General features: G+C 33.7%; 5 protein-coding genes across 6 annotated transcripts in view; 1 reads left to right on the top strand and 4 right to left on the bottom strand.

Annotated features, from left to right (window-relative positions):
• Nucleotides 1–25072: 25072 nt before the first annotated feature.
• LOC112276113 (phosphate transporter PHO1) lies at nucleotides 25073–31091 on the bottom strand. Its single transcript, XM_024507146.3, has 12 exons — nucleotides 30104–31091; nucleotides 29430–29757; nucleotides 28557–28983; nucleotides 28239–28359; nucleotides 27874–28003; nucleotides 27496–27616; nucleotides 27149–27401; nucleotides 26896–27000; nucleotides 26438–26635; nucleotides 26029–26307; nucleotides 25762–25904; nucleotides 25073–25560 (listed from the first exon to the last, which is right to left on the bottom strand). The coding sequence occupies exons 1-12, from the start codon at nucleotides 30398–30400 to the stop codon at nucleotides 25464–25466; spliced, it is 2499 nt and encodes an 832-aa protein (XP_024362914.1). The 5' UTR covers nucleotides 30401–31091; the 3' UTR covers nucleotides 25073–25463.
• Nucleotides 31092–32239: 1148 nt separating this feature from the next.
• On the bottom strand, nucleotides 32240–36164 carry LOC149986577 (leucine-rich repeat receptor protein kinase HPCA1-like). Of its 2 annotated transcripts, XM_090246559.1 has the most exons (11): nucleotides 36026–36164; nucleotides 35532–35699; nucleotides 35302–35373; nucleotides 34982–35053; nucleotides 34638–34724; nucleotides 34273–34341; nucleotides 33968–34044; nucleotides 33620–33691; nucleotides 33361–33504; nucleotides 32683–33211; nucleotides 32240–32547 (listed from the first exon to the last, which is right to left on the bottom strand). In XM_090246559.1, coding segments are annotated over exons 3-7 (279 nt in total). In that variant the 5' UTR covers nucleotides 35304–35373; nucleotides 35532–35699; nucleotides 36026–36164; the 3' UTR covers nucleotides 32240–32547; nucleotides 32683–33211; nucleotides 33361–33504; nucleotides 33620–33691; nucleotides 33968–33995. The 2 variants fall into 2 exon arrangements, with proteins under 2 accessions (XP_090102685.1, XP_090102684.1); XM_090246558.1 differs by lacking the exons at nucleotides 34638–34724; nucleotides 34982–35053; nucleotides 35302–35373; nucleotides 35532–35699; nucleotides 36026–36164 and having other exon boundaries at nucleotides 34273–34333.
• On the bottom strand, nucleotides 36128–37775 carry LOC112275846 (putative leucine-rich repeat receptor-like protein kinase At5g49770). The gene is made up of 4 exons (XM_024506525.3): nucleotides 37460–37775; nucleotides 36818–36938; nucleotides 36581–36652; nucleotides 36128–36365 (listed from the first exon to the last, which is right to left on the bottom strand). The coding sequence occupies exons 1-4, from the start codon at nucleotides 37566–37568 to the stop codon at nucleotides 36287–36289; spliced, it is 381 nt and encodes a 126-aa protein (XP_024362293.2). The 5' UTR covers nucleotides 37569–37775; the 3' UTR covers nucleotides 36128–36286.
• Nucleotides 37776–62455: 24680 nt separating this feature from the next.
• Nucleotides 62456–68510, bottom strand: LOC112276079 (uncharacterized). The gene is made up of 11 exons (XM_024507069.3): nucleotides 67365–68510; nucleotides 66665–66742; nucleotides 66191–66345; nucleotides 65304–65385; nucleotides 65051–65118; nucleotides 64563–64803; nucleotides 64239–64418; nucleotides 63967–64070; nucleotides 63543–63593; nucleotides 63332–63415; nucleotides 62456–63105 (listed from the first exon to the last, which is right to left on the bottom strand). The coding sequence occupies exons 1-11, from the start codon at nucleotides 67711–67713 to the stop codon at nucleotides 62707–62709; spliced, it is 1791 nt and encodes a 596-aa protein (XP_024362837.1). The 5' UTR covers nucleotides 67714–68510; the 3' UTR covers nucleotides 62456–62706.
• Nucleotides 68511–69816: 1306 nt separating this feature from the next.
• The window catches only part of LOC112276132 (threonine synthase, chloroplastic), a 2916-nt gene continuing 643 nt past the window's right edge, over nucleotides 69817–72089 (top strand). The window contains exons 1-2 of the mRNA XM_024507178.3: nucleotides 69817–70676; nucleotides 71522–72089. The exon at nucleotides 71522–72089 is cut by the window's right edge and continues 643 nt beyond it. Of these exons, the coding sequence (XP_024362946.1) occupies nucleotides 69972–70676; nucleotides 71522–72089 (1273 nt within the window). The 5' untranslated portion in view covers nucleotides 69817–69971. The remainder of the gene's footprint in view (nucleotides 70677–71521) is intronic.

Genomic DNA, 72089 nt, shown 5'->3' with positions numbered 1-72089 from the left:
CTTGAACCAAACCCTGACTCAAATAGGGGGACAGACAGCAATCTGGCCCACTCTATCCCATGTGTCTGATCACGCGCCCATATTTGTTAAAAAACAACCCAGACCTACTAAACCACCACATCAACTAGCATTCAACCGGCACCTACTCTCGAGCGAAGAGGAGAAGACACCGTTACTTGAACTCTGGAACAGAGCCATATCGGTAAATCCAGACAATTCATGGAACACCAGATTCGTCACAGGGCTTAAAGCAATCAAAGAATACAGTGACCAGAAGACCAGATCACATCGAATACAACGTCGCGAAGCCTTCACTGCCCAACTAGCTCCTGTCTTCACAGCAGAGATGGAGCTGCAGCGAGACTGGAACGACCAACAAGCTAGGGAGACTCTTAACAAGGCACAAATGGACTTACATCAACAACGTCAAAAACAGCTGGAAGCCAAACACGACAGACATATGTCGGAATGGACTAGAATTGGGGATAGATGCAACAAGGAGTTTTTTGAATTCCATACCGGTTACAAGAAACCCGCACCCGTTAGAGAACTGATAAACAACGGGAGCTCACTCACCAATCACGCTGAAATGCAAAGTTACGTGGACTCCTTCTACATAAACCTATACTCGCGAGACATGGTAGAAGCTAACCAAGAAGCGAGGCAGAACTGCTTCACTAGTGTTCCGAGATGCGTCACGAGGGCACAGGGAGAGAAACTATTACTCAGCCCTTGTATCCAAGAAGTAATTGAGGCAGTGAAGAGCTTACCCTCGGGCAAAGCCCCGGGCCTCGACGGAGTACCTATAGAGTTTTTCAAAACATTCTTAGATGAAACAGGACCTAATTTTCTTGACCTCATCAAAGAGATATTTGCATCTAAATCCTTATGCAGGGCCCTAAATACCAGCAAGATAAGGCTCTTATCAAAGAACTAGTCTATGCAAACAATTTCCGCCTGATTTCCATTTTGGGAGTAGTATACAAGATCATAGCCAAACTACTTGTTAACTGAATGATGCCTTTCCTCCCTATGTGGATCCGTAACTCACAGACTGCCTTTGTCCCGAGGAGATGTATTTTTGACAACATTTTTATGGCTCAATCCGCAATGGCCTGGGCGAAAGATTGCTCCCAATCACTTATCCTCCTCTTTCTGGACTTCAAGAAGGCATATGACAAAATAAGCTAGAGCTTCTTCAAAGACACCATGCTACACATGGGATTCCCGCAGGACTGGGTAGACTGTCATGTTGCTCTACAATGAGGCCACGGCTATGATCGTGCTAAATGGGGTGTTAGGGGAGCACTTCTTTCTTCAACGATCAGTGAGACAAGGGTGCCTGCTCGCACCTTATCTCTACCTTTTAGCAAGTGATGTACTTGGACACATGCTCTTAGACCCCATCAGATCACTAATCTGCTTTACTCTCCCAAACGGTTGCTCAACTACAAATTAGATGTACATTGATGACTCAGCCTTATCCTTTAGTGGATCAGAAACCAATCTAGATACGATTATGAATATTCTCAGATTATTTTGCAAAGGCAGCAGGGCCAAGTTTAATTGGTGTAAGTCCTATGGAATTTGGGCATACCACCAACCACATCTATAGCAATAGGCAAATGCTCCCACAATGATTTGACTATCTACAACAAACACCATACAATACTCCAAGGTACCTACAATGTGATGTGTGCAAAACCTTTTGTTGGCAAGGCAGACCATGACAACAAATCATGCAATCTTAGCCATAATCTGGTTCTTTTGTTCCTGTTCAGCAACTACAAATTTGACATTTAAAACAATACACACCTTCATCAGAAACTTCATTCAGGAAGCTTGTGCAGACAAGACTACCAAAGTAAAATGTAGATGGTCCATCCTCATTCAAACCATGGACTTAAAAAGAGCCAAGATATTTGATTTTTGGCTACAAACACAATTGCTTATGACTAAACTAACAATTTGTAGCTTAAAACCAAGCTTCAAGTTGTGGAAAATCTTTGCCAAACACTTTTAGTAGTGGTATTATAAATTAGTGCACATAAGTAACTCATGCATGCTGAAAGATGTTTTTTGAAGCATGGTATGAAATATTCTTGAAAAGATAGTATCTTACCAAATCTCATCTTATGAACAAGTTCAAAGAGATGCCACTATTGCAATACTCTGTGAAAGAACAACCATGCATCTAACCTAGATAGGAGGACAAGGTATTTAAAGTTGGAAGGTGATGACAAGAGAATTTGCTTCCATAAATGGAATAGAGGAATATTGTACTCAGCAATGGAACATCTTAGTACAAACCTGAAGAGGTTCATAATGAGGACTCAAATATAGTTAAAATAAAATAGTAAAAGAAAAACACATAAATGAGGAGAATTAGAATATATATAGATGAGGGATTGCAAAAAAGTGGAGGTGAGATGGACGTATGCAATGCAAAAAAGAGAAAAATTAGAGTTCCGGCAATAGATCATGCTCCAAGAGATAAATATGCATTGAATGCTCATTTTGTACTTGTCTCATTGCGGTTCTCTCCTAAACCTTCTTTATTTTTTATAACTAAGATTCAAACTGAGGTCAATTAGGTGATAGCCAATTATCCTAACTATGAAATTCTTTCTATAATTAAGATAAAGTATCTAAGTACATTACATCAAATGCATTAGCACATGTCATTCAACCATTAGTTGAGGGTGATGGAGCTATGATCTTTTGATGGATAAATTTAGTAAGTCTAATATATACTATTATATATAATCATATCTATTATTAAATAGACTACTCCTTTTTGGTACAACAAAACCATATTGGACTATTTCATAAAAGCATATTAATGTACTCATATGGAGATTTCCATTCCATATGATACTAAATTTTATTGTAAAAGTAATTTTTTATTTTTTTTTAAAATCCAATTATCTCTTTTTTTTCAAATATGTAAAGATTTTTAATGTATTGAAATATGTACATTTTAATATCTTGACATAGTAAGAATCTTGATAAGATTTGTTTAAAAGTCTTTTTTTAAATTGTTGTAAAATATTTTTTTATAAATAGTGATTATTTTGTTTGTGTTATCTAATTTTGATATATATATATATATACATATATATATATATATATATATATATATATATCAACTTTGTTTTAATTGAATTTTAATATTCTTATTTCAAAATATGATCACTCCTATTCTTTGAGTAAATGAACATAGCAAATAGAGCATAAGCCAATAGATCATTGCTTGTATCATTTGTGGTTGCTATAATTCATTTCTTTTTATTGAAGAAATAAATAAAGAAACAAAAAAACCAAAAAAAACCAAAAAATGTATTCTAGTAGACTCAATTTTATAAAAAATACACATTGAGACAAATATATGTCAAAGATATGAACTAGAAGATGATGCATAAACCAATAAAATTTGTGTCAAAGAAAGAATGAAAAAATAGAAATAAGGAAGTACATATATTAAAAGAAATTGGAAAGGCTTATTACCAAAAGACAAGAAAATTTGAAACTCTTGAAACTAGATTAGAAGGAAGAAAAGAGTTGACAAGAGTGAAGAAGGCTTCACTCTTGTCTCTATATATACTATCTAACTAGGGGCTATGTGGTGATGTTCTATATGACCTCCAATGTGTGTTGACTTTGTAGGATATATGCCTTGACTTACTAGGCAAGTTTTTTTACATGTGGGCAACATAGTTAGCTTGTTCTTCAAGCTAATAACATGTGTGGCATATGGCCAACTTGTTGACCACGTTTTTAATCCAAAAAGTCAATTAAAGATACCTATAAAGTCAAAGCAAAGTCTATAAAGCTTCTAGAAAGCTTCTATAGAAGATATTATAGAATTAACTTGCTTTTATCTACTTCTATTTACTTCTACTTATTTATACAAGTAATTACTAGCTTACATGCGTATGTTTGTGACATTACCTCCTCTTTTAGGGATGAGTTCCGTGAGGAGCAGTCATCATATGTTGAAAAAATCTATGATGCCACAAATTCTATTTGCCACATATTCAGATCTTTGTTCTCTTTGAAGATGGTTGATAGGGCCTCTCAACTATTGATAGTGTTCCTTATCAGGGCAAAAAACCATCCGATTATCTGATCTTAGTGGAGGCCTTCATAACTTCTTTCAAATAAAATATTTGAAATACGGTCAGAAGTTGTTCTTACCTCTAATAAAATTACCAAACATCAAGAGTCTCTTCCAAGGTGATGATATGAAATGTTTTGTGTCCTACCATCTATTCAATGAAAAACATGTTGTTTATGACAATCTTCATCTCGATTGCATCGTCTTGATGGTTATGACAATCGTAATGTCTCGTACGACACGTCAGTAAACAAAGGCTCTTTAGTCCAATCCTCTGGTTATTTGTGCTCAATCTCCTTAGCGTCACATATAGAAAGAAGCTATAAATAAGGATTGAAAATAGAATATTATCATGCCTAGATTTTATTTCATAAGGAAGGTTTTGTCACAGATATACACATATATAAAAGTAAGTAAAAGTAGGTAAAAATAAGTTAATTCTATAATATTTGCTATAAAAGCTTCCTAGAAGCCTCATAGATGTTGCTTTGACTTTATAGGTGTCTTTAGTTGACTTTTTGGATTAGAATCGTATTCAACAAGTTGGCCATGTGTCATACATGTTGTTAGCTTGAAGACCAATTTAACTGTGTGGCCCACACATAGAAAAACTTGCCTTGTAAGTCAAGGCATGTGTGCTACAAAGTCAACATATATTGGAGGTTCTATAGAACATTGCCACGTAGCCCCTAGTTAGATAATATACATAGAGATAAGACTTAAGCCTTCTTCACTCTTGGCAACTCTTTTCTTGCTTCTAGTGTAGTTTTAAGGTTCTTTAGTTTTCTTGGCTTTTAGGAATAGCCATTCTAGTTTCTTTCTTAATATATATATCAAGTTATTTCTATTTTATCATCTTTCTTTGAGAGAAATTTCACTTGTTTATTTATTTTTATCATGTTCTTGTCTTTGATAGATTGACAAGAATACACTTACAATATCAGAGCTTTGTGTAATCTTGATTAAGAGTGGATTACCGCTTTCTCTTGATAAGACATAAGTATATTAGAAGTTGTGTATTACCCTCTTCTAAACTGATATTATCGTTAGTATTTTCTTTATTCTTAAGTACTCTCTTCTATTTGTCTTGAGCAATATTAGACATTTTCTCTTTTTTTAGTGGTATTATGGCAGATCTTGCTGAAATGAAGAGTACAATGGCACAAATATAAGAACAATTGAAGAAATTAATGCTTGCAATGCATCAACTCAATTTACTACCACAAGGAGGAACAAGATTGGCAAGAAGTGAAGATATAGAAATGATTGGAGCTACTTCAACATCTGCACTAAATCATGTTCCTGCTCTTATGGTAGAACGCCCTTCTAATGTTAGAGAACCAAGAATTGCCCTACCTGAGAAGTTCGATGGCACCAAATCAAAGTTAAGAGGATTTATTAATCAAGTACAACTTGTGATTGAACTTCAACCCCAAAGCTATCTAACTTGAAGATCGCAAGTTAGATTCATTAGTACGCTTTTTTTAGGTTCACAGTTATCATGGTTTTCATCTTTTCTTGAATGACGAGATTTAATATTGGATAATCTAGAGGCTTTTTTGGCAGAGTTTCTATCAATGTATGGAGAACATGATATAATTCTTGTTGCAATCAATAAGATCTATATTTTACGACAAAGCAATCGATTAGTATCGTTGTATGCTTCACAATTTTGATAACTTGCAATTGATATCAAGTGAGATGATGCTACACTTATTAGCCAATTTCTCTACAGATTACAATATGAGGTAAAAACATTAATGCTCAACTTACCTGATCCTCAAACATTGAATAAAATAATTAACTTTCCTATGAAGTACGACAATCATCTTTTTGAATTTTGATCTGAGAACCGTATAAGTAGACTTCAACGTTACTATAATTCAATGGCAATACCAACATCTCTTCAACACATACATTCGAAAGTAGAGGATATGTAAATTGATGTGGTACATTTCAAACTTCTTACTAAGCAAGAAAAGACTCGCTCTCATCAAGAAGGATTGTGCTTATATTGTGGAGAACCTAAGCACACTACTCAACATTGCCCAAAGAAGCGACACAACCATAAAATGAGGAGTATAGCGATTAAAAAAGATAGCATGTCGAAAAACGAATTTGTCCAACTATAATAGAGACCGTGCAATTGGAACCTTGTACAACACTGTTGTATTACGTGCTATCTTACTTGAGAAAGCACCGGGCATCGGGCTTTGGAAGATAAAATAATGTTTGCAAGTATCCAAGTAGTCTAGTGGGTTTCAACTATCAAAATATAAACTATTTCGGATTTCAATGTAGAAGCTTAACCCCAATATAAAGTATTTAGAAATACTATTTTTAATAACTTCAAGCTATTATAAGTACAAATTCTTTTTTTTACATTTTTAGTTTTATTTTATTTTTTATTAGTATTATTATTTTTCTTATTATTACTTTTTACTTTTTAATTTTTTAATTTTTAAATCCTAATCCTAGATAGCGAGCTTCGGCAAGTTGTAATTCTCAATCTGACCGTTCGATTGTTGTAAAACTTCTACCACTAGTGTCTTTACAAGTCTTCTACATGCTTAAGAAGTTTCAATTCAATCCAACTTATAGATTACAAGAAAATGTCATAAATCCACACTGATGTCTCTTGACCACCACCTAGAAAGTTGATGATACGCTTTAAATTGTAATTTCTCCTTCTCCAATTGTTAATTCTCATTCAAAATTTGTGTATAGCTTTGTCTTTAAGTCCTCGACTTACCACGTCAAAATTCTCTTTATTCTAGCTAGTAGATCTCTAGATATTACAGAAATCCTAAACAACCTCAATCTGCCAACTTCTGATATCTCTTTACACTAATGATTAAATATCCTCTATCCGTACCATTAGATTAATACAAAATTTTGCATGCACTTGGCATATTCAACCATCTACACACTTCTAAAATTTCAACCGCAGATATTTCTCCAATTTTACAAAATAGTCAAGAGTACTAGCCCTAACTTTATTGCAAAAAATCTAAATCACCAATACAAACATTGACTTTGAACAACGATTGCAAAGTCTTCCCGAACCCTCTAAAACTAAGTCTTATACCCTTGAAAGGAGCTTGAAGCTAGCTCTCCGACCTTCTAAAATTCCAATCTCTGAATGCCCTCTTTTTTTTCTTTTTTTTTTTTTTTTTTTTTTTTTAATTTTTAACTCTCTGAGGTCCCCTATTCTTCCGTTCTGGACTTAGGATTAGAACAACAGACCGCACTTCCATGGAATTCCTGCCTCTAAGAGGATCTTTCTACAGAAAGGATGTTTCTCCAAAATGGCATAGAGAACGAAATAGCTTGAAATAGAACTGAAGCCTTCGTAATCAGAACCTCATTGGGTTACTCAACCGAGTCAGGTTTCATATTGGGTAAGAGGCCCATAACAGGACCTGGATTGGATGTCCTCGTAATTGGATCAAATTGGCACTTCGCATCATGCTCATCCAAATGTTAAATTGGTCCTTTCCCTTTTCGTTGTCTCTTGGTAAGAATGGCTTGGACATATTCCACCCAATTTACCGGAGAATCTTGAAGACCTCGATTTATCTCCTCAATTTTTTTCTTCACTTTGAATCTGCTGATCCCGATTATTGAAATTGAATGGAACATTACATTATTGATAAGTATGCCCCGACTACTTGCAATTTCCACACACTGACACGTAATCATTATTGACTCTGAGATTGAGACATTCAGTAGCATAATCACCAATCTATCTGTAACGGAAACAATGAAGTGGTCTTCTTGCACTCCCATCAAGCATATTGGGTGTCTCCATCAGTATATACCTATCAGGCTTGTTCCATGTAGGGTTAGAAAATAATCCTGGTTGTCCTGTTGGTACGAAGGGTACTTGATTCGATGACATCGGTAGAGCATATTGCTGATGTCAAGTACGGTGGTATAGCTTGCAAATAGATGACATTAATTGGCCCCTGAATATTGGTACTGGAATTCACCACTGTTTCTAACATCCAAGATGACTAAATATTAATAAAATCTTTTTCATTTATATTTTCACCATATAGTCGTGTTACAACACGACAATGCCTAGTGAAGGTCCTATCCTCTCTTTAAAATCCTCTCCATGTTTTGCAATAAATATTATTGTAGGACCTAAATATTACAATGCCTCTGCCTTGGTAGATTCAGGAGTCTCAGCATGTTTCTTAGATGAAGAATTTGCTAAAAGACATAGCATATTTTTAGTGAAGAAAACTAACTTATTCATGTAGAAGTCATAGATGGTCATCTATTGTCTTCAGAAGATGTTACTCATAAAACCCTTCTTATAAAAATAGCAACTAATGGTCATAGTAGCTTTGTAATATTTAATATTATTAGATCTCTTTTTAATCTAGTCATTTTAGGTTTATCATGGCTAGAAAGATATAATCCTAAAATAGATTAGACTTCTCGTAGTCTTGACTTTTCTGAAAGTATAACTAAGAGCATAGTTAATCAAGTAAAAAGTCATAAGTCTAGTATAATTAAACCTATATTTGTAGGTACAAGAGCTTTCTTGTATGCTGTAAAAGAAGGATCACCTTGTGTCATTTATGCCACATATGTTTCTAGTGGTGGAAAGACTTCAAGTAGCATTCCAAGCCAATATCAAGATTTTCAAGGATGTATTTAAGAAGAAGAATGCAGATATTCTTCCAAAACATTATTCCTATGACTGCTCAATTGACCTTCAAGAAGGAGTACAACCGCCATTTGGACTAATCTATAATTTATTTCAAAATGAGTTAGTTGAGCTTAGGGAGTATATTGAAAAAACTCTAGCCAAGAACTTCATACGCAATTCCAAATTTCCAACAGGAGCTCCAATTTTATTTGTGAAGAAAAAAGATGGTTCATTACAGATGTGTGTTGATTATCGAGGACTCAACAAAATTACTATAAAAAATAGGTACCTACTACCTTTGATATATGGACTCCTTCATCAATTGAATCAAGCTAAGATTTATACAAAAATAGATCTAAGAAGAGCATACAATCTAGTACGCATCAAAGAAGGAGATGAATGGAAGACTGCGTTTCGAATAAGGTATGGACATTTTGAATACAATGTTATGCCTTTTGGACTTATAAATACACCAACAACATTCCAATATCTAATGAATGATGTCTTTTGGGAGTTTTTAGATGATTTTGTTGTCTGTTATCTAGACAACATCTTAATCTATTCTAATAACATAGAAGAACATGAACTTCATATTCATTATGTATTACAAAAACTAAAAGATGTGGGACTCTATGCCAAGATAGAAAAGTATGTATTTTACACTACTCAAGTTGACTTCTTAAGATACATCATTTCAAATGATGGACTTATGATGGATCCTAAGAAAGTTCAAACTATTATAGATTGAAAGATCTCAAAAACGGTAAGAGATGTCCAATGCTTTTTGGGATTTGCCAACTACTATCGGATCTTCATCAAAGACTTCTCTCAAGTTGTAGCTCCACTTACACGTTTGACTTGTAAAGACAAACTTCAATGGAAAAAAGAAGCGGAAGTAGCATTTGAAACTTTGAAGACAATCTTTGTTTTTGTAGCAATCTTGTATTGCGTCGATTTTTCTAAGCCATTTTTTGTAAAAACAGATGCATCAGACTTTGCTTTGAATGCTATATTGTCACAAATGAGAACACATGATAAACTTCATCCAATAGCTTTTCATTCTAGAAAATTTTCAACAGTTGAGATCAACTACGAGATCCACGACAAAGAACTTCTTGCAAACATGGATTTGTTTTAAGAATGGTACCATTATCTAGAAGATGCTTCTAGCCCAGTCACAGTGTACACAGATCACAAGAACCTTGAATATTTTATGTCAGCACATGTTTTGAATCGTCGCCAAGTCCGTTGGAGTATGTCTTTCTCAAGATTTGAATTCAAGATCACTTATCGACTAAGAAAATAACAAGGTTTATCAGATGTATTCTCTAGACGATCTTACCTTGTACTAAAGAAAGGAGATGTTGCTTTCAATGAATAATAGATAATTTTCTTGAAGCTAGAGCATCTTTATCTTTGAGCAATGAAATCAATACTAACTGTTGATTTAACTTTCATCAAGCAAGTTTAGTTAAGTATGTCTTCTGATCTTCTTATTCATGATATTAAGGAAAATCCTTCAAAGTCTCATGATACTTCCAAGTTTGAATTCAAGAAGAATCTACTATATTTTGAGGGACGCCTATATATTCGAGAAGATGAAGCTTGATTACATGTTCTTCAAGCTCATCATGACTTTCTACTAGCAAGATATTTTGGATACAATAAAACTTTAGAACTAATATCCAGAGACTTTTGGTGGCCCCAATTGTGAAAAGTAGTCAAAGATTTTGTATAATCTTGTGATATTTGCTCGAGATCAAAAACTCCTTGTCATTGACCTTACGGACTTCTTCAGCCACTATCCATTCGAGAACAACCATGGTCTTCTGTTTCTATGGATTTCATCATAGATCTTTCAATCTCAGGTTCTGATGACTCTATATTCGTAATAATAGATTGTTTTATCAAGATGGCACATTTTGTACCATGTACAAAATCTATCATAGGTGAAGAAACAACTAAGCTCTTTCTTGACAATATCTATTGCTATCATGGATTACTCAAGGATATTATATCAGATAGGGGAACTCAATTTGTATCAAGATTTTGGCGGACTCTTTTCAAGATTCTAAAAGTAGATGTAAAACTATCATCGGCATTCCATCTTCAAACTAATGAACAAACAGAGCGTGTTAATCAAATTTTGGAGTAGTATTTAAGATGTACCATTAACTACCAACAAGATAATTGCACAACTCTTTTGCCATTGGCAGAGTTTGCTTACAATAACACAGTACATTTTTCTACAAAACAAACACCTTTCTTTGCTAATTATGGTTATCATCCAAGACTTGATACTTTTGACTTTTCAAAAGTTGATAATCCTGTAACAAAAGATTTGGCAATTCATTTGTCAAAGCTACATGCAACAATGCAGGCGGAGTTAAAAAAAGCTCAAGAACAACAAAAGATCAGTACAGATGTCTATCAAAAGGAACAACCACCATTCCATATGGTGTCATATTACGTGCTTTCTTGCTCGAGAACGCGCCGGGCATCTGGCTGTAGAAGGTAGTATGGAGATTCGCTAATATTCAAGCAGTCTATCGGTTTTTGACTGTTGGAATATAAACAACTCCAAGAATGTACCGTAAATCTATACGGATGTCCTTCGACCGCTCCCCGAAATCCTTTTTGCCCCAGCCGGTAGGTCTCTAGACGTAACAGAGAACCCCAAACAACCCAAACTGCTAATCTTCGATACCGCTTTATACTCACGATCTTGTATCCACTGACTGTCTCGTTAGATTAACCCAATAAATTTCATTCACTTTGCATACTCAATCTTATAGACACCCTTTTAATTCTTCATTACAGACGTAACTTGATTTTATAAAACAGTCAAGAGCAATCACACCCACTTCATTAAAAATCCCGATTCCATTACAACACTGACTTCAGCAACGATTGCCTCAGTCTTCCCAAAACCTTATGAAGAAAAAAAATCCCAATCTTTTGTCTTTTTTCTCCGCCCGAAGCATGAAAGCTAGCTCTCCCTCTTCTCAAACCTTATTCTCTCCCCTTCATTTCTTAACCTATCCTCCCTTTAACCCTAATTCTCCCCTCTTTCAAACCCTAGTCTCTGAATTTCTTCAATCTTCCATCTTGGATCCGGAATTGACTCCCGCCGTTAGAGCTTTCTCTTCCGTTTTTACCTTTAAGAGATCCTTTTATCGAAAGGACGTTCCCGGAACAGCACAAAGGATGAAACAGCCTGAAAAGGAATCGGAACCCCCGTAATCGGGACCACATTGAATTGCCCGACTAATTCAGGTCTCATATTGGCTAAGAGACCCGTAGTAAGACCTGGATGTTCCCGCAATTGGGTCAAATTGGATTGCCCGATCAAGTCAGGTCTCATATTGGATAAGAGGCCCGTAATAGGACCTGGATTGGATGCCTTGAAATTAGATCCAATTGGCTCTTCGAACTAGGCTCACCCATCATAGAATTGGTCCTTTTTCTTTCTGCTGACTCTTGTTATTGGAATCGAATGGAGCATTTCAGTATGCCCCGGCTGACTGTAACGGAGTGACTGAACCTGGCCTCAAAGTATTTGTATTGGAATTGGTCGTTGCTCCCAATATTCGAGGTGACTGAATATTAATAAAAGTTCCCTTTGTTTATATTTTCACGGTATACTCGTGTTACAATATGACATCCATCCCCTCTGAACCTATGCATCCTCCGGTATGCACCTATTTATCCAATTGCTATTAGATTAAGAGTATATTTTTTACGTCTTTGTCCAGTTCGTCTTCGTCACCTTCATTATTCAAATCACTTTCATCTTCTCGCTACAGAATCTCTATACCTTTATTAAGGCCTTCCATATTCATCTCCGCGTGTCTTCATTTAAATATTTTTACTCGCTTCCCTGCAATTGGTATTTTTAATTTTGTACCATCTAACTCCTGTAATGAGTAAGTCACATTATCATGAACAGTCGTTACTACATATGGTCCAAACCAATGTTTTGAAAGTTTCTGCAAGGTACTATGTTGATTATCCAGACTATTGTCATAAAGAAGTACCCAGTCACCTTCCTCGATTGCTTAAGGTCTCAATCGATGTTGCTTATCGAATCACGCCTTGTTTTGTAATCTTGCTCTTTTTAACCTTTCCAATGCTATTTGCACATCTTCCGATCTTTGCTCCAATTGTCGAATCCTAATAGCCAGAAGTTCTTCTCTTGTCAATCCATCTTCCCATGGTAGCATATTCCAAGTAAGTACCTTTTCTTCAATCGACATAATTGGTTTTTGACCTGTCATAAGTTCTACTGGCATATATCCTGTCACCGAACTATGTGTTGTTCGATCAGCCCATAATGCAAATGACAAAAGCCGTGGACACTCTTTAACTTTCCCATTACAAGCTTTAACTAATGCTTTCACAATTGGTGGGTGACCACGTTCACTTTTTGCATTCTCTTCCAAATTATAAGCAATAGTCAGTGATAGTTTAACTCCACATCTTTCAAAGAACTTACGAGCTTCTTATGCATTTAATTCTCCACGATCTGCAAAGATTTTTTCTACGCATCTGTAGTGGCAAATGACATCTTCAAGCAAAAATCTATAAATCTCCTCTGTAGATTTTGTCCTCAATGCTCTTCCTTCTACTTGATTTGATAAATCTTCACGAGCTAAAACCAAATATCTCATCCGCCATAACCCAACTGGCATAATAATCAAATCAACAATCCATTTAAAATGAATAGTTAGAGGATACGTAGGATGAAGACCATCTCGATGTCGGATATTAGAATACGATTGACAGATTTCACATGACTCTACAAATGAGAGCACATCTCGATACATATTTTTCCACCAATATCATTCCTTGAGTTTAGCAAAAGTAGCCCAGATTCCTCTATGCCCTGTCCATAAACTATCATGAAACTCCTTTAATAATTTTAGTTTTTCTTCTTTTTTGCCTATCACTCGTTGTGGCATCCCAATTCCTTTCTTCGATCTCTTCCATAAGAATACATCTCGAAGCAAAAATCCATATGCTTTTTTTCTTATTTGTTTGAATTTTTCTGTAGACCAATTCTCCTGCTTAGTCAAGGTATTCAAGTAATGACCAATATCCAATAATTCTCCTTCATAAGATTCTTCAAGAAATAGCTTGACTTCTCGGTGGAGATTTGTTATTGAATAGAATTTCAATCTGACGTCATCAATGTCTTCAACCATTTCGTCCTCCCTCTCGTATCTTGCTCCAGATAGCATGTTTGCTACTACATTGTCCTTCCCAGTAACATGCTTAAATTCCAGATTTAGTGACTTAATATAAGCAATCCATCTCAACATTGCAATATCTGGCGTTGAACAGTTAGTAATTATTCCGAGCAATTGCAAGCAATCTGTTTCAATTACTACTACTACCCCAATCAAATAGTCTTTTTCACCTTTCATATCCGAAACAACTCTCCAAAGTTCTCTTTTGACTTGCGAATATGCACGGTGATAAATACTTAAAACTTTAGCTCGAAATCGAACTGCAATTCTTTTCTCACTTGAATCATCTTGACCCACAGTCCATCCAATGGCAATTGGACTAACGTCCACAGTAAGAATCACTAGTCTATTTCACTTATAATCAACCTTCCTCAATATTGGAGGTGATATCAATAATTTCTTCAATCTTTACATTGCCTGAATATGCCTTTCTTCCCATTTAAATCGGTAGCCCTTGCGTAATAGTTCATATAATGGATCCGCTATGTGAGCAAAATGAGGGATCCATATTCGATAAAATACACATGCACCTAGAAACCTGCGAACCTCTGTTAAAGTATCACAATCCTCTTTCATCCTTCCAATTGCATCAACTTTGATCGAATCTGGTTTTCTTCCGTAAGATCCACATAAATGTCCAACAATCACAACCTCTCGTACTTCAAATACGGACTTCATACCCGATAATGTAAGATGAACTTCTCCAAGCCGAGTTAAAATCTTTTCACAATCTTGTATATGATCAACAACATATTTGCAATATCCCCTCTTATCTAAAGTTTCATCCTTGTCTCCTTCTCTATACCTTTTTATAGAAACATCATCCAGAAAAGGCATAGTCTATTTTGGAATAAAATCTCTCAATACCTTATTCATCCCATTCATCATATGCGCAACTGAGTTGGTCACACCTTGAGGAAGAGTGCACATTCTAACCAATCCAAGTGGTGTCCTCATCGTTGTCATATCTCTACTTCCTTCGGCAAGTTGAAATTGATCATAACCTGAATACAAGTCACCCATTGAATAGATTGTCCTTCCAGCAAACGCCTCAGCAAATTCATCCATAATAGGTCCAATTCCTACATTCTTGACAATTACTGCATTCACCGGTTGCATATCTTGAATAAACCGTAGTGATCCATTCTTCTTAGAAACCGTAAACTATCGACTAGAATATGGCACAAATGAGGGTTCCAATATTTTCATCTTTATCTTTTCTTTTAATAGTTCCACCAACTTTGGTAAATGTGCCTTCGGTACTGGAATCGGTCTTAGATTCCAAGGTACATGGAGTACAATGAAGATAACCATAGGTGTTATAATATTCGGATCCACACACCCAATTGCATAAAATTCGAAGGCAAACGATCTACCTTGTTTAGCGAACATCTTTTTGAAGCAAGTAATTTCCTCTGGCAATAAAGAACCATTAGAACCAATCTTCAATTCTTTAAAAGTCTCTTTAGTAAAATGATGTCTAATTCTCATTGGATCTCTTAAACTTGCTTCTTTAGATGCATCTCCCATTTGTTCCTTAGAATTTTCTGGTAATGGTCCGGCAACAGGCTTTATCTTCTTATCTGCAGTTCTATACTTCGTCTCTACAATGACTTTTGGTGCTTGAAAAGAATCAAGCATGGTATAAACCTCTCTTGAATGAATCTCAATAATTTCATCATTATCCCGTAACCCAAAAGATGTAATCAATTCCAATGAATCGTCCAGTCCATTTTCTTCATAAACACCCAAAATCCTCTCATCATCTTGCAATATACCTAACTTGCATAATTCTCCTTCAATATTATATAATCTTTTTCTTTCTTTTCTTTTAAAATCATCAACTTTCTTATATATAATATTTCCATTCTCCGAAATACCAATAAAACTCGCATCAAAGGCACCTTCATCTCGCGAGAGTACCTCCTCCTTTGTACCTCCATAATCTCGCTTTACAGTGGTACTTCCCCAAAATCCTTAAATCCTTCAACAATATTTGGCAATGGTTTCTCCCTCAACCTATCTCGATTCCGTTCATGGTTAGGAGGTATTGTTAGAAATTGTACAGCTTTCCTCCCATCTTCGCTCCGTTCCCTTGCATAAGCAGAACCATCGTCAAGTACTTTTGTTTCCATCCGTGTTGCCATAATATAAGGTTGTCCTAAAATCAACGGATAAGACGTTGTATCTTGAACAAAGAAATGTTGCTCCATCGCAACATCCCCAATCCGAATTTTGACATCTGGACAAGCTCCATATAATTCGCCCCATGTGTTATTAGTTGCTCGTATTACCCATCCATGTTCCATATCAATTGGTTATTTTTGCTTCTTATAAAGATCTTTAGACATGAGATTTATTTCAAAACCATGGTCGACTAAAGCAACAATTGGTTCTTCTATATCTCCTACTTTCACCAATACCTCAGTAGTTGCTCTTGCCCAATGCTTTCCAGTATAATGGCTCAAAGTTTCCATTTCCTTATCACTATAATCTTCGAAACGTACTCGTTGATTATATCCATTCTTTTCATTTGTTGGTTGCTTGTAACCAATATCAACCTCTTCTTCATCTTTATATATTTTTGCATCAATAGCAAGACTCATTCCCGTTTTACCCATTAATTGCCTCTTTCGCTTAATGTTGTCAATGATAACATCATGAAACTCCTTCTTTGCAATTCTCAAAACTTCTTTCAATGTGAATTCCACCTTAGCATTTAATATACGTTCTTCCAACACCCCTTTCAAATTTGTTGCCGCTTCAATGTCAGAAAGTAGCTTATAAGTAATTGATTTGCCCTTATCTTTTGTCTCCCTTGTTTTTTCTTCCAATGATGCTAAGGTATCCTTTACAGGCAATTCTTGTGAAGCTGCCTCCCGAGCCTTGTCTCCTTGAGTTTGCCTCTTAGAAAAATTTCCTTCTCTCATATCATCAAAATTTCCTCGTCTCTTTTCTTCCATCAATGCTTCGTTTTGGCTCTTAGCAATATATGCATGAACTGAGAGAGACTCAACAAGATCCTCCCAACTTGTTGCACCTCGTATTGTAGCTGTAGTCCTCAATAATGCTTCTCGAGGTAATTTCCTTTCTTGTATTGTAGAAATGGCAGAAGCCCAAAACTCACTAGTTTCTGTACTTCCACCAAGGTCATCATCTACTCTAGCACCATAACTTGCACTTTCTCATGCTCTTGTTTCATGCTCTTTTAAGTAATCTTGAACCAATGCTCTCATTCCTCCCTTGCCAAAATTGGTTTGAAGAAGATCCTCCCTATCTTTTAATGCTATCTTTCCATCTTTCTAGCAAATAATTCCTTGCCATATCATATTATTAAATTCATTGCAATCTTTCCTAGTGTGTGAAGCATCATCACACCAAATGCATCTTTATACATATCCTTGTTTCGAAACATTCTTCAAATTATTTGTAGAAGTATTCTCTCCGAGTCTTGCCAATTTGATTTGAAGATCTCGCATTCCTCGTATAATTTCTTCTATCCCCATATTTGCTTTCTTTGATAAGGATGTCGAAGGTTGAACTGTAGGCATTGTTGGTAGTATTGTATGTACTGGAGTTTTGGGTGCTTGTACTGTTTTCGGAATATTGCTCCTATCCTTCCTCCTTTCTCTTTTTGTAAGCAATCCCATCGCATCTTCAACGTTCTTCCACTTTATTGTCAATCCTTCATCTTCTTCTTTGTCTTCAAGAAGGAGTTCTAATTTCCCTTGTAATTCTCCATCAGCAGCTTGAAGAAATAGATCAACATTGTTCAGCTCCAATGTCAATTTTTCTGCCTTCGACAATTGAGAGTACTGCCTCTCAAATTCCCTTAATAGCTTCGTTGCATGCAAATTCTTATTAGGCCGTTCAATCCATTCCAGAAACAACTTCTTAGTAACGCGATCAACATCTTCTAAGAAATATTCGTTTTTTAATGCATGTAAAAAAACCTCCCATGAATTCCCATAACGATCCGTAATCGATGTAATATGGTCTCTTATCTTTGGTATCTCGGCAAGTCCAAATAATTCAACTATTTTCTTCTCAGAAACTCGATTTTATTCCATTTCACGAACATAACATCTTAAATACCTTGAAATATTCCTTCCATCAAATTGATCAATTTTATTGACCACTGCTTGCAATGCTTTGGTTGCCAAAGCTTCCTTTCGATCATTGCTTTACTATTGCTACATTCATAATGAGAAGGCTTGAAACATACTAGCAATAGACGGATCCATGTGCATACCTTGTCCTTTAGAAGAATCCCCACCAGAAACTTTTCCCAAAGATCCTTCAAAATTTTTATTTTCGTTTTCCATAAAATAAAAATAAAATCAAACGAAATCCAATACCTTCCACCTCAAGCTTTCACATCGGGTTCACCACTTTATGTCGTATTACATGCTTTCCTGCTCGAGAATGCGCCGAGCGTCTGGCTGTAGAAGGTAGTATGGAGATTCGCTAATATTCAAGCAGTCTATCGGTTTTTGACTGTTGGAATATAAACAACTCCAAGAATGTACTATAAATCTATACGGATGTCCTTCGACTGCTCTCCGAAATCCTATTTGCCCCAGCCGGTAGGTCTCTAGATGTTACAGAGAACCCCGAAGAACCCAAACTGCTAATCTTCGATACCGCTTTATACTCACGATCTTGTATCCACTGACTGTCTCGTTAGATTAATCCAATAAATTTCATTCACTTTGCATACTCAATCTTATAGACACCCTTTTAATTCTTCATTACAGACGTAACTTGATTTTACAAAACAGTCAAGAGCAATCACACCCACTTCATTAAAAATCCCGATTCCATTACAACACTGACTTCAGCAACGATTGCCTCAATCTTCCCAAAACCTTATGAAGAAAAAAAATCCCAATCTTTTGTCTTTTTTCTCCGCCCGAAGCATGAAAGCTAGCTCTCCCTCTTCTCAAACCTTATTCTCTCCCCTTCATTTCTTAACCTATCCTCCCTTTAACCCTAATTCTCCCCTCTTTCAAACCCTAGTCTCTGAATTTCTTCAATCTTCCATCTTGGATCCGGAATTGACTCCCGCCGTTAGAGCTTTCTCTTCCGTTTTTACCTTTAAGAGATCCTTTTATCGAAAGGACGTTCCCGGAACAGCACAAAGGATGAAACAGCCTGAAAAGGAATCGGAACCCCCGTAATCGGGACCACATTGAATTGCCCGACTAATTCAGGTCTCATATTGGCTAAGAGACCCATAGTAAGACCTGGATGTTCCCGTAATTGGGTCAAATTGGATTGCCCGACCAAGTCACGTCTCATATTGGATAAGAGGCCCGTAATAGGACCTGGATTGGATGCCTTGAAATTGGATCCAATTGGCTCTTCGAACTAGACTCACCCATCGTTGAATTGGTCCTTTTTCTTTCTGTTGATTCCAGTTATTGGAATCAAACGAAGTATTTCAGTATGCCCCGGCTGATTGTAACAGGGTGACTGAACCTGACCTCTCAGTATTTGCACTTGAATTGGTCGTTGCTTTCAATATTCGAGGTGACTGAACATTAATAAAAGTCCCCTTTCTTTATATTTTCACGGTATAATCGTGTTACAACACAACAACGGGTGATAAGGTATGGTTACTTCATCGCAATATCAAGTCCACTCGTCCTTGTGACAAGTTGGACTATCGAAGGCTTGCACTATTTTCTATATCTACACAAATCAATCCAGTTGCATATTGATTATACCTACTAGAGTCAATGAAAATCCATCCAATATTCCACATGTCTCTTCTTGAACCACACAAGATAGTGGACATACCAAGAAGAAGACATGCTCCACCTCTTCCTATAGAAGTGGACAATAATGAAGAGTTTGAAGTGGAAGAAGTCTTAGATTCAAGGCGGCGTCAAAATAAATTAGAATATCTTGTCCATTGGTACAGTTATGATATTAGTGAATGAACATGGAAGACAGTCAAGAATCTTGCAAATGCACCAAAGGCAGTGGAGGCTTTTCATCGACGACATCTATCAAAATCAAGATGAATGCCTTCCTTATAAAAGAGCAAGATCTAAGTTAGATAATATTATACTTTCAATTCTTGTTTGTAGCTTGTTTGTAGTTGTGACATTGAGGAGATGGAGAACCAACAACCAACAGATTTGATTCAAGAGCCTTCATTTGCTGACCTGTCATATAAGACATTACAATTGTCACAACCTTGAAGATGATGCAATCGAGATGAAGATCCTCAAGAATGACATATTATTTTTTTAATAGATGGCAAGATACAACATGTTTGCTATCACGACCTTAAAAGAAACTGTCAATGTTTGGTGATTTCATTAGAGGTAAGAACAACTCCTGACGGTGTTCCAAATATTTTATTCGAAAGAAGTCATGAAGGCCTCAATAATGATCAAATAACTAGGTGGTCTTTCCACCTTGGTATGGGATACTATCGATGGTTGTGAGGCCCTATCAATCATCTTTGAAGAGAACAAAGATCAGAGAATGTCGCAAAAATAATTTGTCGCATCGTAGATTTCCTCAACATATGATGACTGCTCCTCGTAGAACTTGTCATTAAAAGACCAGGTAATATCATAGACATACGCATGTAAGCCAATAATTACATGTATAAATAGGTAGAAATAAGTTAATTCTATAATATTTGCTATGAAAGCTTTCTAGAAGCCTCATAGATCCTCTTTTGACTTTATTGGTGTCTTTAATTGACTTCTTGGATTAGAATCGTGGTCAACAAGTTGTTCATGTGCGACACATGTTAGTTTGAAGACCAAGCTAACTATGTAGTCCACACGTAAAAAAACTTATCTTATAAGTCAAGGCATGTATTCTACAAAGTCAACACATATTGGAGGTCCTATAGAACATCGCCATGTAGCCCCTAGTTAGATAATATATATAGAGACAAGAGTGAAGCCTTCTTCACTCTTGTCAACTCTTTTCTTGCTTCTAGTCTAGTTTCAAGGGTCTTTAGTTTTCTTGGCTTTTGGCAATAGCCATTCCAATTACTTTTTTAATATATATATATCAACTTATTTCTATTTTGTCATCTTTTTTTGAGAGAAGTCTCACTTTTTTATTTATTTTTATCATATTTTTGTCCTTGATATGTTTTCATCTTAATTTTGATAGATGTTGTCGATGAAAAGCCTCCATCGTCTTTGTTGTATTTGTAAGATTCTTTATTGGCTTCCATGTGTGTTCACTAATATCATATTTGCACCAATAGACAAGTTATTCAAATTTATTTTGGCATCGCTTTGAATCTAAGACTTTTTCCACTTCAAACTCTTTATTATTATCTACTTCTACATGAGGAGGTGGAGCTTGTCTTTTTCTTGGTATGTCCACTATCTTGTATTGTTCAAGAAGAGATACGTGGAATATTGGATGAATTTTCATTGACTCTGGTAGGTGTAATCAATATGTAACTAGATTGATTTGTACAGAAATAGGAAATGGTTCAAGTCTACGATGGTCCAACTTGTCACAAGGATGAGTGGTCTTGATATTGCAATGAAGTAATCATACCTTATCACCCGTGTGGAATGATATTTGTTCCTTTTGATAGACATCTGCATTGATCTTTTATTGTTCTTGAGCTTCTTTTAACTATGCCTTCATTATTATATGTAGCTCCGATAAATGATTTATCAAATCTTTCACTATAGGATTATCAGCTTATGAAAAATCAAAAGTATCAAGTCTTGGATGATAACCATAATTGACAAAGAAAGGTGTTTATTTTGTAGAAGAATGTACTATGTTATTATAAGTAAACTTTGCCAATAGTGAAAGATTTGTCCAATCATCCTGTTGGTAGTTGATGGTACATCTTAAATACTGTTCCAAAACTTAATTAACACCCTCAATTTGTCCATCAGTTCAAGGATGGAATGCCAAAGATAGTTTTATATCTACTTTTAAAATCTTAAAAAGAGTCCGCTAAAATCTTGATACAAACTGAGTTCTTCTATTCGATATAATATCTTTGGATAATCCATGATAGTAATAGATATTGTCAAGAAAGAGCTTAGCTATTTCTTCACATGTGATAGATTTTGTACATGGTACAAAATGTTCCATCTTGGTAAAATGATCTACTATCATGAATATAGAGTCATAAGCAACTGAGATTGAAAGATTTGTAATGAAATCTATAGAAACAAAAGACCATGGTTGTTCTGGAATAGATAATAGTTGAAGAAGTCCATAAGGTCGATAACGAGGAATTTTTGATCTTGAACAAACATCACATGACTAAAGAAAGTCTTTCACACCCTTTTACATTTGTGGCTACTAAAAATCTCTAGATACAAGCTCTAAAGTCTTGTTGTATCCAAAATGTCTTGCTGCTAGAAAGTCGTGATGTGCTTGAAGAATACATAATTGTATTTTTCTTTTTGAAACATATAATCGACATTCAAAATAGAGTAGGGTGTTTTTGAACTCAAACTTAGAAGTACCTTGGGACTTAGAAGAAAGATTCTTGATATTGTAAACAAGAGGATCAGAAGACATACTTGATTGGATTTGTGTTACAAGGGTCAAATCAATAGTCAACATTGATTTCATTACTCAAAGATGAAAATACTCTAGCTTCAACAGAATTATTCTTTGCTAATCAAAAGATGCATCTCTTTCTTTTGGTATAAGATAAAAATGTCTAGAAAGAGCGTTTGATAAACCTTGTTGTTTTTTGGGGTCGATATATGATCTTGAAATCAAATCTTGACAAGGACATGCTCCAATGGGCTTGGCGACAATTTAAAATATGTGTTGATATAAAATACTAAAGATTCTTGTGATTTGTATATATGGTGACTGGATTAGAAGTGCCTTCTAGATGATGATGCCATTCTTGAAATGAATCCATGATTGTAAGAAGCTTTTTGTCGTGGATTTTATAGTTAATCTCAGCTGTTGAAAATTTTCTAGAATGAAAAGCTACTGGGTGAAGTTTATCATCTGTTCCCATTTGTGATAATATAACACACAATGTTTTATTTTATAATTATTACATTAAGAAAAACATAAAAATTATAAGGCTCAAATAAGTTGTATATATGAAAAAAATTATGAGATATATTAAAATATGCTTTAGTAAGTCCTTGCTATAGATGAAATATGAAAAATTGAGCATCTAAATTATGTACTTTTGAATTTCTTGTATAATCTTAAAAAGCAAAGAATTCAAAAAAATACTATGTATTATACAAAGTCATCAATACAATAGCATACAAATAGTTGTGCTTTTGTTGTCACAATCAAAAATATAAGTATCTATAATTATATTAATCTTTCTTTTTAGTTCTAATAAAAATAAATTCTATCAAAAAATTCTAATACCAATCTATAAAATAGTAGCATACAATCTCAAAAAATAAGGTGGTTTAATACGAAAATAATAATATTATACTTGATTTTATAAAAAATAGGATAAATAATATTCATAAATAATTTCAATAGAAAATTAAATATAAAAATAAAAAAATATTTAAAAGAGATGCTTAGAATTTTTCTAATATCTATGCTAATTATTTTAAAAAAAATCAGCAATTTCTTTGAAAAAAAGCATGAATAACTTACAAAATTGAAGCTTTATAGACATGATTTTATCTTTAAATGTGTCTATAGGTGATTGGTTGGGTGAAACTTGGCCAACAAGTTGGCCACATATTGCATAGGTTGATAGCTTGTAATATAAGCTATCCATGAGGTGAACATACAAGAAACTTTTCTTGTAAGTTAGACACATGTTATACAAGGTGAATACATGTTGGAGGTGCTGTAGAGAGTTGTGACATAGCTCCTAATTAGATAATATATGTAGAAGCCTTCTTCACTCTTTTTAATTCTATTCTTGCCTCAAGTTTAATTTCAAAAGTCTCTAGATTTTTAGTCTTTGGCAATAGCCATTCCAATTTCTTCTTCAATATATTTATTTTTTTATTTCTATTTTTTCATCCCTCTTTAATAAATATTTCACTTCTTCATATATATTCTTTGATTTCTTGTTCTTAACACCAACCTATTTAGTCTTCAACTTGTAATAATCAACTTGAAAATTTGATGAATTATCTTTTTGATATCTTATGATAAGATTCAATACTATTAATTTTAATTGAATCAAATACATGTTTATAATATAAAAATTTATTAATAAAATAAAAATCTATTTATAATTTAAAAGTTTATAAATATTTATTTTAATTAATGTTATATTTAATATTTTTAATAAAAAAGGTACTACAATATTTTTAGAAATTAAACAATAATTATATTCCTTTCTTGTCTCTCTTATCTTTTTGTTAGCAATTTAATACAAAAAATACCTTATATACAAAAAAGCCAAAATATATATATAAATAGATAAAAATAGAATATATATCAATGAATTTAAGCTATTGCTTCTATATTGATAACAACTTACTTGGGTCTAAAATTTATTGTATGTAGTCTAGAAGTTCTGTATACTACTTTTCTACTTTAAATAAACTAATTAAAGTTATACAATTGTTTTAGTTTTCGTCCAAAAAAAATAAACTTTTAAATAAATCCATGACTTTTTAAGCCATGTATTTTGAATATTTTTCATGTTGGCATTTCAAAATCACCTGATGAAATACATAACATCTACTAGATGAAGAAGTAAACTTTCAAACAATTAAAGTAAAAAAATGTCCAATCAAATTGCTCAAAATAATATTCAATTCTAATTTCTTATTTCAACTATGAGATTATTAGAATTTTCTATTAGTCTTGATTTGATTTTTATTTATTTATTTTTTTTTGTTTTTTGATCTTATCAGAAATACATTTTGATTATGTAAACAATGATAAAAAGTAGTAGGCTTTGTAGCAGACATTAGTAAGAATTTTAAATCATAAAAATGTTTTATATTTGCCCAAAGGTTAAAGCCAAGTTCCTAAAAGTGAATTTATGAACAGAGTTATGGCATCAAATGTGGTTGATTTTCTGTTCACTTCATATAAACTCCTCTTCCTCCATTATCCTGAACAAAAAGCTGAGAATGACGTAATGAATACGAATGGATTGGATTAATGGGGCAGATTATACATCTCTTGGTGGTAGACAAGGTGATTGTGTTATGAAGCAATCAAAGTGGCACTTTAGAAAAGTGGATTACCATCACGAGCTTCGAATTGAATTGACGACCAACCGTGCGAGGGCTTTATCATTGACCACCGCATGAGCTTGGTGCGGTGTACGCATCGGGGATAAGGTTTCCAAATTGTTGGGATTTCAAAAATGAACATTGCATACCCTTACGATTTGGACAGAAATTTGAGTCACTGTGGCATCTAGTAAAAACAATCATTAGACCAATGCAGAAGGCATGAGCAGCTAATAGTGCAGAGCCAAGGGACCCTCGCTTTGCAGGAGGAAAGAGCATTATCATAAAACGGTTCCACCATCAGACTCGTCGAAGGGAAGTGGAACACTTTTGACAGCCCTGTATTTTCCGACGTTGTTCAGATGTTCGTTCTCCAGTCTACATGAACCAATCACAGAACAAAATTGTTGGCCACATTAACGCTGAAGTCCTTGATGAGTACACGATATAAGTAGCTCACCGTGCATGGTATAATATATGTATCAACAACTTCGCTACTAGAGCACCAGAATACCCTTGCATGTAATGACCAACAAAGACAAGCTAAGATTATCACTGCAATAATTGCCTCATGTATACCTATAGAAGTTCCAATGACCCCGTCGAATCACTTCCAAAGCAGCAAACATAGCGTCCCAACCAGGTTTTCCAATCCCAGGGATGGCTCGATGAAACCCTTGAATTGAGGAGAGCCAGGCTACTCTCAGCACCGCATTCACAATCTGCACATGTTTCAGGTTCTAACATTTAACAAGGATTTCTTCTCTAATAATATAGATTAGATTACAGATTCTGCAGCAGAAGGTGCACTTGGGAAGAACACAGAAGTCCGTAAAAACATTTTACCATAGAAAGAAAGTAGAGATACTTCTTCTTCAAGATGACCTGGTCGCGAAGCCAAGGGTTCTGGGAATGAGGTTGAAGTAGCCCCCAATCAATTACAAGGTCCCAGTAGAGCTGGTAAAGCATGGCAATACATGAAAAGAGTATGAACAAAACCAACCAAATTGCGGTTCCTCTCTGCACGTATCGAGTTTTGACCAGAACAGCTATTAATGCGGAGGCGTACTTGCCAGCATTCCACAGCTGATCTGTGTCTTCCTCGTCTCGGTATCTTCTCAAGCACTGCATAAGGCCAAGTACTATTATGATCTTTTTGATCTGTGCTTTCCTGGTCCTTAATAATAATTAAAAAGAAACAAAAAAACAAAGTACAATTACCAAATCAAGATCACACTCCAGTCTGGCATCTCACCTGTAGAAAACGCCACCAGTAAGGCATCATAGAGAAAACATATACTAACTGACTGAAGGGATTTTTGGTGTCGCATCTGTCATTCACTCGATCGAGGAAAGAACTACTCGAATAATAACACAACATGAACTGAATATTTCGAAACAAAAAGACTTGGCTTGTCAGTTGATCTCCCAAGAAAAAATCGGCCAATACAACCTGGCACAGTAAAGAGGAAAATGAATCCTAATTAGTTCTCGTTAACTGCAATGTGAGTGGTGAAAAAGAAATAAGAAAATTGAAGACAACCAAAAGATAAATTAGATATACAGATCTTCCAGATCATAGCAAGCTCAGATAATATCCCTACTCCATCGTACACGACATATCTTTGTTTGCAAATGAACAATATAAACCCGTCTTATTAAGTTTTCGCAGTAATCATCTTAACAGTATGATGGAATTAAAGAATTCTGTACCCTACGAAAAGGTGCAAGAATGAGATGTTGAAAGCATCGGATGAAAAATCTCCGTGCAGACCTATACAGTAAGTTGACAGGTGCAAAAATAGCTGTAACAAATATCTGCACAGCACCAACACAAATATCCGGCAAGATTAAGTAGGCTTGCATAAAAAGTGAAACGATGAACAAAAATTTCATTCAACGTTCAGAAAACTAACAAAGAATATGCAATTTGCGGTGATTTGATGTTGCCAGAAAGAACGCATACCAACACTGCAGCCAATGGAATGATTTCAGATACTTTGAACCGAGGTGCCCTTTTCGTACTAATATACAAGTGGGAGTTCATGGCTGCCAGTAACAAGCTTGTAAAGCCACTGGCAACGCATAAAACCTGCCTGTATCCCAGCTCTGTGCCCGGTTTAAACTCAAAAATAAAAGGATAGTTGATGCGAGTTTGCCGCCAAGTGTAAAGATTCCAACCGTACAGGTACAAATGTAGCAGCACCAGGGCAAGAGAGCTGACGATCATGAATAATGAAAGTCAGTTAATAATCGTATAGAATTCTTCACTGGTTAGTCACTTACTTATAAGACTGAGGCTAGGTACTGTACCTGAACACATAAAAAACGGTGTTCATATATCTAACGTCTCCCAGACGTCCGACTCTCGGAGAAGCGCGTAGCATTACAATAAACACGGCCAGTAATAACATAGAAATGCCAGAAAATAAACCTGCAGCAACAATCACATTCAGCTGAAGGTGTGCAAAACCCTGACTCGCCCAGCTTGTATTCATTTCATCCTACAAAGCTCAAATCCACTCCACATCGTTCTATTGAAAAAAATTGCGTTCACCTTCCAACAGTGAGTGTGCAGTAGTCATAGATCGGTCAATGTTGGAGGTTTTAAAAGAACGCACGCATGAGCTTCTGGATGGGAGCTATTTCATATCAACTTTACAGGTACTTATACAAACATTTATACCATACCGAAAAAGAATGTAGTCGTATGCTCAGAATGTTGTCGCTGAGGCCTTAATTGGGCCATGGCTTTTTGACGATCTTGTGACGAAAAGGATTGAGTAAAGATATCCTCAACTCTAACCATTATTTTAGATATCTGCAAGTTTTAATAGAAAGTTGAGTCAGTAAGCATAAGTTATTTACTGTTGTGTTCACGACGACAATTGAACAAATTGCTCAGCGAAGAATAATAATGTCTTGGAGTAACACAGTTCTGAAACTAATGTAGTATCAACCCCTAGACTCCTACGTGCGAGAACAGAACATACATACATGCAATTCCACTACCTGTCACGCATGATACGAAATTGCACCAGGAAAATATATTTCACCTTGTTGGAAGTAATAAAATAGGACCGCTCAACCTCTTTTAGGTACACAGAGCCTAGCCTTTGCTTCACTGCCTTGTCGTATTTCTTCATAATTTTAGCGAAAGCTACCAGATTCAAGGAGCTGAACACATTCATTACGTGAAAAAACACGTCTGTGATTACTCAGTATCTTCAAACTGAAAAAGTGCTCACAGAAAAAGACCTCGAGCAGAGCATTGTCCTTAATGAAATGAAATCTGCGGGTTTTTAGCGTCAAGTTCATAAGATGAGCGGTCCACATGGCAGAGGAGTTGGGTAAGAAACCAAATGTGACCTTACCTGTAGCTTTTGAGAAGGTTTAGCCCCCGATAAAACTCAACAAAAGCTTTACGAAGCATTTTCTCAGAAGTTGCAATCTTCTTCTTGCTGAGGCTCAAGTCAATCATATCCTGGATGACAGTCTTCGGCTCCTTAAAGAGATAACTAAATTTGGAGCGTTGAGCGGATTCCTCGTCCTCACCCTCATCCTTATGGATAGTCAGCTTTACATCCGGCTGCGAGCGAGAATTGAAATCCGCCGTGTGGTTCATAACAGAGCGAAACGGACTCCAATCACAGTTTACTGCTTGGTTGAAATAGCCAGACCTGCGATGCTCAGGTTTATAGGGGGCATTGCGAAACATTTCTGACGAGTCGAAGCTTTTCTGAGAATTCGGACCGGCGATGGCAGCTAATCCCGCATCCGTTTCCTTGGTCCCTTCCGATTCTACATTAAAAAACACCATCTTTCGATTAGTGGATCGCTCCCTGTTTTTGTCGTCCACACTCATGGACTTTTCATCACCAGATTTATTCTCTTTAATCTGAGAAAAATCCTCACAGAACTTCATTATTACTATCTGCTCGACACATGGATTCTCAGTTGACAAAACTATTTTACATGACTTTGATAAATCTCAAGTATTTTTACGTCAAATCTGTTAGCAATTTAGTACCAATACCAGAACAATGAAGCTTGTCAAGGCGTCGAAATTTCAGACTAAAATTCGGATAAGATGGCACGTACTATATGTTAACATTGGGTTTCACACTCAAACATCAACTTGTAGGTTATGATTTCTTAGTGAGAAATAATCCACAAAGGCAAGGCAAGCGGAATAGAAGATTCTGTAATTTTTCCGGTACCAACAAGGGATTGTCAGTTGTACACACCAGTACTATCTACCAACTCTTCGTCGTCATGGTCTTCTTCCTCATCATCTTTGTCTTGATCCTTTGCTTTGGGTCCTAGCCTTTGCCTTTGCCGCTCATGTTCTTCCCGAACTTGGAATAAGGTCAATAGCTGCTGCTCCAGGCGCTTAGCGCGGGCAATATATTGTGCCTCTTTTTTTTTGTAGAAGAGGTTCACCTTATTCAATTGCGCATCCAATCGCGTGAAAAACTGAATGTCTGGCTCGTCAGGCTGAAGAGGATTCAACAACTCCGTCTGGTATTGTTCAAATTGAGAGTGCCCGCCCTCATTTTCTTGTATTCTGTGCACCTGTCGTGTATTTAGATTCCTCAATTTAGATTCCTCGACATCGTCATTCGTCAAGGCGCTGCATTAAACCTCTTTGTGATGTCCTCAAGCCAGAGCCTCTAATTGTCAATATGAATATACGCAATATGCCTGACAGAATCTGGCTTAAATAATTCATGGACATTCAACCAAACAGATCACCCATTCAGTCCATGATTCCGACTTTACATTCTATCCAAATTTTCTGAAAGTCTTCTATGAGCACACATTCCTCTGTATGATTAGAACCTGAATAAGGACAACTCATGCTCAATTCAAATACAAGACTCGAGGATTCACATCATGGAAATCGAGAAGGCTACCATACCACAAGAAAATCCTCGGGCCGCAAAGGCTCTGCTCCGCCGTGGCGGAATGACAGCCTGCCGCTGGCACCCTTACCCTTGACTTGGTTTTCGACATTGTGCTTAAAAGTGGACATGCGTGTCAACGTTCGACTGATCGCTCCAGTACCCGCCATGGACTCGTTACACCTATGAATATTTCTCTGCGCACGATTTTCCTTGACTCTTTGCACGTCCCTTTTGAGGGCTTTGTAATTAACGTAGGCATCTTTCCATTCAGGTATAAGCGATAATTCCAGTTGCCTCGCAAACTTCACCATGACTATTTACAGATCCGAAGACGCTCATAAATTTTTCAAATAACTTGGCACCAATCCTGTAGGCTATAATAAACAGTGAATGTGCTTTGGGTCGACGAAATACACTAGTAATCAAGTATATCGACCTAACACTCGCTGTACCTTGGAAGCCGAAACGAATTCCGAAAAAACTTCTACTAATTACACCTTCCAACCCCGCTCTACTTCGAAACTCCACCGCGACTGTAACCCCTCCACATTCAATTTTTCAAAGCATCATTCCGCATGGAAATGGCCAACATTCAAGGTATCCAATATCACTCGATGCAAAAGCCTCCGATGCGCCTCAAACTCCCTCTAAATCTCTTCTTCTGTTACATGGAACAGATCTATTCAGATCGTGCGACTATACCCCCAACTCTCATGTTTCCTTGATAAGATCATTTCCTATCAAATCTGCATATGTTCATGCGCCAGTGATAGCAGCTGACCACAGCGTCGCGGTCCCTTAAAAGTGTACAGAAACCCCTGAGATACAACGAGGCCGTACGTGATAGTTCAGTTAAAATATCTGAAGCTGAGGAATTCAAGATTACGCAAGCTGCTAAAGCAGCAAACTCACGACAAAACGCGTCCCCAAGCAATGTACTCCACCAGCACAGTACCGTATCTTGACTTCGATCGCAGTGAAGATCCATTGAACATCTAGTCCCCTCAATAATCACAATCTGATACCTTCAGTCCTCCATGAGGGCCTTATAGCTCCGCGATGAACCTTCATTCTAACTGCCTTCGTCGAAATTCAAGCATCTTCTCACGCTTATCACCAAACGCCACCTCACACACCTTTCCCCGGATTTATAGGAAATTATTTTGAAAATATTGGGGTAAATAACAGAAATAGATAAAAAGAAGACTGAAAACTCTACGCATGTAAAGTTAACAACAAAAGAACAGCGTATTAAACAAACCTTCTCACGACAATAAACAAATTCTCGAAGAGTACAAAGAAGTACAGATACTGCATCTGGATCCATCCGCAGCTCCCGGCCACGATCTTGAATTGAATCTGAATCTTCACTCCCGATTCGAGTCAAGCGAAGGTTCGCGACGCGTAGATAAACTGGATTAGGCGAAGAAGAGCTGTGAAATTCCGATGCAGCTGCAGACATTGATTTATTCTTTAGGCCACGTGTGCGGCAACAAGAACAGCATCCGCGATCGTCTCTAACCTCTACACGTAGATATATCAGATTCGTCCTCACAGGAGGCGTCAAAGGACACCTAGGAATCCCTCTCTCGGCAAAAACTGCGGTGACAAGCTCGACTGCACACCTTTTGATGAACCTTGTGACGTATCCACTGTGACTAGGATGATTCCTGCTTCGTCGGCGGTTACTTTCTCACTGCATGCACCGTCAAAAACAGATGCAGTAGATACGATTCGTCGGATTCAATAACTGACTTAGCGATCCTTTCTCCCCGTCTTCTTAGTCCGCCGAACACTCAAGCTAGAACCCCTTCTGAACTTGTAGATTCTGTGGTGTGAAATCGCCTCTTGCATGCATGTTCACGTTCACATTCGCTGACATTTTTTCTACTCTCCGACTTTCTCTTCCTTTTCCTAATCCCTTCTCACTTTTCAACGCAGGCCTCCTTTTTTCCAATTTCAGATCATGAGTTTTGTTGCAAGGCTGTACCAACTTCGCATAGCATTTAAGTGAGAAAAATTTTCTTAAAGTTTTCAGTTCAAACCTGGAGTTTGTTTATCGTGATGTTTGTTCTTAACTTTAAAAGCTAGGAAGATTATGTAGTTTACACATGTCAAAAATTCCAGAAAAAGCAGAGGAATTCAAATGATTTATACGTCACAACGTGATAGATATCAATATAAAAAACAAAAAGTAGGAAGTGTACATCCTTCTGGTTGCTCTCCTAAAATTCTCAATTAGCTGCGCTTGCGTCTATTAGTTGGGGTGAAGATTGCGGAGAGATTTTTCACGTCTAAGAACAGCAATTACACACCTCATGACAAGATATTCCCCGATTGTTTTTACAGACATACCTATCCCCAACTACCAAAGAAAGGGAGACAAAGACGGCAACAGCAGCAGCAATGTCAATTTTGCCACCTGTCGATAGGCCAGACGAGACTGTTTGAGTTACCTCTGCAACATGTTACATTGATCGGTCAGCATCTTGGCGACAACTTTCACAAACACAACTCACAGAAGCCATCCATACAGTTAGAAATCTCAATCCACAACCCTCAACCGCATGCTCCATGGCAATCTAGAAGGTACCTCCAGAGCCTTGGATATCTTGAACGAGTCCAGGTTTGAAAGGAGGGTTAAATGTCATTTTCTGAAGAGTGAAGCTTCTCGTGATAAAATCCTCAGTAACCTGGTCCATGAATTCTCCAACCAAAGGGAAGAAGAACAATCTAACCGCAACCCTTAGCACATTGCCATTAAGGATGCATCGCGGATCCAGAGCTGCTCACTCTCAAATTGCAATGGAGGGGTCTCATGTTGGGTGAGAGTCTTTAGCGACGTAACTGTTTGATTCTTGAAGGAGTCCCACAAAGGTGGGTCATTGATATTTGTGAAGGATGGCGATCGCACCTCAAGCGTTACCACAAGCGGTTTGCTACAACGACACTGCAAGGGGTTCAAGTAAAACCTGTTGCCGCAAATCATGTTCTGGCAAGTGTTCTTGCTTACCATAGGGGATACCCATGCGCGTTCCATCGTAGGCTTAGTTGTGTTACATAATTCAGGACTTATATTCACAAAACCTCCAGTAAATGTGCACAATGGATTACCTTGCAACCTACAGAAACACAAAACATTCATTTCAATACGAACACAATCCAATATGTGAGAGCACACCAGTAAGTTGTATTGTTTTTTCAGCTGAGAATTCTTCTGCCACGACATGTCGGTTTAAATAATGTGCACAGTTGAGAATAGATAACTCACATAACAAGGACAGATTCTGCAGAATAGGGGTCAGGTTGGACTAAGCCTGTGATATTGTTGTTCTGGAGAGAGACATATCGCAAATTCAACCCCAAAATCTCTGGGATTGTTAGGGTCCCGTCTATTTCATTATTTTGAAGGTACCTGCTCGAAAAAACAGAAAGCAATAAATCATTCTCTGGTTTGAATGACTCAACGTGCACTCATAAATGATCTCTAAAGAAATCTGGACGTTCTGTGGAATGTTTAGGTAACTTACAGTCCCTGGAGTGCCGAGTAGGTCAAAATATCAGCAGGCAGTGGCCCAGTCAGATTAGCATTTTCGAATCGCCTGTAATCACCATAATTAAATTTAATAAAATAAAATAATGTCACAGAGGGATACATGGAATAATTTATTTTAAAAAAAAAAACAACCCACAACAATAGCCTAAGCTTGATCACACATGCGAACTAGCACTCAACCGGTAGCTTGAACAATTGCAACTACACCAAATAGCTTGACACACAAGGATACTGGACGCAACAGATCTATAACAGCATCCGTTCGGAAAGATTTTATAAAGGAAAGCCTGTTATTGGGTATCAAGGTGTTGGTATGTCTCACATTGTTTGTAAGCGACTGGCGGACGCATTCAACCATGAAGGGAAGGCTGTGGATCGAAACTGTTGTTGCTGACGTCACTGTTAGACACAAGTTGACGAAACTTGCAATTGTCAAGTCAACGAAAACAAACATCAATGTCACTTTATTCTGATTTTAACTTCATGTCAAGGAATGTGGAGATGGCGAAGAAACACATATACTTCGGGTGAAAATGGCAACCCTCACTGACAACAAACTGCATGAGATTTTAAAGCACAGTGATAAAAATAGAAAAATGTTTCAAGCGTATGGAAGATTGTTCTTACATAAGCTGAAGCTGGTTGAGAGCAGACAAAACTGGAACAGTCCCAGTCAGCCGATTGTTGGCCGCACGACTAACGACGAGAACATGAAACACAAAGAAAAGAGTATGAGCTAAGCAAATCGGTTGTTGACTTCACCATAAACACATCAAGACTACCTTCCCAAAGTAAATTCTCTTCAAAAACTACGGTAGATCATCAACAACACCAAGGTTTCTACGACCATAAAAAAACAGCCAAATTCGGTAAGAACTTGGATCATAAAACTAACAGCAGTCTCTCAGTGCATATGCCAACATGAGGTGTCAAGAATGTGTAAAACGTATATGAAAGCGGAAAAAAACACATGGACAGAGAGTAGGCCTCACAGTTGAAGCAACCCTTTGGCGCCATTTGTGACGATGTTGTTCAAAGTAGAGGGGATTGGACTGGTCAGCTGATTGTTGCCAACAAGCCTGTCGGACATAAACCGGATTTAGGACTGACGAACTAAGCTCAATAACAATTTATTCAAAAATTCTACATGAGGGTAACCGCACATAATGATAACCCAGAAGCTACTCCTGTCTGCACGACAATGGCAGTGTCACACCAACCATGGTATCATATTCGTTCGGAAAGCATTGTTGAAAATTCTCTTCATTGGAGAATGTCAAGATAAAAATATCACACAGCAAAGTCAATGCATCATTGAAAATAGCGTATAGCTTACAGGATCTTTAGGGAGGAAAGATTTTCAAAACTTTCAGGAATTTGTCCGGTGAATCGATTGAACTCCAGTATCCTGCACAATTCGAAGAAGATGTGTCCAATTCCTTCGTAAATGCTTCAACAACGTTACAAACTTAAGACCATCTTGTCTTATACCGGTGTTCAACGTGTCATAAGACTGGCTCGTCCTACTATGTAAACAAGCAATGCTTGGGCAGAATGGGAAGGAATTAGCATGAAACATATCAGAAACATCAGTAACTACAAAAGCTTATTCAAGACAAGGCAGAAGAAAAAAGACACCACGTGGAAAGAACTCACATGTGCACACAATTTCGGGCATTCCCAAGTTCAGGTGGAATGTTGCCAGTGAAAAGGTTGTCATTCCAATGGCTGCAAGTCAGTGACTCGCTGGATTAGTAAGCTTCAACATCCTGAATTCAAGTTTTTATTATTACAATAGCATTTAGGGTACATAGCAACAGTCCGTGTAATTAATAGCGGAAAATTGATCGAAGAGAAAGCTGACAGGAGAGGTGGAAATGTCTTACTAGTGTTCAATAGCCGGCCAGGTATCAAGGCCAATTTTAACGGGATTGTTTGTTGATACAGGCAGAGGACCCGTCAGTTTGTTGTAAGCAACGTCAAACCTCTTTAATTTCGAAAGCGTACCAACTGAAGATGGAATGGTTCCATCTAGGTTGTTGTTGTTCAGAGCGCTGCAAAACACAACCATACACTTCAGTGTCCAATTTGTACAAAAGCATACAACTTCGGATAGAAGCTAGAGGTGCGAGTTGCAATACATGCACTAAAATTTTAGATTTCGTAACTTGGACATCAAGGACAACTGGCAAATACCTAAACAGCTCTTGACGGGAACTCAAAAGGCTACACAAATTTTCTGACAACTGTTGAATTGGCTAATTCTTAGTTCATTCACAATTTTTCTCACAGGAGAATCAGACATAATTGAGCCTAGCTCAGCCTGGACATATCAAAATGGAGTTAAACCTCGTGTCCAGAGAGTTTGCTTGGAACTCACAGGAAGGTCAAGTTCACTAGTGTCCCCAATGTGGAAGGAATACTCCCTGAAAAATTACAACTCTGTATACTTCTGTTAAAATAACAGAACCAAAATTAGCCAATGATCTGGAGCACAGCAAGGTCACTTCAAATGAAACACACGAACACGAGGTGCTAGAATTGCCAACACAATCAACGACAGAATAGGTACTCCATGCTTGTCTGCTGCTAGAGCATAAGCTGCATTAGCACAGCAGAAGAATACCAACACTCGCACAAATTACAGATATTCTAAGCTGGTTAGTTTGCCCAGCTCGTCAGGTAGCGTCCCTTGCAAGTTCCCGTTGAAAGAGAGATCCCTGCATGCAAAAACCGTTAAACAAGATCAACATTTTACGACGTTGAACCCCCTCTGTACACCCTACTCAATATTTGTGCTTCAAACTGATTGAACGGGCGCAATATATGGTCCAAAGCAAGTGAAGCTCTAGCCGTAGTACATATCATCCGCTTCTAAAAGCATTCTCACTGTATTAACAAAACCAGGCCAGCAACCCCAAACAGCGTCACTTACAGATTCTGAAGAGCTGTCAGATCGCCAATTGCAGGAGGAATAGTTCCTTTAAGCTCTTTATTCACCAAATACCTACACAAGATCGTTGTAAAGAAGAGGAACCCAACTTAGGTTTGGAAGAACAGAAATATCATGTTAGAAGAAAAGTGTATTAAAAGCATTCATAATAATTATATATATATATATATATATACACACAAATATATGTATATATGGGCAAGGTTGGAGGGCACGTACAAGGATACCACTCGGTTGTCTTCACATAAGATACCCTCCCATTTGTCAGCACAAGGATCTGGACCGCTCCACAACACTGTGCTACTACCCCAAGCCTGCTTCAGCGACTGCAGAGACCTTACTGTACACACAGCAACCGTTACACTGCCTTCAATTCCCCGCACTATAGCAAAACCTACTGAAGACAATCGCTCACATATATGACGTTTACGCCTCCTACATCAGATTTGGATAGCACTTCCAGGCAAGGACTTCTCGAGCAGAGGGGCTCCCCTAATCCCAAACCTGTTAGTTTCCCACTCTAAATTATAATATCATCTTCGTGGAAGTCAATGTAGCGAACTACAAAACTCAGTTGTCATGCCATACAAGAGCTCAATTGTGTGCTTACAATGCTGAGGCAACATCCCGGAGTGCAAACAGATGCCTACAAGATTGACTTAGCCTTGTTGTTGGGACAAGTTGTGAATTGCACAGATCACAAGACTAGTACAAAACGTGAACACAAAAAAGGACAACAAAATAAACAAAATATAAGAAACTGGAATACTTTCTCTCTGATATTCTACTGATTAGGGTAAAGTTTCTCCAAAATTCCAATTAAATAGATTAGTCCTTAATTCCTTGAAGTAATAAGCTTACAATCTTGAAGATTAACGGTCTCCAACCCATCAAGTAACCAACTTGAGGAAAAGAACACGATTGCAAGGGCCAGGATCAGACAACGCCCCTTGGAAAGGACCCCTTCCATTGGTATATCCTCCGCGCTGCTTCTTACACTATACAGTCCTCAATGCAGCTTCAAACCGTCACCAATACTCCTATCAGGTCTCTCACATGGAAGAAACCCACTATATATTGAATACAACTATTTGCCGACACTCGCTGACTCGTGTCCAAGTCAACTTCGTCAAGCAAGCGGCTGCTCCCAAACGCCTTCATGTAACAAGTCAGAACCCTTGATATGCAAGGTTTTCTCATGGGTTCGTTGACATTTGATACACCTCCACCAGATCCTCCACCAGATCCTCGTTACAGACACGGTAATTTGGACTGACATATCTAGATCGGAATATCCAGGAGAGATGCACACGAAGTATGACGGATGAATAGTCTGCCCGCAGACATATGGTGGAAGGATGGTTCTTGTCCTTTGTCTGCACTCTTTGTTGGCTTTGACTTGAACTTCAATAACCTCCAACATATCTGTTTGATTGAGCTAAAATTTATCACACATTCAGCACAATTAGATTCACAAACATACAAATTTTTACTTGTAGATTTATTACAAAAATTTGGAAAATGCCTAAAATATCAATCTTATTTTATTTCACAAAAACCAAAGTCATCCAAAATAATCCTAACTTTGCAAAGCTCTTACAAAGTCATTACAAACTCAAATCCTTCAAAATTAATATTCAAAGAAGTTTAACCTAGTCTGCTCTCAAATCCTACTCTTTGATTTACAAAAGAACCCTAGAGTTACCATAAGTGCATGATTTTGTGCCTTAAGGTGTGATTTTGATCCTAATTCACAATCGGTCTTCTTTGGATATCAATTCTTCATATTTTGAGATAATTTTTATTACAACCTATTCTTAAACTTTTTTAAAAAATTCTTATCTCATTTACTTTTATTTGATTCATTTATGTCCCTACAAAATAAATAGAAGTCATTTCTATTTAAAAAATAGTATTAAGATTTAAGTTTTTACTACCTTCCTATTCTTTATCTTTGTTTTTTTTTTAAATATATCTTTTTATTATGGTCTATAATAATATTTTAATTTTAATTTTTTTTATCATACAGTTGTATACTACATGACAACGTTGTGGAGGTAATATCTACTATCATGTCATACTTACAAGTGACTAAGCATCCTTTTGAATCAACAAAAAGTTCAGCTCAAAGGCTTGATTCAATCCTTGGTGGATTTGTGCAAAGTGCAAGGTCTACATAGTGTGGAGACTTTGACCATGGCTTATAACACCTCAAATCTTGACATTTGAAAATCTTGGTATATGATTCTCGTGAATGATGAAGCTTTTATTTAAGATCAAGGTACCTTCATGATGAGCCTTCTAGCTTTACTACCCAAAGCTGAGGCTGAAATTGTGGTTCATAACATAGTGGCCTTGTTTATTGGACTCGTCAATAGAATTGCATCTATTATTGTCCAATGCAATCACAATAATAATATCAATAATGAGGATATTCTGAAAGTGTTGTCTCATGATTTGTATATACTATAGATGTCTTTGTTGTATATTTTCATTTGTCAACATAGCTTGCACTTGAAATTAGTTGTGTAGGATACTCAATCTATGGAGGATATTGAGAATGACCATTGAGCTATAGTGTGTGCCTATTGTAAGGAGATTACCTTCAAAGATGCCGTTGATAAGTGCTTTGATATACAAACAAAATTTCATGTCGAATGGATTCATTACAATGGTTAATTTTCAAAACTTCAAAAAAAATTTGGTGACTAATTGGTCTTTATTTTTTTTAATACAAGCACTATGGAATTTAACTTTTTCATAATTGGATAGGAGAAGGACAAGTATCAAGAATGCTTCATAGACTTCTTGCTCAAGAATATCTAACATTCTAAATAATTTGATAAAATTTGTCAAATTTGATGAAGATGATATTTTAAAAAATTCTATAGATGAATTTCATCCATTCTTAATTTACTTAAAATAAAACCTAGTTGTGATCCTAAAATAAGGTAAATTAGATATTTCAAAAAAAAACTCTAGTTTAAATAGGCTTGTATATAACCAAACATTATTCATAGTAGCATTGATGATGTTATTCTATCATATAGTTTATGATTAAAATCATGCAAGGAAGGTGGTGGAAACAACCCAAGTCCATGTAATCCAAAGAACTTAGTACTGAGCTTGTCAATGGAAACTAACACATATAACTATGTTGAAGCATGTAGAACTGTGTTATTAAGATCTATTTATATCATGAAATAAATCAACAATTATCCACAATCATATGTTTCATGCTTTGAATTCTAATAACTACAACATATCTTAGATTGACTTTGCATGTATTTTACAAATAGTGATAATAGATTTTAAAAAAAAAAAAAAAATGGAATATTTGTCTCAATTCTTTCAAAGAGACACATGACAAGGTACTTCCAAATACATATTCTTGCAGATATGGCTTACTAATTGTAATAGCATTTAAAGTAGACAATTACACTAAGTGCTTAGAAATTCATCTACTAAATTAGATATGTTCTATACTATATTACAAGTCTTTCGACTAGCCACTATCAAAGACTATTAAATAAATAGATACATCTCATTTTTTGACCATCTTCTAGCTATATTCTTCATCCAACTATTAAGACACATTAAATTTTTTTTTCACAAAATATATATTAAATTTTAAGTACTAAAAAAAAAAAAAAACAGAGATTTAGTTGGCCATCTAATATATATAGAGAAGAAACCTAAAGCCACATTTACCACTAATTTCTTTAAAAGTCATTAAAATTTTATAAAAACTATTCCAGATCAAAATTAGTTAATAATAAGAAGAAATAAGATTATTGATGACTAATTTTTTGAACTTTGAAAAAAATTAGTCAAAAAGAAAATCTTATTATTGACTAATTTGTTGAGATTTGAAAAAAAATCTAAAATTAAGATAATAAAAAATAAAATATTTAAGTTCTTTCATGATTTATCAAAAAAAAATTAAATTAATTAAATATTCTTTTATCCAACTATAAAAAAATCAAAAAACAAAAAACATCACCACTCTAATAGGATATCCTACCTCAATTATGATAGCATACCTTAAAAAATTGATGCACTTGGTTTCTTAGAAACAAATTCTTTTCTTGAAAACATATTTGATACTATTAAAGTTTTAGCTTTGAATCAAAATCCTAAGCACGATAGAATAGACATCAAATTTTTTAAAAATTATAAGATATTATTAAAGAATATCATTATTAATTCATTATTAATTCTATGGCAAGGAAAGTTTTCCAAAATCAATACTAAGACAAATTAATAGTCATATCTATAAAAATAAGAAATAAGAATCTATAAAGAAATTAAAAATATATTATTATTTTTTATTTGATCAAAGTACTTGATTCTAATAATTAAGATTTTCTATTTTAATCCTTGAAAGTTCTAAATGTTGGCTCTTACTTCATTATAACTATCAAATTATTATTTAAAAGTACAAAAGTATAAGTCATAATCAACAAATTATTTCTAAATAATTTCCTATTCAAAGAGGTATATACCAATGTTATATCCTAGCTTTCTATATTTTCTTTATTATTGGCATGATATTCAATTTTAATCTAAAAATAATATATTTTAAAATACTATCTCAAAGTTTTTTTAAATAAAAATAATGGATTTAATGTTTTATCAACTAAGATGCTAACAATTCAAGAATCTTTTTAATTAATATGAAATATAATTTTACATAAGATATATATATATATATATATATATATATATTATTAACACCTTTAAAAATAATGTATACCTAAAAATTACTTAAATTAAATCTATAGTAGTCTAGTACTTTAGATAACTTCAATTAAATTGGATCAATTAGTAGCAATAAACAATGTCAATTAAAAGTAATTTAAATATCCTTTTAAGCATTTATTTTGGCTTTGAATTTGCCTCTTTCAAAATTAATTACTTTTTGATACAAAGAGCCTGAAAAACTCAAATATTGGTAGTTAACTATATTATGTTAGCTTCTACCATATTTTTTTTGTAGTTAGAATGGCTCTCTTAAAACCATGAAAAGAAATAAAAAAAAAAAAAAAAAAAAAAAAAAAAACTTATTTAAGAGTTTTTTTGGAAAAAAAAATAAAAATAAAAATAAAAATAAAAAATTAAATGCCAAAGTAATAATATCTTGACAATTAATAAGTCAATGCATACAAAAAAAAAAAAAAAAAAAAAAAAAAAGCCTCAATGTCATTCACTTTGAAACAACTTATAATACATCAACCATTTGTTAGATGCTAAAAAATTCTATATCAAGTAATTCTTTTCTCTTCAAGATTATTAGATGTGGATTTCAACAAACTAAAATATTCTAAAGTACTTCTAAATAGACTCTTGATTGTTACTACTTAATAAAAAGTTTTTTAAAATACACAACGAGCTTTTAGGTATGGGAAAAAAATTATTAGACATCGAGGCTTTAAATTAAAAAAATTCAAATATATTCTCTTTAATAACTTTTATACTATATTAAACTGCCTTCTTTCAATTGAATGAAGATTTTTGGTGATTAATACCACCATTTCTAAGAATATTATCATATACTTACAAAGGATAGACTTCTATTAAATCAAACATTTATAGTATATTAAAACTAATAATTTATTAAATTGGACTATCATAAATATAGAATATAATATTTTATTATAAAATATATATATATATATATATATATATATATAAAATTTATCATTTCAAATATCATAAGTTTTAGAAAAAAAATATATTTTAAGTACCAAAAATTTTTAATAAAAAGACTAGATTAGATTATAAGATTATAATAACTCAAATAAATTATTTTTCATGAACCAAATTTTTAAAACCAAAGGTGGTGTCTTGATCATTAATATTGATATTTGTATTTAGAAAGATAGGAAGAATTGGGTTAAAGTACATAAAAGTAGGTTAATTTTGTAATGTTTTGGTAGAAGAATTCTTAGAAGGTTTATAAACTTAAATTTGACTTTACAAGTTTTATAAATATTTTGTAGGTTAAAAACTTTTTCAAAAATTGGCCATGTATTGTACATGTTGACCATTTGTTTTACAAGTCGGCTACATATCACATATGTTAGCCACCAATGATACAAGTTGGCTATGTGGCACATATTTTTGAAACTTATTTGATAAGTTAGATATGTATCTTATAAGTTTGATATATTTTGGATGACATATATAATGTTGCCATATATCTCCTTAGTTAGATAGTATATTTGAAGGTAAGAATGATACCTTCTATACTTTTGTCAATGTTTTTTTTTTTTTTTTCCTGCTAGTATAATTTTAAGAGCTCTATTCTTCTTGTCTTTGATAATAGTCATTCTAATTTCTTCTTATATATATATATATATATATATATATATATATATATATATTTTATGTCATCTCTCTTTGATGTACATCTTATTATATTTATTTATATTCTTCAAGTTATTGTCCTTGACAAATTGATAAGAATATGATTACAATATTAAAGCTTTTTCTTTCATGATAAAAAGTAGATCACTCATTTTTTTTATAAAATACAAATATAATAGAAGTTGCACATTACTCAATTATAAAGTAATATTATTTATAAAATTTCTTTTATTCTTGATCAGTTTCTATCACTTGTTCTAAGTCAAAATGGACATCTTTTTTTTTTCATTTTATTGTTATGGCATAGCTTATTGAAATAAAAAGTGTAATAGTATAAATCTAAGAATAAATAAGAAAATTTATGCTTATAATGTATCAATTCAATTCACTACCACAAGCAACAATAAGTTTTGTTGGAAATGAAGATGGAAAGATGGACCTACTTCAACATCTCCACCAAATTATATTACCTCTCCTATAGTTGAACACTATTTAAGCTCCACCACAAGTGTTAGAGAACCAAGAGTTTTCTAACTTAAAAAGTTTTAAGGATTTATTAATAAAGTATAATTAGTAATTGAGCTCCAGCCTCAAAGTTATTCAACTCTTGGATCACAAGTTTGTTTTAGTAGAACATTATTTTCAAATTTTACTTTATCAAAGTTTTTATCTTTTTTAACAATACAATCTAATTTTAAATAATTTTTAGAAATTTATTTTAACATGTAGAAAATATGATGTAATTTATATTGCAACTAATAATATTTTTATTTTTCATCAAAGAAATTATTTAGTATTATTATGTACTTCACAAATTTAATAACTTACAATTAATATCAAATAAGATGATGTTCCACTTATTAACCAATTTTTGTATGGATTTTAATGTGAGATAAAAAGATTGATGTTAAACTTATATCATTTTCAAACATTGAATCAAAGTATAACATACATTTAATATAAATAAAAACAGAGCTGATGCATATAAAAGCCATAGATGTTAGTCATTTATCTTTTAGAGATGCTATCTATGGATCTATTCTTATAGATGTAATAAAAAATGGTCATAATAACTTAGTAGTATTTATTATTATTAGATCTCTCTTTAATTCAATAATTTTAAGTTTATTATAGTAAAAAAAAATATAATCCTTATATAGATTAAATTTCTTACAGTCTTGATTTTTTTCATAATATAATCAAAACTTTTAATAATATAGAAGCGGCTTATAATCCTAATACAACCAAATTATTATTTATTAAAGTGGAAGAATTTATGCGTACTACAAAAAAATACAAAATAATGAGCTTTATTTGTTATAAATACCATATTTATTTATGAAAATGAAAAGACTTTAAATAAAATATTAATCCAATATAAAAATTATTAAGATATATTTAAAGAGAAGAATGTAAATATTCTTTATAAGCATTTTTTGTATGATTATTTAATTAATCTTCAAGAAAGAGCTCAATTGCCATTTGGTCCAATCTATAGTTAATTACAAAATCAATGGGCTTTATTCAATGGGCTTTTTTCAAGAACTTGGCCAAGAATTTTATATGTCATTCAAAATTTCTTTCAAGAGCTTCTATTTTACTTGTAAAGAAAAATATATATATCACTATGGAAGTGTGTAGACTATTGAAGACTTAATAAGATTTTTATTAAAAGTAGATAATCTTTACTTTTAATATCAAGACTTTTTTATTAATTGAATCAAACTAAGATTTATATGAAAATAGAGCTACAAGGAGCATAAAACAAGAAAGTAGATAGAAGATTATATTTTAAATTAGATATGGATATTGAAAATATAATTTCATGCCTTTTAGATTTAGAAATTCTTCAAATGTTTTTTGATATCTAACAAAGTCAACCAAGTTGCAATGTCCCAATTTTAATCATTGCCAAAGTTTAAAGAATTTTCTAAACTTCATCAAAAATATATATTTTTTTAAATATATATATATATATATATATATATTTAATTTAATATTAATATTTTTAAAATAAATTATAATTTTATTTTAAAATTATAATTTTATTTTAAAATTATAATTTTATTATTTTATCAATTAATAATGTAAAAATATATAATTTTAAAATTAAAAAATTAAAAACATTATCTTTCAAAGCATAAGTTAAAATTTTAATTTGTAATATAAAAAAATTATGATTAATTAATTGATATTTAGAAATTTAGTTAAAGATAATAATTTATTTATCATAGTTTAAAATTTTAAGAAAATATCTAAATTTTACTTTATTAAAGTTATATGGATAAATGTTTTATAAGTTATTTTACATCTTAAAAACATATTAGCTATTAATGTTTATATAAAATTAAAAATTATAAATATAATACTATTTTTTAATATATTGTGATAATTAAAAAATTAGAACTCTTAATTACACGAACTTTCAAAACTTGCTAGCTTAATAAATCAAATTTTATGTGTGTATTAGTAATAATAAACTAGAATTTAAAATTATTATAAAAACTATGAATTTAATTATATTTATAAAAATAAATTTATTTAACAGAAAATTATTTTAAAATGAATGTAAACTTACCAATATAAATTGAATAAAATAAATCATCTATATAAAGATCTTTCAAGAAATTTTATATTACTTCATTTATACTTTACATAGTTGATGTTCTTTTAAAACTTATCTTTAAAGAAATAAAGAAAATAGTTTTGAATGTAAGACAAGAATGACTAAATAATTAATTTTTGTATAAGATGAGAAACACTCATGTGCATGATTACAAGGATATTTAGATTCAACAACAGACTTATTGCTTTAGAACTCACATTCAGAGAATATCTGATAAAAGTTAAGCGATAATGTTTTTTTAAATCCATACATAAATTGAAAAAATGAATCATATACTATTTTCATTTTTTGAGGTTGTATATCCATAAAGAAGAATTGATAAATCTTATAATATATTTGGATATTGATTAATGAAAATTGATACATTTTTAAACAATAACAAAGTATTAACAAGAAAAGAATAAGATCAAAAAATATGCTTACAATTAATTCAGCTTTAAACTGATTAAACCTCACACTCCCCACATTATCCAGAGCACCAATCCCCAATATGAGACTTTGGAAGCATTACAGGGCATTGCAATGGGTACTATTAATAGGGTGTCTGCTTTTCTCAGGGAGCATTTTCTTGGTTATACATGAAATGTACAGAGTATGCAGTATGTGTAAATCCCAGGGTTGACTGCATGTTGGTTTTTGGACATCCACAAGGAGTATGGTTGTGGCAGTGGACATGGTGGGATATTTTGAACTTCTATGGCAATTGTTTACAAGAACATGTGGGTGGACTTTCACTTATTAGCAACAATAAACTACTTATAAGTTAGCAGTGATTGTGTATTGTTGATAATTAAGTTCATTGGAGTTAAGATCTCATTCCAACAGCACTGGACTCTTGATAGGATTCAAAGAAAATTTTAAAAAATGCTGAGTAATATTGTTTGAATAAATGCTAAATTGGCATTTTTACTTTTAATTCAGGAATGGAGAATCCTTCTACAATTTGGATAGCAACATGGTTTCATTTTATTGGGAAGTTCCTCAATTCAAGCTGCACAACAAAGTGATTGGAATTTGCTTGTGCCCCAAGTCAATTTCCATATGCTATTGGTCCACACATGACTGTTGTTTATTGAAAGACAATTATTGTTTTTATAACATTCAACTGAATGTGGTGTCTTAGTCTGCTTAGATTGCTTCCATGTGTGGGAATCTGCTGTGTCATGAACGGTGCACTTTAGAGTTGACTTGCTGTTGCAATATATGGTACAAAGGGCCAAAATAATACCTAGTACTTAATTAGTTAGTCCCACTGCAGCCACCCTATGCATTTGAAAACCACTGGCCTATTAATACTTTATGTGGTGCCCAGTAAATTATACTAATCTTTGTTGTTTGCTTGTCAGCTTTTGATAAAGTCCACTGGGTTAGGATCTCCAATTGGTTTCTGTCAGAGAAGATATCATGTAAATGTAGAATAAAGTTCTTCAATATGTTCTACAACCATTTAGATTGTATTTGAGCCACCATTGTTACGTCTACAAGTCTTGAATTTCATTTGTTTATCAATAGCAGTATTATGTTGCGCTTTTCTTAAAAATATGAATTTGTGCCGAGTATGGAAATCCTAAAATTTATATGTTGAAAGAACATGCAAAAAAAAAGATGGTTTGTTGTATCAAATGAGATGTACGTTGAATGACTACGAGATAATTGTATTGAATGCATAAGAATACAAACTGCAATGTTAGGTTGATCCTCATTTCATTTATACTATATTTTTAAGTTTATGTATCTAGTCTCAATTTTATTTTTTTCATTTTGTCCAGTCATGTAGAATTTATTTGTATGTTGTCATGTCTCAATATCTGATAAAAGACATGATTGCAACATTGAACCACCTCAGGTTCCAATTTTTATAGTTATGACTATACTTAGTACTTGAAGGTTGCTTCATTAAAAAGTTCTGTTATGACAAAATAACAAAAAAATACTATTAATTAACAATGTAACGCTTTTCCAGCTGAAACTCTCAAAATTTACATTCTAGGATTTTGTGTAGTATTATTGATCATTGAATTCAAATACAATCAAAGAGTTCTTTAGAATAGAATGCATCTTATTATTTAAAATAAATATTGAGACATGCACATCATTTTTTCTGAATTTTTCTTTTGACCATATATCTTGCATTAATAGAAAAATGCCACTTTTGGAGCTCTTCTCCTGGCAAAATATAATATTCTCATTGAAAAAGCAGATATCTGGATTTGAAGTAAAAAAATGGAACATCTCCATTATTGATATCACAACCTGATGTGTCCTGTTGTGATATAAACATATCATCAAAATAATTGAAATTGTCATTATCAATTATTTTTCATGCATGATGAAGAGAAATTAATGCAATTATATCTTTTTAATATGTCTCCAGTATGTTTGCCAAACACATTTAAGAAAAATACATTACTGAAATTTCAATTTTTAATTTAAAGTTTTAAGGTTAACATGAACACAGCACAAATTTGGAAACATTAGATGCCACATGTAGAAATTTTAATAACTTAGAAATGAAATGGTTTTAATTTTTGTGGTGCCAGTCTAAATTGTGAAGAAAAGAACCATAAATTTAAATTCAACATAGGAGATAATGAAAGTCTGTGAAAAAGTGGACAGAATTGTGCTTGGATCTTCACCAATCACATGCTGGTTGTTGGTCAAACATAAGAAACATTTGAATTTGTTGTTCAAATAATCCTTCTGTGTCACTAATAAAAGGGTGGCCAATAATAACTAAGATTGGGACTTTCTTAGAATATAGCTGCATCACAAACTGCCAAGGTTTGTATTCAATGCCCCCCCTCCCAATTCCATTTTTGATTGTGGTAGATTAGATTTTGTTCACTATTGTTGCATAAAAAGTATTGCTTGCCAAGATTTGAATTCAATGGGTCCTCCCCTAATTCCTTTTTTGATTGATGTAGATTAGATTTTGTTCATTATTGTTCCATAAAATTATTGCTACCCATTGGCGCCAATAGGGATGGCCAACATGTGGATGTTGTGGCTACATGGCGCATTAGCTTGGGCGGCCTTGGTATGTTTTTCATCTACCAAGCAAGGTGGCCAACAAAAACCAAACCTCATGCCACATGTCCATCCTACATTGTCTCTCCAATGATGCTAATCTTAGCCTCGTCTCTCTCTTTTTGAATTGGGCAATAAAAAAAAGCTTCATTTCTATTATTATCATAGACATGTATATTTATTAAAATAAGTAGTGCTAGATAGAAGGTAAATGAAGATAGATTTGATATTATCTTGTGTTGAAGCTTCTTAGAAGCCACATAAATGCATATTTGACTTTATATATGTTTGTAGTTAATTGATAGGTTAAAAACTTGGCCAATAAGTTTGCCATGTATTGCATGTGTTGGTGGCATGTAGTCCAAGCTAACAATGTTGTGTACATATAAGAAACTTGTCTTGCAAATTAAAAAATGTGTCCTACAAATTAGACATATGTCAAAGGTTCTATATAATGTTACTACATAGCTCTTAGTTAGATAATATATATGGAGGTAAGAGTGAAGCCTTCTTCATTCTTGTTAATACCTTTTTAGTTTTTAGTCTTATTAAAAAAAAAAATAGTATTTTTATCTTTGGTAATAGCTATTATAGTTTAATAGTATACCATCTTTGAGTAATTCTCTAGTCTTTTTGAGTGATACAAGAGTATATTGATCTTTTGGTTCTTTGAAATTTATATCTTTGATAGTTTAATAAGAATACTAAATCATTATTTTTAATTTTTATTTTAGAGATGAGTGGATTATTCTAGTTCTATTGTTGTATTTTAAAGGATGCATATTATTTATTTTTAAACTAACATTTAATTTTTTATTACTAATATTTTTCTTGAAGAAAAAAGATTATCTTTCTTTGTAGAAATTTTCATTTAGTATTAGAGGTTGCAAATTATCCTCCTTTAATTTGACTTGTGGATTTGTTTGAGTTGTCTATAGAAGGAAAAATTATGGATTCTACTCTCAATTGAAGTGAATAAATTTACACACTATTTCAAATCTTCATAAGCTTGTCAACACTTTTAAGATAGAAATCTCATGTATTTCTAATGTGAATCATAGAAGTATCATTTCTACATCCATTAAAAAAATCAATAATGAAGTTCAAAGACCATGCTAAGAACTTGTGCAATTGAGAGAAGCAAGTAGATTAAGTTCACAATCAAATCCGAGAAGCATTATTACTACAAATATTAGGAAAGCAAGGATAAGTATGCCAGAGAAGTTTGATGGAATAAGATCAAAGTTTTGAAGGTTTCAACAATAAGTTAAGCTCTATCTAAAGTTACATCTTTTCCAAAATTTTGATGCATTTATTCAAGTTGGATTCATAGATGTGTTCTATTTAGAAATGCTTGTTTTTAGTTTTTATTTTTAATAAAAAATAATTTAAAATTATTTTATAATTTTATTTTAGTTTTAAAATTATTTTTAGCCATATTTATAAAAAGTGATAAAAAAAAAGTTGGTAGAAACAAAACTTGTATTTTTACAATAAAGATCATGTTTAACCACTATATATGCTATTAAATTCTAAAATCTTATCTACAAAATGGATAGAAATGACAAAGCCCTTATCAATCAATTTTGATATGAGTTGAAAGATAATATTAAAGATTTATTATTGATGATGCCAAAAGAAAATTCATTAAATTAATTTATTGCTCAAGCTATTGCATGCATCAATGAATTCTTTGAAAAATGCCAAAAACAAAGATTTAGTTAAAGATTTATAAGTCAAGTCATGGTAGCACATTCTATGTTCTTGGAAGCTTATTCATATAAGCTAGAGTCTATGAAAATTAACATGATATATTTTAAATATCTTACTAAGGAAGAAAAGACTCAATGTGTTCAAGAAGGTTTATGCCTATATTGTGAAGAATCCAAACATACTATTCAATTTTATTCAAAAAAATAAAATTTTCTAACTATGATAAGAATCATGAAACTGAAATCTTGTACAATATCTAATAAAGGTCATATTCTTTCTTCAAATCCCTCATCTTGTTTTACAATAGAAGTTTATTTAGAATAAAAAAATCACAAAATCTTTATATTGTTAAATTTAAGAGCCTCAACTTATTTTATAGACAAAACATTTCTCAAAAAATAAGAAATATCTTTAATCCAAAAATCAAATCTATACATATAGAAGTCATAAATGATTTTTTATTATTTTTTAGTGATATTATCAATGAGATAGTTTGTTTAGATGTAGCAACTAAAGATTATAATAGCTTAGTAATATTTAATGTCATTAAATTTCCTTCTAATTTAATTATTTTAGGATTATCATGGTTGAAAAATCATAATTTTTAAATAGACTAGATTTCTTATAACCTTGATTTTTTTTGTACTTTAGCATAAGATTTTCTTAGTCAAATAAAAATCTATAATTCCATTATAATCAAATCTTTATTAGTAGATGCAAGAACTTTCACGCATGTTGAAAAAAAAAAAAAAAAAAAAAAAAAAAAAAACTTTTGTTATATATGCTATATTTATTTTTGATGGAAAAAAATACTTTAAGTGGCATTTGAATCTAAATTAAAATCAAATATTAATATCAAGATTATCAAGACATTTTTTAGAAAATGAATATCAATATTCTTTTAGAGCATCATCCCTATGACTATGCCATCAATCTTCAAGAACGAGCTCAACTACCATTTGGATCAATCTATGACTTGTTGCAAAATAAATTGCAAGGATTCAATAAGATCAATATCAAAAATAGATATTTTTTATCTTTGATTTTAAGAATTTTTAATTAAATAAATTAAACAAAAATCTATACAAAAATAGATCTACAATGAAAATACAACCTAATATATATTATAGAAAGAAATAAATAGAAACTTATATTTTGAACTACGTATGGATATTTTTAATATATTGTCTTATCTTTTAGACTTATAAATGCACTAATTGCTTTTCAATATCTAATAAATGATGTTTTTATTAATTTTTTGATGATATTATCATCTATTATCTTGATAATATTTTAATCTACTCTAAAAATATATAAGAGCATGGACTTTATGTTTATTGTATGTTACAAAAATTGAGAGGTTTAGAATTATATGCCAAGATAGAAAAGTATATATTTCACACTACTCAAGTTGAATTCTTAGTATACATCATTTCAAATAATGGCTTTATGATTGATCATGAGAAAATTCAAACTATAATATTTTTAAAGATTTTAAAACTAATTAGAAATATATAATACTTTTTAAAATTTATTGATTATTACTAAATCTTTATCAAGAAATTTTTTCAAATTGTGGCTCCTCTTATGTATCTAATATTTAAAGACAAACTTGAGTGGAACAAAGAAGCTAAAACATCTTTTAGAGCCTTCAAGATGACATTTATTTTTGCACCATTCTTGTATTATATTAACTTTTTTAAGGTATTTTTTATAAAAATAGATGCATTAAACTTTGTTTAGGTACATTGTTGTCACAAATGAGAGAAAAAAATAAGCTCCTTCTAGTAACTTTTCATTCCAAGAGATTTTTAACAGCCAAGTTCAACTACAAGATTTAAAACAAAAAAATTCTTATAATCATAAATTTATTTTAAGAATGGTATCATTATCTAAAATTCACTTCCAATCTAGTTATCATGTATATAATTTATAAGAACCTTAAGTATTTTATGGCACTATATGTTTTGAATTATTGTTAAGCTTGTTGAAGTCATATCTTTATCAAGATTTGAGTTCAAAATCACTTATTGATCTAAAAAATAAAGATTTTTAGATGCTTTTTTTAGACATCCTTATATTAAATCCAAAGAAGGAGATGTAACTTTTGATCAACAATAACTCTCTTGAGGATAAAGTATTTTTATCTTTGAGCAATAAAATTAACATTGATTATTGATTCAACCTTTATCAAGTAAGTTCAATTGAATATGTTATCTAATCTTCTTATTCATAATATTGAGCATAATTATTTTAAGTCTCATGATACTTCTAAGTTTGAATTCAAGAATAATCTATCCTATTTTTAGAGATGATTATATATTCTAAAAAAAAAATATGATTATATTTTTTTTAAAGTCATCATGGCTTTCTAATAGTTTGACATTTCAGATATAATAATATTTTAAAGCAAATATCTAAAGATTTTTGGTGGTTTCAAATATGGAAGGTAGTTAAAAACTTTGTACAATGATGTGACATTTATTCAAGATCAAAAATTCCTCATCATTCATCTTATGGACCTCTTGAGCCATTACTTATTCCAAAACAACCATGGTCTTATATTTCTATGGATTTATTATAGATCTTTTAGTCTCAAATTTTTATAATTTTATATTTTTAATAAAAAATTATTTATCAAGATAACACATTTTATACCATGTATAAAATCTATGACAATTGAAGAAATAGCTAAGCTTTTCATTGACAACATCTATTGCTATCATAGATTTTTTAAGAATATTATATTAGATAGATAGACTCAATTTGTATCAACATTTTAATTTTTTTTTTAAGATTTTAAAGATCAATATAAAGCTATCTTTAACTTTTCATCCTAAAACTGATAGACAAATAAAGTAAGTAAATCAAATTTCAGAGTAATATTTGAAATTTGATTACTATGGATTTGAATTATTTCTTATATGTGAATAAATCAATCTTGTTGCTTATTAATTATATCTACTGGATTCTATGAAGATCCATCTCATATTTCATGTATCTCTTCTTGAATCATATAAGACAATGAATATTTTGGAAAGAAGATAAAAACCACCTCCTCTTATAGAAGTGGACAATAATCAAGAATATGAGGTCGAAGAAGTCTCAAATTGAAGGCGATACTACAATAATGTGAAATATATTTTTTATTGATATATATATATATTATTAATAAATACACATAGGAGTGATAATTTTTTTTTGATGTTTTTTATCAATAATATGTATTTAAATAAAAATAAAGAATAAAAAAATATTATTATTAAAGAAACAAGTTCTAGAAAATGTTGCATTGTACTTTATATCCTTATTTGTAATTTTTGTGTATTTGTGGTGCCAAAGAGATAGAAAACCAACAACCAGTAGATTCAACTCAAGATCTGTCATTTGCTAATTTATTAGATAAAATATTGTAATTTTTATAACTTTTAAGACAACGTAATAAAGATGAAGATCTTCAAGAATAAAATATTCTTCCTCAAATAAGATGGTGAGATACAATAAGTTTTGTATCACAATTTAAAAAAGACTTCCAATATTTGGTGATTTTATTGAAAGTAGGAAAAATTCTTAACATTGTTCCAAATATTTTATGTGAAAAGAATCATAAAGGCCTCAACAATGATCAAAGAATAGTATGGTCTTTTTGCCTTAGAACAAGATACTATCAATGGTTGAGAGGACCTATCAATAACCTTTAAAGGGAACAAAGATCAAAATATGTAGCAAATATAATTTGCCCCATCTTAGACTTCTTTAATATATGATGATTGCTCATTATAGAATTTATTTCTAGAAGGAAGAATAATATCATAGACATATATATTTACTTAGATAAAAAGTCCTAGGTAGAAGATAAATGTAAATAAATTTGATATTATCTTGTAGCAAAGTTTCTTTAAATTTCTATAGATGCATATTTGATTTTATATATGTTTTTAATTCATTGATAGGTTAGAAATTTAGCCAATAAGTTAGTCATGTATTGCTTTTATTGGTAGCTTGTAGTTTTAGCTAACAATGTAGCGCACATATAAGAAACTTAACTTGTAAGTTAAGAAATGTATCTTACAAATTGGACACATGTTGGAGGTCCTATAGAATGTTGTCATATAGCTCACAATTACATAGTATATATGGAGGCAAGAGTGAAGCCTTCTTCTCTCTTATTAAAGCTTTTTAAGTCTTTAGTCTTCTTTTAAGACTTTTTAATCTTCTTGTCTTTGGCAATAGCCATTATAGTTTCATATTATACTATCTTTAATGATTCTATGATTTTTTGAGTGACACAAGAGTATATTAATTTTTTAGTTCTCTAAAATTCATATCCTTGATAATTACTAGATTAAATTTATTATAATATATTATTATAAAAAAATAAATTCTAATTTATGGATTTTATAAGTTTAAAATCTAACATACTATTGGCTTTTCATGTTTTATTCCAACTACAAAATATAGTTTCACCATTGTCAACTTGTTTATATAATTTATTTAGTGTGAGCTTCCAAAGCATTCTACCATAGTTTAAGAAACATGTGCATAGTTGTATTCATTAATTTGAACAAGGTAGTTAAGAATAATAGAATAATGGCCAATTATGTAATTATCAAATATCACTATAAAAACATTTATTGGTAATATGAATTAATAATTTATTCTATCTAAAGATTAAAAATAATCTTTTTTTACTTATATATATTTTTTTATCTTTATTGAAGATATAAATTAATAATTTATTCTATTCTAAAGTAAAATATGGATTATATATTTTTTATTTTTTCTAAATTTTTTTCTTCTTGCTCTAGTATAAAGTTGAATATTATCAATGATATCCTTGAAGATATTATTATTGTTGTATTTTTATTTTTATTTTTATTTACTTCATTAAATTTTTAAATTAAATGGTATAAAATATTAAATTTTTATATGAAGGAATTATTATATTTAATGAAAAATATTTCAAATAAATTTTGAAATTTTGACAAAATTTCTTTTAATTTTTTATAATCTAAAAATTTATTAAAAAATAATTTAAATTTATTAATTCGTAAATAATATTTTTAATAAATATCCAAAAAAATATTAAATTTTTATAAAATCTAATAATTGAAAATTAAATTGATATTAATTTTATTTTTTTGTCATTTATTTGATTCATAATAATTTTCATTAAATTGTTGTAAATACTATATGATTTTAAGAAAAAATACTATAATAATAATGAATAAAGAAAAAATATCATATGTATATATATATATATATATATATATATATATATATCCCTCAAATATGCTCAAATATCAAAAATATTCATATATACTTGATAATAGCAAATATTTTTCATAAATTTGTGATAATAGCAAATATATTATTGTTAATAATAAGGTATCATCAATATTCCTTATTTAGACATCATTTAAGACATAGATCATGAATCGTGAAAATTTTGCTATACATCTTTTTGGCTTTTCAAGAGTTGGAAAAATCTCATTTCTCTTTCTTCTATCAATTTGTAAACCACTCCTTAAATTACAAATTCTTAGTAGCACTTTATTGCAACAATGCTTTCCTTGCCATGATGCTTGCATCCTTCAAATTGCATGCTACCACCACCATCTACTTGCTTCTAATCTTCTATGCCTCAAGGTATAAATGTGACTCATAGATTGGTAAAAAATCGAGAAGGTGACACTACTCAAAAGTGATGAATTGCTCAAATCATGGTTTTTGATGAAAGTTCAAGACCATCCATTTAAGTGTGGAAGCCAAATGCATTATTAGTAATGGTATACATAAATCTATTGAAATGTATACTCACTGAGCTTAAGAAGTCAAAAGAAGCGAGATTTTTTCAATTCTCAAAATGCCAAAAAGATGCACAATAAAATTGCACAAACAATAGGTTAGTCCTTGATGATGACAAAACAAGAAATGTAGGTAATATCTTATTATCAACAAGGATACATTTGCCATTATCACAAATTTGACGGATATATTTTCTAATATCAAGAATACATAGATATTCTTAATATTTTAGCTTATTTAAGGAATATGTATGATATTTTTTATTAATAAATAATATTTATGATTTTAATTTTTTTTATAATATGAATAAAAAATAGGGCTTCTTGAAATAAAAAGTATTTAGAATATTTGATAATTTTGGTATATTAATTTATAAAAATAAACATATAAAATAATAAATTATTTTAAATTTTATTTTTATCTTTTAATAAAAATAAGAACTACTTATTTAATAATAATTCAAGTAAAGTGTAGTTTATTTTTATCCTATTTTATTCATGTTGGAATTTTTTTTATACATTAAATTAAGAAAGTACAAAAATTAGGAAAATTTTACTGATTTTGGTAAAATCAACAATCTATAATACAGTCCTAACTAATAATGGCCATATTAACCAATTTTAGATGATACTTAAATAAATAAGTATAGCAGCCCATACAACAAACTCCTTGAAAAAAAAATTCCAATCTTATTGTAATGACTAGAAAGACCATATGAATCAAGGGTTTTTTTGGGTGACATCTTTCTTTGATATATGGTCCAGTTACTCATACATCTATTTTCTATACATTATAATAGTGCTTTAAAAATCATTAAATAATGAAATAAAAAGAAGATTCTTTATTTTAAAAAAAGTTACATAAAAGAAGTATATTTTTACAAAGTAATTGTTAATTATTTTGTTGATTAAAAATTATCTATTTAATATTTTCTTTATTATTTTTAGATAAAGAAAAAAATATGTATTTTTAATGTTAGTTTATTTTATTTATTGAATAATATTAAGACATAAATATCAATAGATTAAAGATAATCTGCTTAAATGATATTCTCCTTTCAGCTAAAAGATTCAAATGTGTCTTCTTTGCACGACCTTTTTTTTTTTGCCTTTGTTTACTCTTCTTCTTGTCTTTATTTATTGTCATTTTTTAAAATTTAATCTACAAAATAAATAAAGTTTTTTTATTGTGTTATTATACTTTTTTGTACTTGATATTATTCTATGTCCTTGTTTTAATATTATCTTTTATTTAATAATAGCAATATTTACTTTCATGCTTCTATTACCTTCACTTTTATTAAAATTATCTTTATTATCCTCTAATTTGGCCAAATTACTCCTAGAATTGTATCTTATGTCAATGGATTAAAAAAATTGCATACATATTAGTCATTTATAAAAGTTAATCTTTTTGGACTACTTTAGATAAGCTGCCTAAAGCTGGTTGCTTAAAGTCAATCTTAAGCATGCGATGAAAGAATATAATAATTGCTAAAGCACTATTATACACTTTACATTCTTATCTCAATTTTTTGATAGTAAGAAGATGTGAGTCTTAGCTTAAACTAGTAGTTTGAGCCAATGATTTCTATCTAGTTTTTTGTATAGTACTTATAGTGATCATTATCTAGTCTTTTAGTGTTAAGTGTATTTGGTGAATTATTTCTATTCTATGTTGTTTTGTGTATTTTGTGTTTTGTTTGTATGTTATATTCTATGTGTTTTGTAACTTTTGTTGTTTATGAATATTCAAAAGATTTTAGCTTGTTGGTTCTAAGCACTGCTTTTAAGATATTTGTGTATCAAATTTATTTATCTATCAATAGACTTTGCATTCATAAAAAAAAATTAAAGCATATATATTCTAAGATAAATATATATTATTTACACATGAAAAGCCACATATTCATCTTAATGCTTTATATATATGATATCTTTATTATTAGTAGTATTATAAAATTAATCTCTTATCTAAAACAAATTTATACAAGAACTTAAAAAAAACCAATCTATAACAAGTAAAACAATATTTAATATTCCTAACCTATTTGAAAAGGTTACCACAAAAACCTTAATGTATTAGGGAGACTGTACTCAATCAATCATAAATAACTTTGGTATGCTTGAATGTAAACTAATACTTATCTTTTTATTAAAAGAATTACTTTTGACAACAAAAATAAATTTATTACACACCAATGCCATCAATTATTATAAGTTAGTAAAAAAAAATAATCTTTCTAATCATAATAAGATCCAACATTGCCTTTGTTATTAATAAAGTCAATAGTTTTATGCCATATATTCAAAAAGCCTATTTAGAGGCTACAAAGTATATCTTCTAATATATCCCAAATATTATGGACTATAATATATTATATTAAGAGCATATTTTTTTTATTTAAGACTATCTACATAGATGCCAATTGGAGATCAAACCTTAAAATAAGGCAATCATATAGAACATTAGAACATATATATATTTACATTAATAAAAAAACCAATCAGCTATTAATCTAAGCAACAACTAAAAATCTCAAAGTCATAAACTAAATTAGAGTATTGAATCTTTAATGATGGTGCATAAGAAGAAATACGATTATATTGTAGTTTGATGAACTAGAAGTATATCCACTATCAAAGATATCTATTTATTGTACTAACAAAAAAATCAACAATAATTTTTTTTATAATTCAAAACTAATTCTATATTCAAATAATCAATGACCTGTAAAACTAATAAAAAATCTAATATTTCATGTACATATAAATCATATAGGAATTCATCACCATTTAATCAAAGATAGATTTTCAAAGGGAGACACAAAGCTTTAATATATTGAAACAAATGCTTAGCTAATAGATACACTAACTAGAGCTCTAGAGAAGCAAAAATTCCAATTCTATAGACCAAATCCAGGAATACAAAGTGTTTTTGACTTACAAACCTAATTTTATATTAAAACTATATAATAATTTTTTCTTTTAAAATAAATTATATAAAAATTATAATACTACTAATTACATAATCATTACCTCAAAAAGATTTATAATAATAACTATACTTATCAATTTTATGATTTGAATAAAATAGAAGAAGAACTAAAAACTTATCAACATTACAAAATATATTGTCTAACTCCAAGGGCATATACTTGACATCATAAGAGGCTGCAAATTGCTTTATATCTACATGATATATTATCCAACTTTAGAAAAAATCACCATAATGCATACTAGAAAAAAAATCATTGATAATGCATCATTGACAATATCAAACACAATACAAAACAACTAATACAGTAAAACAAAGATTGTCCAAATACACAATAAAATGAGATCATTCACAATTATTTTTTAGTGTATTACTTGACATCTTCTTTGGGTTTATCTACTAGATTTTAGGATTTAGAGTTTGATTTAATTATCTAAATTTAATTTATTGCATACCAAGTTTTAGGATTTGATTTGATTGTTTGAATTTAATTTATTGCATACCAAGTTTTAGGGTTTGATTTGTTTTTTTAAATAAGACTATATTTATAAAAAATATTCAAAAAATTTACATGACTACAAAATTTTAACTATAGATCTATTACATTTTTTTTAATTCTAAAATTAAAAATTATTTTAATTTAATAAATATTGAATCATCCAAAATAACCTTGACTTTATAAAGCTTTTACAAACTCATTATCTACTTAAATTCTTATAAAGAAATACTTCAATAAATTTATTTAAGTTTTTTCTCAAACCACACTTTTCAATCAATAAAAAAATCCACAATTGCCTTAGGTGCACAGTTTTATGCCTTATGGTCTAGTTTCAACCCTAGTTCACAAATGGTCCTCTTTGGATATCAATCTAAGGATTTTTGTTAAAAACTACTATTCAATTTCTTTTCAAAATGCCTATTATATTAAATTTTTTCTAATCTACCTTTTTTTATCTTATTTATAGTTCTAAAATTTGGTAAAAAAATCTTTTCACGAAAAAATAACATTAACACAGTTTTTTTTACTCTTCATTATTTTTATCTATATTTTTTAAGGTAATTTTTTATAATACTTAATTAAGCTCTTTTATAATATAATCATTATTTGTTTTAACTAATAGAACATATTAAAATAGAACATTGCTTAATAGCCTAAAAATGATTAAATTCAATTTATTTCTCTCATACTCTTGCAACAACTAACAATTTCTTTAAATAATAAAAAATAGAATATAATTCAAGCAATCTTAGAAGGAGTGTTGGAATTCTCATTCATTATAGATTGTAAGGTGGCATTCATCTAGCATGTTGGATGAGCTTAGATACTTAACTGCAAGGTCACATTCATCTAACTCAGATGAATTTAAGTTATTTACATTGTAGGAAGTAAGGTCTTAGTTGCAGGATAAAAATCTCACTGTACAATATATTTTTCAATTGATTTTCTTTCTTATCTTAAGTCAAAGTACATAGGGTCTTGTTGATAGATGATGCCAAGACTTCACCAATAAAATTGCCACCACTATTATTGGCACCCTTCAACATTTAAATAGCCAACAGTTGATAACATGTCCCATTGGCGTAATTCAAGACATCCAAATCTTCATCTACAAGATACCTCACCTCATAATATTAATTGTATTAATTGTGATCCGCTAAGGATATAGTAGCCAACACATTAAATATGTGAACCAGGCTGAACTTTACTTATGATTTGACAAAAGACTGCACCATTTTTCAAACACATGCAGGAGGAATTTGAAACGAATTATTAAATAGAATGTCGATGAACTGTAGGAATAGAACATAAATAAGCTCCGTTGTAAGAGGAGTGAAACGAGAGATTTAAGAGGAGCATTCTAGCAGCTACAATATAAGTGAAGCATATCCAACGTTGACAAATTCAAAAGTATTCTCCGTTTCCCCTACAGTCCACAGAGTGTGAAAACTTAAAGCTATTTTGTTGTTCGTCGGTGCAAATTGAATGCTTCGCGTTTCTGATAGCGTCAACTCGTTGTCCTGTTATGAGCCTGCAGAAACTTTAATCATAGAGGAAAAGATTGGGTTCAAGGTAACGATAGTAAGATATTGTTCTGCACGTGGTACAACGGAGTTTCTAAATTCTACCTGACTTTTCATCTACGAAAGTCTCCAGACAACAATGGATATTTGCTCGAGAAGCCTGATCAATTAACTACGAGATCTAGACTAGAAACCAAATCAACAGGACAAAACCGGCTTCCACGGATCTTTTCGATGTCAGTTGTGTTTCAATCAGTCTCGCCCCCACGTCCCCACTCCCAGCTTCTATGAACATCAAATCAATAATACTCTCTTCTGGATCGCTACCATATAGGAATCCCGTTAACATCTCATGGTTTGGAGGAGGTCGATTGGTGAAGTAGAGATTGCTGTTTCCCCCGTATTGAGAAAAAAAAAAAAAAAAAAAACGAGAAGGTATTGTATACTGGAATCCATCGCTGTAGATGATCACATTTATCCATCAAATAGCATATCGCTTTTTCATGAGCTCATCGTGGCCGTTGCCTCAACCTTGCATCCTTCCGAAATTTCACGGCCCGCATGATCTTTACCGGGTCCCTGATGCTGCAAGGCCCATTTTTTCCAAAATCGTCTCTAGATTTGTCCGATTATCTTACAAGGTTGAGCCGATTGGGGTTGTGCTTCTGTTTAAATGAGCAGTTGATGCTCTCGGCAGAAATAGATTTGCTTTGGCTAGATAGTTCGAATCCCCGATTACTAAATTTGATTTGATCCATCTAACATCTGCTCAAATGCTTCTTGCATATGGATTTAGTAAGCCTTTGTGAAGATGTGAAGCATCACAAAGTGACCTCAATCTCTTGTTTGTGAGAGCAAACGCTAAAAATTGCAACATTAGTTTCAAGCTCAGCATCAACGTTTATTGGTGGTAAAGGTTTCATGCACCAAGATTTACAAAAAGTTCAAGAATTTGCGAAGTTGGTCATGTCTGTATGAAAGGCAGATGTTGAACAAGTCAAATCTTCGTGAAACTGTGAATCAAGACAACAGTTTTAGAACCAATCAGTAGTAGAGAATACACAAAGCTGTTCCCAAAACCTCCCTAAAACAAATCTCATTCATACACTTCACTGGTATTCGAAAATGTAAAACAAATTCTAACTACATTGGGTCCCTGTTTGTAGACAACCCAGAGGTGGAGGCACAGGAAATCTGCACATTGACCTAAAATTGAGGAGTGCAGCAACAAAGTCCCCACATCTTCGTAGTTCAATGTCACAAACTAGAGGAAAGTGAGTTGTGCGTGGACAGAATTTGCATCCTTTCAAGTCCATGAATCATAAAATGATAATGCTACAATACACAAAAAAACCTAGACGTTGACGAGAACTACTGCTTGAACCTAAAAGTTTTGAGAGTGTGCTCAACTAGCTAACACTGAATTGCAACTCCAATACCCCTTCAATATCAATACGAAAACCTCAAGCGAGTGGAAGAAAGGAGCAAGAGATTTTTCTTTGATTAAAATGAGGACCTAACTGCACTCCACAACACTCAGGTAGCTCTAAGTTTGATCTCTTGCGACGCTTCCAGATGCAGAAGCCGCATCAGACCCTCTTTCTGGGTATTCTTCAAACAGAGACTTGTATATGTCACTCGGACTCCGAGCCCACGAATTCTTTGAAGGTTTTTCTGCTCCAGGCGGGGATTTCTTTGGAGGGGTAGTGTGGACGGTAATTGGTAGAGTCCATTCACCCTTTCGACGTTGGCTTACATCTATCAACATTGGGTGTTCAAACTTATTCCAGTCCACGTTTGATGGGGTAGCTACAAACTCAAAGCGGAGGATCCATTCTAGGGACAACACAGGGGTAACCATAGATGCAGGACCGTCCAGAGGTATGGAGAACATAAACTGTGTGCTGATGACGTCATTCACGATCTCGTAGTACTCGGAATGGACCTACCAAATCACGATGTTGAATTCAAAGGTTAACTTTGCAAAAAGAATAATATAGGTCATAAAAATGGACAGAGATATGAAAACACGGGCCATCTGTCCAACTGGTAATGTCCAATTGTCTTGTATAACTTTCTTTTCTGTTATTCTGTTCACCAAAAGACCAAAGACAAATTTATGCTTCTGTATCTAGAAGAGGATGATAGACATGCTGACAGAATTCGAATACCTTTGTAATTGTTGAGGAATTTTTGCGGGAAGGGTGTATAGATGCTGGATTTAATATTTCCCTTGTTTCTAAAACTGCTGTCACCTGCATTCCAACCACAAAGACACAAAGTTAGGCAGAAAACAGTTATTTACTCAAATACCCTAAGAAAGCGTTAACACAGTACGGCAAACTAATAGTAATGAAGAGAATTTGAATCAAGTTCTACTACCTCTAAGCACCTCCTCTTGTCGTCATGGAAAAATTGTAAAGTTCCAGCTACCTGCGGATTGCAAAAATGCTGGGTAAGAACTTTGAACGAGTGAAATAGTACACAAGATTAGATTGCTGCTCCTGTCGATCCCTCTTTGCATGCAAATCCTGAAAACTACAAATGATACAGACAAGTGCCAGTGACACCAATCCAGGCCAACACAAGAATGTGCACATTAAGATTTAAAAAAGAAACTCATGATGAGGATAATGATGATGAAGACGACAATGATGCAGGAGGCAAATAGGGATATCAAAGAATGCCTCCACAACTAGCTCACATGAACGACGTTCACAGGATGAAGACAGTCGGTGGCAACCATGAAAGGGTCACAAATAAAGTGCAACCGGGAAACAGAGTAATGTCATGAATAAACACACACCACATCACCAAAATAATATGTGGATGTTGGATTCTTGGGCGAAAACTTGACAAGCACATCGTCGTCCATCCGAATATTGTAAGACTTCCCTCGGTTATAGACAGCTGCACAAGAAGTGCAAATTCATCGCCGGTTCGTGAGCCAATTAATTGGTATTACTGCTAGACCAAAATTCTCCTCATGTCATTCCAAATCCAGGTACAGTATACTTCCGACAAACAGATGAGGCAAGTAATTTCGGAGTTTACACTCGTGAAGTGATACAAACATACCAGCCGGTGAATGCGGAGAATCTAGAACACTTTCCTCCTCAACCCTGTGGCCATGGCTGAAGTCACCTCCATTCACATGATGATGGAAACTTGCAAGTAATGCTTCATTTGTCAAGCTATCAAAACTGCACGCTCTTTTATGTCCTAACCCGGAATCAAGAGCACCATGTTGCTTCGACCCTGCATATAAAGGGCGATATCGTTTTAGAAAATAAATAAATAAATAAATAAAAAGAGGAGGGGGGGCTCAGTGATCAACTTGTGATATCTAGACCCATTTCATAAGAGGGTGTGCATCGACGAACGAGCTCGAAGAGAACTCACTTGCAGGAGTTGAAGTCAAATCAGCCATTGATGCAGATGTAGAAAGTGAGTCTCTTCTGCTTAAAGATGGAGTAGAAAATGAGGGGTCCAGCTGTAGTGGAGTAGCTCGAGAGGAAATTGAATACGAGCGTTCGAAGCGATCCAAGGAAATTGACTTTGTAGGGCTTGTAAATGTAGAACCACCATCAGACTTTGGAGTACTGACCCTGTCTTCTCCATTCCTGGAATCAGCAGCCCAAGCCTACACAGACCTTGACGTATTAAACACTGCGGTAGTAGTCATAACTACAGTAAAATCTTTGAAGTTTAAAATGAGTGCGATGTGATGGTAAGAAAAACATAGCAAGGTTTTCAAAGTGATTATATGCTGAGTTCCCAAAATTGAAGGATATGGTCGGATCAATTATGCAAAACCTTTAAACCTTTAAACCTAAACGCAATGCATCATTTTATTCACCGAAATATACGTATTTAGGTCAGAAATTTACCCAAACACTATCACTGTTATTCTCTTTCCATTGAATCTCAACTTCCAAAGCATACGGGGGTACAATTCCTGTAAGAATTACGTATTATGTCAATACGTATTACATCATCGTACTCAAGACCCTGGTAAAAGCACGAATTTACATGACAAGCTAAAGAAGCAACGTGATAAAGCTAAATCAGTATTTGGTACCCACATTGTTTCCTACGAAAGAGGCCAAATCATGAATGGGCAATTATAAGCAAGATATATACCAGACTGGCCATAGTGCGATTCGTCAAGCGTCAGCCCGTTGGTGTCCGGTAGCGTCCAGATAGGCAACGCAGTCCGTACTTCCTGAAACAACGATAATACAGTACACACTTTTAGGCAACAGCTTACTCACTCTAACACAGTATAATTTTGACAAAAAGGCATCTTAGTTATGAAATCAGAGATGACAAACATATTCATTGGGCTTTGGGCTCAAACATCTGAAACATTGTAGGTTCTAAAAAGCAATCGCACCACTTTGGTAGCAATTATGGATCAAGTTCACCAAAACAATTCAGGACATTTTAGCGAAGTATTAGGAGACATTTGATCCGGCTGAAAAACCCAAATTCAAATGCGGTCTATCACCTAAAAAGTCCCATGCATAAATTCGTCCTAGATATTTGGTGCACCAAAAAAAATCAACTATATTCCACCAGTGTTACAGGTGGCCTTGAGATCAAAACTATTGAGATAAGCTTCGTTATTGTGGTTAGGGAAGAATAAACAGTTCAAAAGAAATCAGTAGAAATAACGCCACTGCACCTAAATGTATTATCATCTCAAATACAAACCTTAACAAGTTTCAGGTTCGTGATAAGTATTCGATACCAATCTCAATTTTAAGGTAAATAATCGATCCTAGGTCACTGAAAACCCGGGCTCTAGACGTCTGGAACAAAATTGCAACCGGTTGCTGCCTCAGAAGTATGAGACGGACTTTCAGATAATGAAACTGGGGCACCGATGACCTCGCAAGGTTGCTAATCACCAACAAGTTTGGCGATTTTATATACGTTGCGTTTGTTGTTAATAATAAATGGTGATGCTGGTGATATTAGAGGAGCTTCACATGAATTGGGGTAAGAAAGAGAGAGCAGCCATTTACCAGACGTTCAAAATTTGCAGACGAAGAGGGACGATGTCCATTTTCTGGAGCACAACGTGACCAACGAATGGCGGCAGTGATGTAGTAAAGATACCGTACTGCAGTGCCTCGAAATGTTGGGGGCAATACTCTAGGAAGAATCGTGCGTACCATATCTGTGGTAGATGGACGCCGAACCCCGACAAATTCAGAACACAAGCAAGTTGTACTTACAAAGAAGAAACCAGTAAGACCCTCAACAGCAGAACCGATATTGTTCAATATGCTCACCCTGGAGATAAAAAATCTAAATATAAATGTTTCAAAAAATAATAATAGTTACTCCCCTTGTGAAACCAGACCTCTGCATTTACTGAAATTTATATGCATTCGTTTTCAACCGTTTGAACATCTTGAGTTAAGGAAAGTTTTATATGAACCAGCGACTGTCTATAAATTGCATTCCCGCATATTTTCGGATAGAAGGATACTCACAAGAAATCTTAGAGCCTTGAGGGATAACGACATCGGCAGTAATTACAGCTGAAGAAGACTTCAATATCGTCCTTTCTCCTGTACGAAAGAAAATGTGACAAGGTGTCAACAACATATTGCAGGTGAAGCAATTTTGATATTCTAAAGGGCAAAGGGGAAAAACAAGTCAAATAATCAAAAGTCGTAAACACGGTAAAAGGTCAAAATGAATAAAAACCAACGCTAGAGTTCAGATAACCTTCGTATTAAACCCATTTAGGATGATAGTTCTCCAACCTCACTCCATTATATAAATGACATCCATACAGAGGATACAATCAACCATAAAGCAAATGCAATAGGCACACTGGTATTAATTGCATTATGATGTCAACATGAAACAAGAGTGCAGCCAAGGTCTCCGCACTTGTATTATCACAACTTGGTTGAAGATCAAGAATGAAAACCATTTAAGCAGAATGATGGAGAAGACTGTAGATTGAAAATGTATTATCAAATTCAAAATTGTTTTGCGCCTCCAGAGCTTCAAAACAATTGCCACCCACTTAAGCACTGTGCAAATAAGATAGAAACAGTGGTTGCAAACAGATCTTGCAGGAGAGTAAATACGAGTAAGCGGAGGAAAATGATATTACAAAGAAACTCCAGGCATTCTCAATTAATAATGTGAGTCAGGTTTGGGGCGTTAAACAGCAATGACCTCTTCGTTGCTTCGACCCAGCCGGTGGTTTTGGAGTAATAAGCCATTGCGGATCGAGTTTCTCTATGCCTCGCACTTCCACTGATATGTCCTCCATCAAAACTGCGTCAGCCATCAGATCCCGCACCATTCCAAATTTGTCCGGATGCGTGTCATTAGTGATTTCGATAGTAGCAACTACTGTGTCACCCGGTCTGTAAACTTTTCTCTCTAAAGTGACTTTCAGAGACGGTGGAGGGTGTCGAGCTATCCTTGGTAAACCTGGAGCCAAACCGAGGCCTGATTCATGCCCATCAGTTAGAGCCTTCCCCCTTCGCCCAAGAAAGGGGAACGACTCCAGGAACGACATCGCACTACAGCTTAGCTCTAACTAACGTCACAGAACCGAATCCCAATCACCCAGTCCACTCAAGGACACCAACATTTTCATCACTAAATAAAATCCCCCACTAACTCCAGAACATTCACCTATTCATTCACTCCCTTTAGAACCACCACGCTTTCAACCTCAGTCGTGAAATATCCGCAGCACCATCGCCGGATACTACAATGCCGATGTCAAATAAATAAGCACCTTTCCTAGATGCATCTCCTCCCCCATCTCGGAAAAGCATCTAAAAACCAAAACCTTGACCGATCTCCTCTCCGCACAATCAACTCCTCTTGCATTGATCAGCACCACTAACCACCACCTCAAACGCTAAAACCTGATCCAACACTGCACTCTCCAAACCTGAAACATCTACCCCACCTCCGTAGCCGTCCAATAGACCCCCAAAATCAAAGTCACTACAACCCCATCCTCCTGCGCTCTGCTCCGGTCGACAACACAGACCCCAATCCCGCCAGAATCTCCTCACAAGTCAACCATCGAAACGACCTCCGCGGATCTAGAAAGAACACAACATCAACCCTAAATTCCACGCTGCAATGGCGCCCTGTTCCGTTCCCGCAACCAACTCCACCTCAAATAGAGCCACCACACCTGAGAGCCCTACAGCAAGAGCACAGAATGACTAAGATCATGCGAGAATAAGAGGATGGCCATGCCAGCAAGGCTGGGGGAGGAGGGGAGGAGACGGGGGATGGAATTGGCCGAGCAACGGAGCTCGCTGCACTCGGAGCAGCAGCACCACATTAGAAGGCCCAGCCCAAATAGCGTTTAATGCGCATGACAAGCGCAACGGAGGATCCCACGGCGCTGGGTCGCCGTTGGGAACGCACGGGACCAGTTCCGACACACGTTTCAGGGAACTTTGGGAACGTGAATAGCGTTGCTTTGGGCCCTTACACAGTCCCCGTCTTTAACGACGGCTAGCGGCAGCGCCGGGGTTCGTTGGTGGGTGCCGCTAATAGCCGCTCCTGGCTCCTTGCGGCATCCTCTTCGACTCGCCCTCTTCATTACACTTCGGGTCTGTTTTGTATTGTGGTTCCTTTGCCGATTTAAATTAGTGTTCTTTGCTTTGTTGTTTTGTGTTATGTTGTTATTGTTTAGATACATTTTGCTTGTTTGATGTTTTTGGATCCGTTTTCTTTCTGTTGCTTTGCTGTTTATCAGAGGGATTGGATTGGGCAGAATCTGCTGTTATCAGTGCTTTATAAAACCTGCAACAAATCATTTAAATGTGGAACAAGTTTTTTGATTGAATAATGATTTGGTTTTAATATCTATTTTTCTATCTTGCTGCTTCGTTTTGAACTTGACTTGATTAGTTTGGTTTCGCTCCTTTGAGATGACAGTAAGCCTTTCAACTCTCTGGTTTGCATTTGCAATTTTTGTAATTTGGTTTGGTTAACTCTAAAGGAGCTTTTAGGGCAGTAGCAATGAAAAAGAAAAAATTAAAACAAAACAAAATAAAAATAAAATCTTGATTATTGCTGGTGTAAAAGCATCAATTTATGCATTGGAAACAAGGGAAGATGAATCATTAGAAACAAATAAATGCCAAAGAAAAGACAAGTAATGGCAAGAAAGAAGTAGAGTGCAATTCTGACAAGCCAGTAAGACTTTGCATCCAATATCCCCCTTTTTCATAATGAAGAAAAATGTGAAAAATCGAAAAAGAGAAAGAAAAAGGAACATGTTGCATTTTACATGGGGTACTTTAAACTTGATCACACACTTTTCAAAATTAAAGAATAAAATTATTTCACAAAAAAATAAAAGAAAAAAGAAAAAAGAAAAATTGCACATTGATGGACAAATAGACCACACACATTTGTTCCTATCATTTTTCCTATTCTATCATTTTTATTCTAAAACTGAATAAGTGTTGATAGTAATGCACTCTTATTGACCTCCTTTATTCCTCTGATAACAGCATTTGTTTTTGGGCAGTGTGGATCGCTGCCCGAATGGATGATAAAGAAAGAGGATGAATGCATATTAAGATGAATGAAAGTCCTGCCTGCCTCGAAGGCGTCATGCCACGGCGAGATCATCTCCAAGTTGGGTGCGCCAGACGTCTACGCTCGCTGCCTGCGCTGGATCACGGGCCATTTTCAGCCCCAATTTGTTCCTGTCGGGTGCCAAGCTGAGCTCCCTGGGCTTGTAAAAACGTCGCTGCAATCGTGGCAATTCCAAATTTTTGCGCAATTCGAGAAACAATGGTGGGAGCAGTGGCGGTCACGTCCGGTGATATAAGATTGGAGGTGGGCATTGCGAAAAGCAGGCTTGCCGAGAGCCTGAGCTTGCATTCGCATTCGTCGTGGTCTCTGCGGGTTGGGAGCACGAAGGAAGCCAAGATGGTGCCATCGCTCGTAGCAGCGGATGCCGGAAAGAAGCCTTCAGGGATGGTTGCAGCGAGCGCGTTGCCATCGTCGCAGGGGGTAGCTGAGACCGCCGCCCTTGGGGCACCTGCAGTGTCTCTGGAGAAGGTTGTTGCCGATTCCTCTGAATTGGTAGCGAGTGATGGATCTGGGTCTGTGCTGAAGAATGGGATAGAGGGTATCAGGGACATGGCGCGTCGGCAGCGGACCGGTAGCTCTCCAACCACATTCTCTGCCAAGTTTGTGCCGTTTTCGCCTGGACAGGAGACTGACGAGGAATACTCCTTGGATGAGGTGATTTACAGGAGTAAGACTGGGATGCTGTTGGATGTCCAGCATGACATGGAGGCTTTGAAGAGAGCTGGAGATGGGAATTACTGGAAGAATTTGTTCGATTCGAGGGTGGGGAAAACGACATGGCCTTACGGCTCTGGAGTGTGGAGCAAAAAAGAGTGGGTATTGCCAGAGATTGATGACGATGACATCGTGAGTTTGTTTGAAGGCAATTCCAACTTGTTCTGGGCTGAGCGGTTTGGCAAAGAGGTGCGTTTTTACAGTGCAATGTCTTAACTTCCTTTCAAGTGTTGATTTTCGATTCGAAATGCTGCTTGGAAAATCGTTGGTGTAGGTCTAAATCAAACACTAATCTAGAAGCCCCGCCCGTTTTACTAGTCTCAATTATTCAAGGATTTAGCCGAACATCATTCAAATTGGTTATATTTTCAAGGTATCGTATGCTAAGGTGTCGATTATGAGGTGAAGGGTAACATGTTAAGAGTTTCTTCCGCTTTCTTTGCTTTGGTTGGTTTCCGTTTCCGAACATACAGTGAACGAATCCTGAACGACTAGATTCTTGTGCTCCTTATGCATCGGCAAGGCGGTACGTTGTAAGTTTCGCTTGCGAGACTAGGTAAGTCGTGTTTATCATCCTTATCACCATTCTTTAGCGCCGATGACTTGGATGCTGATTATATGGTTTAATTGGGCAGCGACAGCGTGCAATCACATGATAGAAAGGGTCATCGGAAGTTACCATATTGTGCAACGGGCAATATGTGCCTTTTGACAGCTTGTTTATGTCCCTTACCAAAATCGTGGTTCGTAGGTTCTCTGCCAGTTGTAGCCGTAAGTTGACTCCTCTAGATTCCCCTCTGTTTGTGCGTGCTCGACACTTAAAAAACTCCTTACGTCTAGGATTAGAAAGTTATCTCAACATTTATGAAGTAGCTTATGAGGATCCATTCACGGTAGGCGGCTACGAATTTTTTGAACTGATTCTTGATTGAGCAAGTTCGTTTTAGTTGTTTCCACTATCGTGTAAATAGCAATGGCTTCTCCTTAAGTGTTCCCTACCAAATTCACGTTTTACAACTGTGGCGTTCTAGCAGGTCCTGGACATGACTGATTTATGGGTGAAGCACTGCGGTATCAGTCACACAGGCTCGTTCAAGGACCTTGGAATGACCGTGTTGGTTTCTCAAGTAAACAGGTTGAGGAGGTTGGGCAAGCCTCTTCTGGGGGTGGGATGCGCTTCAACAGGGGATACATCGGCAGCTCTCTCAGCTTACTGTGCAGCCACCGGAATTCCTGCACTCGTCTTCCTTCCCGCGAACAAAATTTCCATAGCTCAACTGGTGCAGCCAATCGCCAACGGGGCCTTGGTTCTAAGCATGGACACAGATTTCGATGGGTGCATGCGGCTCATCAGGCAGGTGACTTCAGAGCTCCCCATCTACCTCGCAAACTCACTCAACAGTCTCCGCCTGGAGGGTCAGAAAACGGCTGCGATTGAGATTCTGCAGCAATTCGATTGGGAGGTTCCAGATTGGGTAATTGTACCCGGAGGAAACCTTGGAAACATCTACGCATTCTACAAAGGTTTCTACATGTGCAAGGAGTTGGGTTTGGTGGACAGAATGCCTAGACTCGTCTGTGCTCAGGCGGCGAATGCCAACC

This window comes from Physcomitrium patens, chromosome 23 (genome assembly GCF_059467195.1).
Source record: "Physcomitrium patens ecotype Gransden chromosome 23, ASM5946719v1, whole genome shotgun sequence".
Lineage (NCBI taxonomy): Eukaryota > Viridiplantae > Streptophyta > Bryopsida > Funariales > Funariaceae > Physcomitrium > Physcomitrium patens.
Note: the sequence above shows the minus strand (reverse complement) of the source record. Positions and strands in the feature narration are given on the sequence as shown.

Bases quoted from the DNA above. Each gene is read 5' to 3' on its own strand.
- LOC112275846 (XM_024506525.3), bottom strand. From the start codon at position 37,568: ATGGAAGGGGTCCTTTCCAAGGGGCGTTGTCTGATCCTGGCCCTTGCA. The intron at 36,939-37,459 runs GTAAGCTTATTA...CTGTGTGTACAG, and splicing joins GACCGTTAATCTTCAAGATT to TAAGGTCTCTGCAGTCGCTG. The intron at 36,366-36,580 runs GTAAGTGACGCT...TTTTGCATGCAG, and splicing joins CTGACAGCTCTTCAGAATCT to GGATCTCTCTTTCAACGGGA.
- LOC112276079 (XM_024507069.3), bottom strand. From the start codon at position 67,713: ATGTCGTTCCTGGAGTCGTTCCCCTTTCTTGGGCGAAGGGGGAAGGCT. The intron at 65,386-66,190 runs GTAAATGGCTGC...TCGTTGTTTCAG, and splicing joins CTGCAAATTTTGAACGTCTG to GAAGTACGGACTGCGTTGCC. The intron at 63,594-63,966 runs GTGTGTGTTTAT...TGCAATCCGCAG, and splicing joins CATATTATTTTGGTGATGTG to GTAGCTGGAACTTTACAATT.
- LOC112276113 (XM_024507146.3), bottom strand. From the start codon at position 30,400: ATGGTGAAGTTTGCGAGGCAACTGGAATTATCGCTTATACCTGAATGG. The intron at 27,001-27,148 runs GTATGCGTTCTT...GGTGCTGTGCAG, and splicing joins TTCCATTGGCTGCAGTGTTG to ATATTTGTTACAGCTATTTT. The intron at 26,308-26,437 runs GTGAGATGCCAG...GGCCTTATGCAG, and splicing joins ACTGGTGGCGTTTTCTACAG to TGCTTGAGAAGATACCGAGA.
- LOC149986577 (XM_090246558.1), bottom strand. The intron at 33,505-33,619 runs GTAAGTTACCTA...TTTTTCGAGCAG, and splicing joins TACTCGGCACTCCAGGGACT to GTACCTTCAAAATAATGAAA. The intron at 33,212-33,360 runs GTGAGTTATCTA...GTGTTTCTGTAG, and splicing joins GCAGAATCTGTCCTTGTTAT to GTTGCAAGGTAATCCATTGT.